The 52,354-nt window shown below is 40.0% G+C and overlaps 3 long non-coding RNA genes across 4 annotated transcripts; all 3 read left to right on the top strand.

Moving 5' to 3' along the window:
* Window positions 1–5,299: 5,299 nt before the first annotated feature.
* On the top strand, window positions 5,300–20,903 carry LOC138891209 (uncharacterized). 2 transcript variants are annotated; one of them, XR_011407549.1, is made up of 4 exons: window positions 5,300–5,505; window positions 10,415–10,481; window positions 19,819–20,562; window positions 20,712–20,903. It is a non-coding gene; the product is annotated as an uncharacterized lncRNA (long non-coding RNA). The 2 variants fall into 2 exon arrangements; XR_011407548.1 differs by having other exon boundaries at window positions 19,819–20,903.
* A 1,089-nt stretch (window positions 20,904–21,992) lies between these two features.
* Window positions 21,993–32,101, top strand: LOC138891211 (uncharacterized). Its single transcript, XR_011407551.1, has 3 exons — window positions 21,993–22,220; window positions 26,803–26,995; window positions 32,004–32,101. It is a non-coding gene; the product is annotated as an uncharacterized lncRNA (long non-coding RNA).
* Window positions 32,102–32,110: 9 nt separating this feature from the next.
* Window positions 32,111–36,690, top strand: LOC138891210 (uncharacterized). Its single transcript, XR_011407550.1, has 2 exons — window positions 32,111–33,230; window positions 34,793–36,690. It is a non-coding gene; the product is annotated as an uncharacterized lncRNA (long non-coding RNA).
* Window positions 36,691–52,354: the final 15,664 nt, after the last annotated feature.

Genomic DNA, 52,354 nt, shown 5'->3' with positions numbered 1-52,354 from the left:
GGGCGAGAAATGTGGATGGGTATAAGTTGTGGTACTCTGGAGTCCTGAGGGGTAAGAATGGAGTGGGTATCCTGGTAGATAGTCATCTTAGAGAGTCGGTGGTAGAGGTCAGGCGGGTGAATGATAGATTAATGACTATTAAACTGGTGGTGGGTGAGTGTACTTTAAATGTCGTTAGCGCGTACGCGCCGCAAGCAAGCTTGGATGAGAAGATTAAAAGGTGCTTTTGGGAGGGGTTGGATGACATCGTTCGTAATATTCCTCCTTCCGAGAGTTTATTCATAGGAGGAGATTTCAATGGTCATATTGGGTCGTCTACAGGTGGTTATACTAAGGTGCATGGCGGCTTTAGTTTTGGAGAGCGGAACGGAGGGGGCACTTCGCTGTTGGACTTTTCCAAGGCATTCGATCTAGTGATTGCGAACTCAAGTTTTCCGAAGTGGGAGGAGCATTTGGTTACTTACCACAGTTCGGTGGCGAAGACTCAGATTGACTATCTCCTCCTTAGGAGATGCGACAGAAGGTGGTGCGAGGATTGCAAGGTTATCCCAGGTGAACCCTTACAACGCAACATAGGCTTTTGGTGATGGACATTGGTAGTATGATAAAGAGGAAGAAGAGGTCAGTACGAGGCCACCCAAGGATTAGGTGGGGCGCCTTGACTAAGGATAAAGCTCATGAGTTGGAAGGAAGGCTATCGGCAATGGGAACTTGGAGAAGTAGTGGGGACGCAAACACTATATGGTCGACGACGGCAGACTGTATAAGGAAGGCGACGAGAGAGGTGTTAGGGATATCTTCGGGCCGCACCGGTGGCCATAAAGGAGACTAGTGATGGAATGCAGTTGTCCAAGGTAAAGTAGAAGCAAAGAAGACGGCTTACCTGCAGTTAGTAGGGAGCACTAGCGAGGAGGAGAAGAGAGCGAATAGTGAGAGGTATAATAGCTAGGAAGGAGGCGAAGATGGCAGTAACGGAGGCTAAGACGGCAGCTTTTGCTCGTTTGTATGAGGAACTAGGGAACAAAGGCAGGGAGAAGAAGTTATTCCGACTCGCTAAGGTGAGAGAGAGATGATGGCTCGGGATCTGGACCAAGTGAGGTGCATAAAAGATGATGACGACACAGTTTTGATGGGGGATGACCAGATTAAGAGGAGATGACAGACCTACTTTTATAAATTTCTAAATGAAGAAGGGGATCAGGATATTGTACTAGGTGAATTGAAGAATGCCGACAGTCCTCATGAATTAAGTTATTGTAGGGACACTGTGGTCGATGAGGTCATGGAGGCAATGCGTAAGATGAGAAAGGGCAGAGATACCAGGTCAGACGAAATTCCGGTTGAACTTTGGAGGTGTGTGGGTAGAGCAGGCTTGGAATGACTTACTGGGTTGTTTAATGTTATATTCAGGACTAATAGGATGCCTGAAGAGTAGAGGTGGAGTACAATGGTTCCATTGTATAAGAACAAAGGCGATATCCAGAGCTGTAACAACTATAGGGGTATCAAATTACTAAGTCATACCATGAAAGTCCGGAGAGAGTGGTAGAAATGAGAGTGCGAAGGACGGTGTCTATTTCAGACAACTAGTTCGGGTTCATGCTGGGACGATCTACCACAGAAGTTATCCACCTTATTAGGAGGATGGTGGAACAATACAGGGATAAGAAAAAGGATCTCCACATGGTGTTTATTGATCCAGAGAAAGCGTACGACAGGGTTCCTAGGGAGGTCTTATGGAGCCGCTTAGAGGTTAAAGGGGTCTCAGTTGCCTACATTAGGGTGATAAAAGACATGTATGATGGAGCTAAGACTCAGGTTAGGACAGTAGGAGGCGACTCCAAGCATTTTCCGGTTGTTACAGGGTTGCACCAAGGGTCTGCGTTCAGCCCTTTCCTATTTGCCCTGGTGATGGATGCACTAACTCATCATATTCAAGGGGAGGTGCCATGGTGCATGCTATTTGCTGATGATATAGTTCTAATTGACGAGACACGAGGCGGAGTCAATGAGAGGCTAGAGGTTTGGAGACATGCCCTTGAGTCTAAAGGTTTCAGTTTGAGTAGGACGAAGACGGAATACCTCGAGTGCAAATTTGGGGCCGAGCCGACGGAAGCGGGAGTGGGAGTGAGATTTGATTCTCATGTTATTTCTAAGAGGGGTAGTTTCAAGTACCTTGGGTCAGCTATTCAGGGGATCGGGAAGATGGACGAGGATGTCACACACCATATAGGGATGGGGGTGGATGAAGTGGAGGTTAGCGTTGGGAGTCCTGTGTGACAAGAAAGTGTCACCGTTACTAAAAGGAAAATTTTATAGAGCAGTGGTTAGGCCTGCCTGTTGTATGGGACCGAGTGCTAGCCGGTTAAGAACTTACACATCCAGAATATGAAAGTAGCTGAGATGGGGATGTTGAGGTGGATGTGCGGGTATACAATGATGGATAAGATTAGGAATGAAGATATTCGAGAGAAGGTGGGCGTCGCCCTCATGGAGGACAAGATGCGGGAAGCAAGACTCAGATGGTTCGGGCACATTCAGAGGAGGAGCACTGATGCACCGGTGAGGTGGTTTGAGCGACTGGATGTGGTGGGCACGATGAGAGGTAGAGGGAGACCTAAGAAGTATTGGGGAGAGGTGATCAGGCAGGACATGGCGCAACTTAGGATTACTGAGGACATGGCCCTTGACAGAGAATTGTGGAGGTCGAGCATTAAGGTTGTAGGTTAGGGGGAAGTTGTGAATATTTCTACAGCGCACTAGAGTGAGACTAGCCAGTTATGAGTTAGTCTTAGGATGCTACTAGTCAGCTAGTGATGCAGGGTTTTATCTGCTGGATATTATTATACCTTCCATCTTTTTCGTATTTCTTATATTTCTTATATTGCTGCTATTTTGTTATTTTATGTTATGTTATGTTATTTTATTATGAGTCTATTGATAGTACTAATATATCGTCTCTTGTTGCTTTCTTGAGTCGAGGGTCTCCTGGAAACAGCCTCTCTGCCCCTCGGGGTAGGGGTAAGGTCTGCGTACATATTACCCTCCCCAGACCCCACTTGTGGGATTATACTGGGTCCTTGTTGTTGTTGTTGTATAATATCCCTGCCATCCATCAAAGTTATATATTTGCCCCTATTTTAATGGCCAAGACACGTGGTGTCTTCTAAAAGACTAAGAGCCTGTTTGGCCAAGCTTCTGGGAGGCCAAAAGTATTTTTTTTCTTCAAAAAAGTACTTTATAAAATTTTTAAATTGTTTGGCCAAGATAAAAAAGTACTTTTGGCCAACAGCAGAAGCAGTTTTTCTACTTTTAGGAAGAAGCAGAAAATTCTAGATTCTTCCAAGAAGCAGAAGCAGAAAATTAATTTATTTTAAACAAAACTATCCTCACCTTAAAATTTATACTTTTCAAATTATCCCTTACTAATTTAAGTTTTTTTTTTCATATTTGTTTCTGATTTTTATCATTCTCTTAAATTTAAAGATATCATATACATGAATCATATTGAAACTTTCCAAATTATTTATTGACTTTTCTTGTTTTTTCTTTTTTCTTTTTTGGTGTAATGTCTTGTAACTTTTCAAATTATCTTCTTCTTTCTTCACACTTAAGCAAATTATCTACCTCCTTCTTTAGATTATTAATTCTCTTCCTACAAATAATTATTTATAATTTCTTATGTTATAGGCTATTATTTCTCGAATCTTTAAAACAGTTATCGAATCTAATTTGTGAAAATTACCTACAAATAGGTAATAAATTTACAATTTCATCGCATAATCTATTTATATATTATTAAAAGATGAAGAAAAAGCATACACATTAAGCCAAGTGGCAGTCTCACAATAGGCCGCCAGACAATTTACGACAAAGTTGGTTAGGTTAGGTAATAATTAGTTTCTAATTTAAATTTTAAAAAAAATTAAATTATACATTATGTGTTGCTAATAATTAGTTACTCTTTAAAATTATTTTTATTTTATGCTCAATGCCATATTTCAAGTTTGTCATTCAGAATCATCTAGTTATAACTACCATGACTATACATAATTCCATCAGACGATATTCTTCTACCGATAAGGAATTCAACTATGATGCTAATGAAGATATTACTGCAAAAATTGAGGAAGGAGGCGAGTCTTTTGATATTCCTTTAGAAATGCAAGGCAAGTCTACTGCTAATATAGAGGCATTGTGTGATAGAAGCAGAGATGAAATTGTTGGAAAATATTATCATGTGTGAGTGACTTTACTTATTATTTCATGGTAGATTATAAGTATATAGTAATTTGTGGAATAGACTTCTAATTCATGCGAAATGATGTATTTTGATTATTCAAATCATTGTGTAACAATAAGTAATTATACTAGATAATATTATATACTTTGGTATAACTATATATGTAAAAATGAGTTAAATCTTTATTATGTTTGTTTACTTTATATTTTATATTTTAATTAAATAAAATAAAAAATAATAAAAGTCTCTTACAATAAATATTTAAGTTTATTTTTCTCTTTAAAATAATTATAAGACCTTGGTACTATCCTTTTTGGTAATTTGACACTCAAAGCACGTTTTAGAAAGATTGGCCAAACACAATTTGTTTATCAAATATTGCAAAAAGTAATTCTTAAATGAATTGGCCGAACATAAACTGTTTTTTTTTCAAAAGTACTTCCGGAAAAAGTACTTCTGAAAAAAATACTTTTGAAAATAAGCAGATTTTGCTAGCTCGGCGAAACGGGTTCTAAACCAACCCAACATTAAAGAAACCCCTTTTTACTCTTTCTAAAAACAAAACCCCCGTAAAACTAAATAATCAAACGCACTCATCTTTAATATTCAGTAAGTGAAAAAAATTTCCAGCTAGGATTTTTTGGCGGTGATAAAATTATCGATTAAAGGCTTGCAGTTACAAAGGTGCTTTCTTTCTTCAAAAAATTATTGATCAAGTTTAGTCTAGTTGTATTTTATCGAATTTTGTTGGAGAATGTGCATATCTATTTCTTGATTCGAACTAGGATTCTGTGGCTCTTAGGGGTGGGCATAATATTCGAAAAAATAAATTTTAAATCAGACCAAACTAATTTGGTATTTTGGTATCGGTTTATTCGGTATTTCAATATTATTCGGTAAAGTTTTTTGGTATTTCAGTATTTTGGTACGGTACTTTGCATTGAGTTTACGATATTTTGATATATCGAAATATTTAAATGCTACACTAACCACTGTTGGCAGCCCACCTCTAATTCTATTTTCCAGCCCAACACTTACACCCCAACTGCCCAACTTCCTAAGCCCCAACCTAGTATCCGTTCCTTTTCCCTAATTTCCTTAGTCCTTTCCCTTATTTTTCTAACCTTAGGTTTCTCTCAAAAAGCAACAAACCAACATCGGCAAATCTACAATTCATGACTACAGACTACCGACTGTGCGAGTGCATGTGAACTTCGGGAGTGAGTGTTTTCTTTCTCCGATCTGCTCCCAGACGATTCCAGGTTAACAAACCATTTCAGATTTTCTCCAATGTACTTAGCTTTTCAGATTTTCTCCGATAAAGTTGTCTTTTTTATGTAGTACGTTAATTCATTATATAGTAATTCATCCTTAATTAAAACACAAAAATTAAGTTGTTAGAATCCGACGATTAGTTTTCATGCATATATATTTTTTTTTCATTTCCTTTTTTCTGCTATGTTTGGGCTTATCATCAACCAATGGTAGCTTAAGTTCTTCTTCATTGACTTCAATCTATATGATATTTTAGATGGTACAAAGTAATATTGTTAGTAAAAATATACCTTAGGATAAGATTACAGCTGTGTTTTTAATTAGATTTTTGATATTTTAACTGCACTTTTTTGTGAAAGAGAAGAATATGTGAACTGAAGTTCTCAAATGAGAGAACTATTCATAATTAAATGTTAAACAAAGTTATAGTCTTACTATTGATAAATTTCTTTGTTTCTCACCCACTCTTTCATAGTTCACCAGTACTTTACTTGTTAAACTAAAGTTGTGTTTAGTTTTGTTTTCTTGTTACAACTGCGTATAATTCTCTTGCTGACCTAACATACCGATTCATTAAGTTACCAAATGATGCAAGAAAAAAACCTATTAAATTATTATGCTAATATAATAATAATTACTTCAATTTGGAAATGTGTTGATGGTTTACAAAGTTTAAAGTAGTTTAAAAGTTTGTACTGGTATTAAACTGCTCAATTTGTGTTTGTATCTATTATAATTTTGTATAGATGGCGGATGAAAGTAGAGTAAGTGATGATGGTTCAACTGAAAGCTTACCTTTTTCTTAAGATAGAAATGCCAACACAAGTGATACTCAAGATTCTAAGAAAAGAAGAGCATAGAAACTAGATTCATTGTTTGGAATCATTTTGACAAATTTGAGGAAAATGCGATTAGTAAAACGAGGTGTAGATATTGCAAGTAATCTTATGCTGATAATTTATCTAGGAATGCAACAACAAGATTGAGAAAGTATTTGACTAGATGTAAAGAATACCGACCTAACATTGATAAAGATAATACTCATGTCACGACCCAAAACCAACCGTCGTGACGGCGCCTATCGTGGAACTAGGCAAGTCAACTACTTAACCATTTCAACATAACAAAAGCTTTGAAAAATACGGAAGCAGTTAATATTTATGGAAAACGTTATAAAAGCAGAATAAAACTCGCAACTCAATACAAAATCTCTCCCAAAATTGGGATGTCACCGAGTACATGAGCATCTATACAGGGATATAGTCTACTACATCATCTAAGGAATAAGAACTAAAATATAAGTAAAGATAATGAAGGAGAGTCAAGGTCTGCGAATGCCATGCAGCTACCTCGATAGTCTCCAAAGATCCTGACTCCACACTCACCAGCCGCCGTGACCGGAAGCACCTGGATCTGCATACGAGGTGTATGGTGTAGCGTGAGTACAACCAACTCAATAAGTAATAAATCCAACCTCTGGACTAAAAGTAGTGACGAACGCAACTGGTACAGTTCAATGTAGAAATAACATTGTAGGAACGTAGGCATGATTTCAAGTTCAACAGTTAAACTCAATATAGTTAGATAGATCAAATCTGAATAGATGAAGAATATAACTCCTCTACTTTAACATGCCGATGCACATGTTGTATGTGATGCACCATGCTGACAGCCTCATATGCTCACACTCTCAAATGTTCAATCACTCAGTACTGTATATGACCAATCTGGCCCAAGGAAGATCCATCCCGGAATATATACATCAACTGACCATCAGTCACTCAGTACTGAGTAGGGCCAATCCAACCCGTGGGGAACATCCATCCCTAGGTATATAAATCCTTCGGACAAGATCCATGTCCAAGGAAGATCCATCCCTCAATATAATCAAACGCTCTTAGTGGGGGGGGGGTGTGCAGACTCCGGAGGAGCTCCTTCAGCCCAAGCGTTATCATAAATCAGTAAAACCGTTGTAGCGTGTAGCGCGATCCCATAAATGTCACTCATAATCAGGCCCTCGGCCCCACTCAGTCATCAATCTCTCAAGTCTCTCTCACGAGCTCACAGTATCATGAAAACTAGCCGGAACATGATGATGTAATATATCAATAAATAACAACAGAGTTTGAGATATGATATGAAATGAATGAATATGACTGCGTACGAAATATCAATGAAATCTGTAAGTCAACAGCAAGAAATGACCACTATGGGTCCCAGCAGTACCAGCATATAGCCTAAACATGATCCCTAACATGATTGACAACTCAATTACTTTATCACATGATGAAAATACGGATATCAACAAGATAGAACCACTGCACAGTGCCATGGAATCGACCAGGTCACAATTCTCACAGTACACGCTCGCATGTCAGTCACTTGGCATGTGCATCACCTCAACACCAATCACATAACACATAATTCGGGGTTTCGAACCCTCAGAGCCAAGTTTAGAAGTATTACTTACCTCAATCCGAGAAAAACTCTACTCCAACACATATTTGCCTCCCAAATCGGCCTCCAAATGTCCTGAATCTAGCCACAAGTAGTACAATAAAATTAATACAGGCTAAAGGAATCAATTTTACAAGAAAATACGAAGCTATTAATCAAAAATCCGAAATTGACTCAAAGCCGGCCCCCGGGACCACGTCTCGAAATCTAACAAAAGTCACAAAACTAGAAAGCCCATTCAACCACGAGTCTAATCATACCAAATTTATCAAAATCCAACATCAAATCGCCACTCAAATCCTCAAATCAAACTCTCTGTCACGACCCCAAACTCAACCCGTCGTGATGGCGCCTAACATAGCACTAGGCCAGCCTCAAACCAACGCAATCCAATACCACAGTGTAAATATTAAAAATCATTTGCGGAAAACTTTCATCATTTTTAAAGCAAATCGTTTAAGACATAAAGGAAAGATTTATATTACGATACAATCGTCCCAAAACCACGGTGTCAATGAGATCATGAGCGTCTAAGGTAAATACATAATCTATCAAAGTGTCTAAGAACCAACAAAAAATACAACTGAAAATGAGAAGGAGAGCCAAGGTATGCGAACACCATGCAGATACCTCAACAACTCTACAACCTGCGACCTCGATCAACGGCTGCTACTGGGGCCATAGATACCTGGATATGCACACAGGGTACAGGGGGTAACGTGAGTACACCAACTCAGTAAGTAACAAGCCCAAACTATGGACTGAGAAGTAGTGACGAATTCAACCTCTTCATAAGATAAACATGAATATCGTATAGAAAAGTAGACATGCTTTTAGTTAATTAAACAGCTCATAGCAGTGAAATAAAACAAGTATGAACATGATAAAGGAGTATAACTCTGCTACATCTACATGCCAATGCACGTGTTGTATGAAATGCACTAGGCCAAGTACCTTATGTTCCCAATAACTCAATGCTCGTCCACTCAGTACTGTATATGGCTCATACGGCCCAGGGAAGATCCATCCCATATATATATACATCTTTGACAGCAGTCACTCAGTACTGAGGAAGGCCAATCCAGCCTACGGAGAAGATCCATCTCCTGGTAATAATAATGACAACCTCACAACCACTCGGTACCGTATATGTCTCACAAGGCCCAGTGAAGATCCATCTCAGAATATATATATACATCATAGAATATTAGTCTCCAACACCGAGGAACATGCCAATCCAGCCTCATGGAGAAGATCTATCTCCATACCAATACTTCGAACAAGATCCATGTCCAGGGAAGATCCATCCCTCAATATCTTCAACTGTGCTCATTGGGGGTGTAAAGACTCCGGAGGGGCTTCTCTGAGCCCAAGTGCTATATCAATGCTAGAGAAGGCATGATCAATATCTCTCTGCGGCGTGCAGCCCGATCCTATACTGTCAATCAATATCAGGCTCTCAGCCTCACTCAGTCAATACTTAGCATGATTTGATAAGTATAGGATAGCTATGGGATATGTTGGCATGTTTGGTTGGAGTCCTAAGGGCCTCGAGTGAGTTTCGGGTGGTTAAACGGATTAAATTTATGTTTGAAAAGTTGCAGATTTTCCTTCAGGTCTGTTATAGATATTTGTTCATTGCGATCGCGTAGAAGGGTCCGCAATCGCATAGGCTTTGTGGGGCAGAGATAGAATTTGTTCAGTGCGATCATGAGGGTCAGTATGCGATCGCATTTGGTTGAGAGATTGTTGTTCGCGAATGCGTGGTCAGTGTCGCGTTCGCGTAGAAGGACGGAGCTGGTAAGGAGTAGGCAGGTTGTTCTATGCGATCGTGTGGGAGAGGCCGCGATCGCGTAGGTTTGTGAAGCAGTGCTTCGCGTTCGCGTAAAGTTAATTCTGAGTCAGCAAAGTTTGTGCTTCGCGATCGCGATAGTGATCGCGATAGTCTTCCCGCGATCGCAATTAAGGAATTTAAATCGCTGGGTAGGATGTTTAAAAAACCATTTTCGCAATTTTTGGCCATAGTTCACCATTTTTGAGTCGGTTTTGGAGCTTCTTGGGGGAGATTGAAGGGGGAATTCAAGAGAACTTCTTTGAGGTAAGATTTTTGAACCTAAAACTCGATCCTATGTTGATTCTTACTTGTTTAAACATAAAATTAGTGAGTTTTGAAGCCTAAAATTAGAGAGTTAGGGCTTGAAATTGGAGACTTTGATTTGAGGATTTAAGGGGTCATTTGTGGTCGGATTTTGGTGTATTTGGTATGTATGAACTCGTGAGAGTGTGGGGATTCTAGTTTTGTAACTTTTATCGAAATCCGAGACGTGGGCTCAGGGGTCGGGTTTGACCAATTTCGGAATTTATGATGTAATTTGATTATTTTCGCGTGGGCTTTGCTCCCATAGCATATATTGATGTTATGGTTCTGATTTTTGTTAGATTCGGGGCATTTGGAGGCCGAATCAAGAGGAAAAGGCGTCGCGGGCTAGAGTTTGGCTTGACTTGGGTAAGTAACGCTTCCAAACTTAGTTTTGAGGGTTCGAAACCCCGAACTGTGTGTTCTATGATTACTATTAAGGTGACGCAATGCCAAATGATGGGCGTGTGGGCGTGCACCGTGAGAAATGCGGTCTGGATCATTCTATGGCACCGCTTAGTGACTCTTTTATGCTGATATCTGTGTTGTAATTATGTGATTAAGATAATGAACTGCAAATCATGCTAATTATCATATTAAGGCTTCACGCCAACACTGTTGAGACCCGAGAGGTCGTTTCTTGCTGTCATGTCATTAGCTTCAATTATAATCTATACTCATGTTTGGTTCATGCATATTATATCATGCCTCAGTCTCGATTATTGCTATTTGACATGTCATATCATTGTTCGGGCTTGTATCATGACATTTTTGGCCCCCGTGTGTGAGACTGGAGAGTATTGACTAAGTGAGGCCGAGAGCCTGGTATTGATTGACAGTATGGGATCAGGTTGCACGTCGCAACGAGATAATAATCATGCATTCTCTGGCATTGATATAGCGCTTGGGCTCAGAGAGCCCCTCCGGAGTCTTTACACCCCCAGTGAGTGCAGTTGATTATATTGAGGGATAGACTTCCCTGGACATGGATCTTGTCCGAAGTATTGGTATGGAGATGGATCTTTTCCATGAGGCTGGATTGGCATGTTCCTCGGTATTGGAGACTAATAGTCTGTGATGTATATATATATATATATATATATATATATATATATATTCCGGGATGGATCTTCCCTACGCCTTGTGATCCATATACAGTACCGAGTGGTTGTGAGGTTGTCATTATTATTACTAGGAGATGGATCTTCTCCGTAGGCTGGATTGGCCTTCCTCAGTACTGAGTGACTGCTGTCAGAGATGTATATATATACAGGATGGATCTTCCCTGGGCCGTACGAGCCGTATACAGTATTGAGTGGACGAGCATTGAGTTATTGGGCACATAAGGTACTTGGCCTAGTGCATTTCATATAGCACGTGCATTGGCATGTAGATGTAGCGGAGTTATAGTCCTTTATCATGTTCATACTTGCTCTATTTCCCTGCTATGAGTTGTTTAATTAACTGAAATCATGTCTACTTTTCTGTACGATATTCCTGCTTATCTTATGAAGAGGTTGAGTTCATCACTACTTCTCAGTCCATAGTTTGGGCTTGTTACTTACTGAGTTGGTGTACTCGCGTTACCCCATGCACCTTGTGTGTAGATCCAGGTATTTATGGTCCCAATAACAGCCGTTGATCGATGTCGCAGGCTATGGAGTTGCTGAGGTATCTGCATGGCGTTCGCATGCCTTGGTTCTCCTTCTCATTTTCAGTTGTATTTTTCGGTTGGTTCTTAGACACTTTGATAGATTATGTATTTACCTTAGACGTTCATGATCTCAGTGACACCGTAGTTTTAGGACGATCGTATCGTAATATAAATCTTTCCTTTATGTCTTAAACGATTTACTTTAAAAATGATGAAAGTTTTCCGCAAATGATTTTTAATATTTACACTGTGGTATTGGATTGCATTGGTTTGAGGCTGGCCTAGTTCCATGTTAGGCGCCATCACGACGGGTTGAGTTTGGGGTCGTGATAAGTTGGTATTAGAGCCTAGGTTACATAGGTCTCGCGAGTCATAAGCGAGTTTAGTAGAGTCTTGCGGATCGGTACGGAGACGTCTGTACTTATCTTCGAGAGGCTACAGAACCTTTAGGAAATAAACTTCACTTTCTTGAATTCCTATCATGCGTCATTGATTCAGCTTGAAGCTTAACTCCTTGAATTCCTTCCACGCATTCGTGTGCGTGCATGAGCTCTCGGTATCAGCTGTGCATCGACGACTTGTGATTCCCTGATCGAAGGGCGAGATGTGATTCCTGAATGCTGATGTTGGGCCAGTCTAGAGGACTTGAGGCCGAAATTTGTTTGTAGCTTGAGCACTGTGGTATTGGATTGCGCTGGTTTGAGGCTGGCCTAGTTCCATGTTAGGCGCCATCATGACGGGTTGAGTTTGGGGTCATGACACTCTCCAAATCACTAGCCTCAAATCCCGAAATTTTACCTCAAAACCACCAATCTAGGTAGGAAAATCAATGGGGAAACAAGATTATTGAATAAAAATAAGTACAAGGAACTTACCTCAAGAATCCCCTCGAAAATCCTCTATAAATCTTCAAAACCCGAGCACAAAATGTTAGAAATGGTGAAAATCTCGGAACCCTCATTTTTATAGGTTTTGCCTAGAAATCTCGCTTCTGCAGCCCACTTAGCCACTTCTGCGGTTTCAGAAGAGCGATCCAAAGCCCGCTTCTGCGGCTACCTCTGCACCTGCGGCCAAACTTTCGCTCCTGCAGATGCGCTTCTGCAGAGCCCAGCTCTACAGTCCAATTCTGGTTTTGCGGTCTTCCTGCCGCATTTGAGGTCACGCAAGTGCAAGAAAACCTTCACACTTGGTGGCACCTGCTCACCTCCCTTCAAACTCCGCATCTGTGGACCTCACCCCGCATCTGCAAGCTCGCACCTGCGGTGCCCACTCCGCAGGTGCGATTACACCAGCAGTCCTCAACTTCAGCAACTTCAGTAAGTTCAATTCCAAGTCCGTTAACCACTCGAAATCAACTCGAGGCCCCCGGGGCCTCAACCAAACATACCAGCAAGTCTTAAAATATCATACGAACTTAGTCGAGCCCTTAAATCACCTCGTACAACATCAAAAATACGAATATCACCGCAATTCAAGCCTAATAAACTTTGAAACTTCCAATTTTTACAATTGATGGCAAAACCTATTAAACCATGTCCGATTGACTCCAAATTTTGCAAACACGTCACAAATGACACCACGGGCCTACTCCAACTTCCAAAATACCAATTTGACCCCGATATCAAAAAGTCCACTCCCGGTCAAACTTCCCAAAAATTCAACTTTCGCCATTTCAAGCCTAATTCCACTACGAACCTCCAAATCACAATTCGGACACGCTCCTAAGTCCAAAATCACCTAACAAAACCATCAAAACTCAAATCCGGGATTGTTTACACATAAGTCAACATCTGCTCAACCTTTTCAGCTTAAGCTTCCAACTTTGAGACTAAGTGTTCCAATTCTTTTTGAAATCCTTCCGGACCCGAAACGACTAACCCGACATGTCATATACAACTATAAATCACAAAAGGAGCAGTAAATGGGGAAACGGGGCTACAACTCTCGAAACGACTGGTTGGGTGATTACAACTCAAATAAGGATAAACTTTCAATCTTGCCAAAAGGATCACTTTTGAAATTTGATCGAGAAGTGGTTAGAAGGGCTTTAATTGAGATAATAATTATTGATGAACTACCATTTAGCTTTGTAGAAAAAAAACTTTATGAAGTTTATGAGAATAACTCAAGCACTATTTTGTCTTCCTTCTCGTAAAACAATAACAAGCGATTGTTATAAAGTTTACGATGAACTAAAGCAAAATCTAAGAAGGTCTTTTAGAAAAGCACAACCAAAAATTTGCCTCACAAAAAACACATGGACTTTATTGCAAAGAATAAATTATATGTGTTTGACAGCTCACTTCATGGATAGGGATTGGAAGGTGAAGAAAAAAATACTAAATTTTTACCTTATCACTAGTCATAAGCGTGAATAGATAGCTAAAGTTATTTGTAATTGTTTGCTTGAATGGAAATTAGACGAGGTGTTCACTATTATCGTGGATAATACTTCTTCTAATGATGTCACAGTCAAAAAATTGTATAAAGAGTTAGATATATGAAAAACTAATATGATGAGTGGTAAGCATCTTCATGTGATATGCATGGCTCATAAACTTAATCAAATTGTGCAAGATGGTTTGAAAGAAATTGATGCTTCTGTCACACGTGTTAGAAATACTATAGGGTATGTGAGATCATCGTCTGCAAGGACCTTAAAGTTTAAATAGTGTTATACACGTGTAAAGGTAGAATGTACTAAAACATTGTGTTTGGATGTTCCTACTAGGTGAAATTCCACGTATTTGATGTTGGATACGGCGCAAAACTTTGAAAAGTTCTTTGACAAGTTTTATCTTTTTTATGATGGATTTTCTACTTATCTTTGTTCTCATCTTTGTGGCGGTAGTAGTGCAGGTCCTCTTGAATCTGATGATTGGGTGAATGCGAAGAATGTGATAAAGTTTCTTGCAAGAATTTACAAGCTCACCAAAAAAGTTTTAGATTCATGTTATGTCACTTGCAACGCTCATTTTGAGGATGTATCTATCACGACCAAAATATGGCTAGTCGTGATGGTACCTAACCCAACCCGTTAGGTAAGTTAATTAACAGACAAAACATCTCAAATAAGAAGCATAGGAGTCAATAAATAAAATAACTGAACTTTTATATAATATTTCAAGAATTGGTAATACAAATCATGAACATTTATGACTTGGAATTTACAAAGCTTCTACGAAATAAATACATCATTTGTTTGAAATATACATAAATAAATTTGCAATTATAAAGCTACCAAGGACAAGTGGCAGCTATAACCAGAACATAGTTACTTCTTCAATGCCAGCTCCCGTGATACACGACATCATTAGCTCCAAGATCTGCACGTAAGGTGCAGAAGTGTAGTATAAAATCGATCCATGTACTCAATAAGTAACAAACCTAAAATCGGGTTGAAAGCAACGACAAGCTCGTAAGATAGTTGGAGTCCAACATCAAAAACAAATAATAGTTCATAACAGTATAGATAAGGACAACAAAGGTATATAACTTAGGGGATGAGATATGAAAAGGTATACATGCTTTTTAAGTATAGCAGTCCCAGTCTAAATCTTACCGTTGAAATCAATTAAACATGAGTTTATCAAAAGAACCGTGTTTTCCTAATTTACAACATCAGATACAACTTTTCATTTACCAGTTAGCATGAGAAAAATGCATCTCTATGCCTACTTGTCAAATATACATGTCAAGTAATCAGATGGTACGTCATCGTCTAGCATGAGAAAGGTACATCTCTAAGCGCACATGTCAAGTAATCAAACGTCATGTCACGGTCTAGCATATGGAAGGTATATCTCTATGCCTACATGTCAAGTATACATGTCAACAATTCAGTTTTCACAGTGGAATCATTAAGTACTCACAATCTTAGCAAACTTCAGGTGTCTGGCTCAAATGCCCCAACATTAATATCACCATGGATCCATTACAATAATCACACTTAGCATTGTATGGGTGTCTGGCATAACTGCCCATCATCAAAGCACGTACATGAAATACTATGCCTGCGCCCACTACTGGTATGTCAGATTCCGGAGGGGCGGATCCTACCCAAGCACTAATCATAATCACTTATCCCAAATGGGGCGGCCTGGTGCCCGCTTAGCTTAATGTGGGGCTTGGCATATGCGTCACCTCAATATTAATATAATAATTGTGTCATGAAACCCGATCCAAATATCAATATAAATATGGCTCTATGGCCCACTTCAGTCATCAATCCACTCAAGTTTCAATATAAAAACTTCTCATAGAAATATAATATAATTATATAACACGGAATATCATGATGTCCCTCAAATACAGTCCAAACTTGTGTCACGTACAAGGATACCAATAACATGTGAGACAGCATATCAAAAGTGCTCAGAGACAGATATATAACATGCAAATGTGACTATCATGACTGTACAATATGATTACGACTGAGGCAAATAGCTCAATATGACGAAAATAGCCCTATCATGTCTCAAATAATTAAGCATGTGGCCTAAACATGATTTTAACATTAATAATATCTCACGAAGTCACATAAATAGAGAAGACATAAAATCAAGAAGCACGGTAGCAAAACAAGGTATATAATAGCCTACTAACTACCAGATCATGAATACCTCGGTGCACGCACCCGCACATGTCACACTAAATTTTTCCTACCCCCGGAAGGGGCATAAGGGAGTTTTTTTTAAATTTAAGTGACAATCGAAACGAGATTAATTTTTAGATTCAGAGTCGCCACTTGGGATAATTTATGGTGTCCCAAGTCACCGGTTTAAATCCCGAATCGAGGAAAGATTGACTCTTTTTTATAGTCTGCGAACACAGAAATCCGGGTAAGGAATTCTGTTAACCCGGGAGAAGGTGTTAGGCATTCCCGAGTTCTGTGGTTTTAGCACGGTCGCTCAACTATTATTATTGGCCTAACTATCTGATTTCAAAACACTTTTAAACCTATGTGCAATTTTTAACCTTTTAGCCGCTTTTAATATTTTTAGGAAAATTCAAAGTTATTTAAAACACATCGTAAGCCGCGCTATATGAAATGCACCCGACACGCTTTATTTAACCCTGTTGGAAATTGGAGTCAGGTCACATAAAATGTATACCCGGATTTGGAAGTGGTATCATGACTATGCTACGGGAACCGTACCCATAACCACGATGATCAATTAATTAAACGCGCCTAAAGCAATCTACGGGAGTTCAAGGAATTTTCTACACTAGTTAAGATACCGATGTGAGGGCCATAGACTAGGTGATTGGATGGTACACCTCAAATCTATTAAAGGAAAACGCATTCAACTAAATGAACTACGTATATTCATGTTTAAAACTAATTAGGTATCACAACTACGCCACGGGAACCGTACCCGTAATTGTGATGATTTAATTACGTGCTTGAAGCAAAGTACGAAGGCTCATGCTTACTTCTTAAATGAATTTGAGATTATTGAAGTTATTGATTATGAAAATAGAACTAGTGTGGCAGAAGTTGTGCATGCTTTAGGTGTTATACATAGTCAGGCATTCAATTATCAACCAACCAACCAAAACAAGATCATTTGACAAACACAAAATGAACAAACCATTCTCATAACACTATGGCGTCCAAACAATTACATTATCTGAAACTGAGGTCCATACCTCAATCAACGACACAACATTTTAGAAGAGCCAAATAAAGGCTGAAAAGATGAACGAAATTCAGCCGCACAGGTTCAACAGAGAAACATTTAAAGCTTGATGAAACAACAACAAACAACAAAATGAAGCTAAACCCAACATTCTGAATCCAGGCAAAAAGTGAAGCCAAATCGCAGATAAAGAAACTAACTGACAGAATTCACAACGTGTAACTCCAAATTCATGTCATCAAAACCATGTATATGAAATTAAAGGGAGATAGCAATTAACAATAGCAAGGACTTCATAAACAGAGCATCGTAAATAAACAGAAACAGAACATGTAAATGAAAGAATCGAAACTCAAACCTTAAACCAGAAATAGAGAATAACGATCTCAAATCGAACCTAGACGGAAGCCAATAAACGGCAACAATCTCGAACTCGCCGGAACTCAAGCTTGACCGGGACTATACTGATCCTGTTGCTCTTTGAAGCTAGGAGATGTTGCTATATTTTTTAGTTAAGAGAAAGAAGGTCAAAAAGGATCCTAAAGCTTCGATAGGAAGCCCTGGTTAACTCGAGATACCCTCACGCTTAGATCCGGGTATTGATGGAAGAGTCTGGGTCTCTCTCCGATTGAATGTGTGTAGATCGTGTGCGTGTTCCAGCGAGTTCGCCACTGGTGAGGAGAGGAGGAGTGAAGGGTCGTTTTGGGGTGGGGTTTTTGGTGTAACAACTAGCTGTCCTCTCTGTTGAAGAAGACAACGACAAGTAGGGGTTTATTTTGGTTTGTCCGCGAATTGTAGAAGAAGAACGACCAAGAGGTCCTTTGGGTGAGGGTTCAAATGGTAGAGGCTAAAGGGTTGTTATCGTTGGAAGTTCAGGGGTCGTCCTTTTTCTGAAGGAGATGAACTGGGGGGGGGGTTGTTGGAGAAGACGACGTAGTGGGAGGGGGGTCCTTTTGTTGAAAACGGCGGACAGCTCTTGTTAGACGCCTTTTTCTGTAGATATTTAGGTGTAGGTCTCTATTGTTTAGGCTCCTTTCATTTTTTGTAATTTTTTGGCTGATTTCCTTTAGGTGTAGGGGTTAGCTTCTTTTATAGGCTTAGGTTTCTAGAGTTATATTTAGGTTAAGGGGTATGAGCCTAGGAATTATGGGCTTGGGAATTATGGGTTAAGTCCAAAAATTAAGCTTAAACATGGGTTGTTTGAGCCCAAATTTTATTCTTTCTCCGCGAACGAGACTAAAATACAATCTCATTTATTAATTAATTCTACTTAAGCAAAATAACTATTAAAATAAGACTGACCGTTAAAACATAATTATTTTTGGTATTTTTCAAAATTAAAAATGACAAAACAATAATGAAACTAATTTTTGTAATTTTCAATTTCTTGTAATAAAATAAGTAAAAGAGTCAAAATTAGTTGAAATAACGATATTAGGCCTAAATTAAATATTTACATGCTAAAATATAAAAAATGTTGGGGAGGGTGAAAATCACCTGTCTACAGCTGCCCCTCTTTGACTGGAAATACGAAGTATCTTCAGACAAAGAACGACTAGACAAGTTTTTTTGACCCGACCTTTGTTTGGAGAGACTATAACTAAGAGAGAAAGGAGAATGTGACCGAGCCCTAGTATCTGAGCCGCCGACATATCCTTGGCTATAAAGGAATCAGGCCACGTGTAGTTCAGAAGTGAGTGAGATGATGGAGTATACCGAGGTGGAGAGGCGATCGAGGTGCCATTCCATCGAGGTTCCGATTCGCGGTCCTGTTATTACATCAAAATCAAAAAATGAAAAAGACTAACTAAGCCTGTCAACTATGAGTTACAAGATTCATATCTATAAGTCTTCAAAAGCTTGATCTTGAGTCTTGAATGGTTCTTCATGTAGACTTTAGATTTAAACATTGATGCTTGCTAGCTGCAGGTACTAGTTCATTCTTCTTCGGATCGAGACCGGACATGCAATGCTCGTGATTTCAACCATGTCTTGAACAGTTCACATCTTTCGTCAACTTCTGCATTTTGACTCACTTCTTGCCTTTCTCTTTTTTTTATTCTAGATTGTGACTAACTTCCGTTGATCATCTCGGACTATTGACTCGCATTCTTGCTGCGAGTTTCTTTTGTTGTTGACTTGAATTGCATTCTGAAGTGAATTCCCTTATTCTCCAGGTAGCGCCTGATTGCTAATATATAAACTGTATTCCCTTGTTCTCCAAGCGGGCACCTGATTACCAAAACTTGAATTGTCTTCCCTTTGTTACCTTAAACTGTTTTCCCTTAAAATTTGTGTTGTCTTCCTTTGAACATTGCTGCTTTCCCTTTAATCTCCAGGTGGGTGCCTGATTACCAACATTTGCACTATGTTTCCTTGAGACTTGAACTGCTTTCCCTTTGTTCTCCAGGTGGTCTCCTGATTTCCAACACTTGAACTGCTTTCCCTTTGTTCTCCAGGTGGGCTCCTGATTTCCAACACTTGAACTGCTTTCCCTTTGTTCTCCAGGTGGGCTCCTGATTACCAACACTTGAATTTCTTTCCCTTTGTTCTCCAGATGGGCTCCTGATTACCGACACTTGAATTGCTTTCCCTTTGTTCTCCAGGTGGGCTCCTGATTACCAACACTTGAGTTGTTTTTCCCTTTGTTCTCCAGGCGGGCTCCTGATTACCAACACTTGAACTGCTTTCCCTTGTTCTCCAGGCGGGCTCCTGATTACCAACACTTGAACTGCTTTCCCTTGTTCTCCAGGCGGGCTCCTGATTTCCAACACTTGAACTGCTTTCCCTTTGTTCTCTAGGCCACGTGTAGTTCAGAAGTGAGTGAGATGATGGAGTATACCGAGGTGGAGAGCCGATCGAGGTGTCATTCCATCGAGGTTCCGATTCGTGGTCCTGTTATTACATCAAAATCAAAAAATGAAAAAGACTAACTAAGCCTGTCAACTATGAGTTACAAGATTCATATCTATAAGTTTTCAAAAGCTTGATCTTGAGTCTTGAATGGTTCTTCATGTAGACTTTAGATTTAAACATTGATGCTTGCTAGCTGCAGATACTAGTTCATTCTTCTTCGGATCGAGACCGGACATGCAATGCTCGTGATTTCAACCATGTCTTGAACAGTTCACATCTTTCGTCAACTTCTGCATTTGTACTCACTTCTTGCCTTTCTCTTTTTTTTATTCTAGATTGTGACTAACTTCCGTTGATCATCTCGGACTATTGACTCGCATTCTTGCTGCGAGTTTCTTTTGTTGTTGACTTGAATTGCATTCTGAAGTGAATTCTCTTATTCTCCAGGTAGCGCCTGATTGCTAACATATAAACTGTATTCCCTTGTTATCCAAGCGGGCGCCTGATTACCAAAACTTGAATTGTCTTCCCTTTGTTACCTTAAACTGTTTTCCCTTAAAATTTGTGTTGTCTTCCTTTGAACATTACTGCTTTCCCTTTGTTCTCCAGGTGGGTGCCTGATTACCAACATTTGCACTATGTTTCCTTGAGACTTGAACTGTTTCCCTTTGTTCTCCAGGTGGGCTCCTGATTTCCAACACTTGAACTGTTTTTCCTTTGTTCTCTAGGTGGGCTCCTGATTTCCAACACTTGAACTGCTTTCCCTTTGTTCTCCAGGCGGGCTCCTGATTTCCAACACTTGAACTGCTTTCCCTTTGTTCTCCAGGTGGGCTCCTGATTACCAACACTTGAATTTCTTTCCCTTTGTTCTCCAGATGGGCTCCTGATTACCGACACTTGAATTGCTTTCCCTTTGTTCTCCAGGTGGGCTCCTGATTACCAACACTTGAGTTGTTTTTCCCTTTGTTCTCCAGGCGGTCTCCTGATTACAAATACTTGAACTGCTTTCCCTTGTTCTCTAGGCGGGCTCCTGATTTCCAACACTTGAACTACTTTCCCTTTGTTCTCTAGGTAGGCTCTTTATTTCCAACACTTGAACTGCTTTCCCTTTGTTCTCCAGGTGGACTTCTAATTTCCAACACTTGAACTGCTTTCCCTTTGTTTTTCAGGTGGGCTCCTGATTTCCAACACTTAAACTGCTTTTCCTTTATTCTCCAGGTGGGCTCCTGATTTCTAACACTTGAACTGCTTTCCCTTTGTTTTCCAGGTGGGCTCCTGATTTCCAACACTTGAATTGCTTTCCCTTTGTTCTCCAGGTGGGCTCCTGATTACCAACACTTGAACTGCTTTCCCTTTGTCTCTAGATGGGCTCCTGATTACCAACACTTGAATTGCTTTACCTGGAACTCCTGATTATTAACACTTGAATTGTTTTCCTTTTGTTCTCTAGGTGGGCTCCTGATTACCAACACTTGAATTGCTTTCCCTTTGTTTTCCAGGTGGGCTCCTGATTACCAACACTTGAGTTGCTTTTCCCTGGTTCTCCAGGCGGGCTCCTGATTACCAACACTTGAACTGCTTTCTCTTTGTTCTGCAGGCGGGCTCCTGATTTCCAACAGTTGATCTGCTTTCCCTTTGTTCTCCAGGCGGGCTCCTGATTTCCAACACTTGAACTGCTTTCCCTTTGTTCTCCAGGTGGGCTCCTGATTTCCAACACTTGAACTGCTTTCCCTTTGTTCTCCAGGTGGTCTCCTGATTTCCAACACTTGAACTGCTTTCCCTTTGTTCTCCAGGTGGGCTCCTGATTTCCAACACTTGAACTGCTTTCCCTTTGTTCTCCAGGTGGGCTCCTGATTACCAATACTTGAATGGCTTTTCCTTTGTTCTCCAGGTGGGTGCCTGATTTCCAACTCGAACTGACTCCTCTGAAACTGCTGCTTTCCCTTTATTCTCTAGGTGGGTGCCTGATCGCTGAACCTGAATTGTCCTCTTCTTGAAACTATTTTTCTTTTGAACTGCCCTCCCTTGTTTCTCCAGGTGGGCGACTAATTGTTTGAATATGAATTGCCTTCTATTATTGAAACTCGTGTTGTCTTCCCTGGTTTTTCAAGTAGGTACCTAATTTCAACAAAACAGACAAAACAAAAGAAATTTTTCTACCCCAGCTTGATATTGGGCACATCTGTGAGTGTTAATTGAATAATGTTATCAAAATAAATTCTAAATTAAATTCCTTTATCCGGAAAAATTTCTAACCAAGCCTCATTTCAAAAGTGAAAACTTAAATGCCAAATTATACTTCCCAAAAGTAGACCTCTCGTCAGACTTTGTCATTTGCGAGGGCCTCAAAACTTACTAAATCCCGTTATCCAGGAGAAACTTACCACCGAGCCTGTCTGGCACCTGCTTTCCTTACGGAGGGTTTCTTCGGAACAAACAAAATTTCCTGCCCCTGTTTCAATCAAAGAAAACTTGTGAGTTTAAACATAAAGGTTGGTTTGTGGCCTTGACTTTGAGGGCGATTGCTCCTTCACTTGCCATAATAACTTCGGTTTCAACTCGAAAGATCTTTCCTGTTTATTGACTGACCACTTTTCTGTCACCCTTATCATGGAAAATACCTCTGATCCGTTCAAACCCAATACCATTCATCTGTTGCATTGTGCTCATGCATTGACATATACCGAACCTTTGTGTTTTACATGACCCCCAAAACACGCCAATTGTCGCCCACTCAGTGCGCATGTTGTTCTTTCCTGACTTAAACCACTAGCATTGGCCTTGAGGTCTATTGCTCCTTCACTTGTCATGATAACTTGGATTTTCGCTTGGAAGACCTTGCTTGTCACTAGTTACTCACTTTCTCTATCAACCTTATCACAGAATATACCTTTGATCCGTTCACCCAATATCCTTTATCTGTTGTATTGTTCATGAATTGACATATACCAAAATTTTGTATTTCACATGAATCTCAAAGCACGATGATTGTTACCAACTCAGTGCGCACGTTGTTCTCTCCTGACTTATGCCATTCTAATGTGTTAGCCAGATCCCGTTTTGTTCAACTGAAAAGTTGGTGGCAAGTTTTGAAGTCATTTCTCACTTGTTCTGACCAAACAGATTCAGGAAGAGGAAGTAAACAAGACAAAAGGAACAGAGTAAAGAACAATAAAAAGAGATGATTCCTAACAAGAAAACTACAAAGTAGAGACTTATCAAATGTGAATACCAATTCTAATGACCATGACATGCATCTGTGGCCTAATATGTCAAGCAAGTCTGTTGTTCAACTCTTGTTATAACCCTAAATCGTGAAACTGGGCTTCAATGCTCCGATATCCAATCTGATTTACGATCCTTACTCAACTTGTAGTGCCCGAATTGTTTTCACCATCAAGCCTCTCTCATTTTGTTCTTTCTCTCAACTCACCATCATCTTATGGTGTCTATGAAGGTTTTCACCAATAATACTCTCTCATTTGTTCTTTTCTTCTTATTTCCTCTGATTCTGCAGATGACAAGGCCTTAACCATGGTGAAAACATCATATACTCTTGGCATGTCTAAACTCAACACTCTCAAAGATTATCTGGGAGGTCCTTTTTGGACTGTAATGTGGATTTTGGACAGGGGTAGAAAGAAAGAATATCAAAAAGGCTCAATGACACCGTAGGTCGCAGGCTATGGAGTTGCTGAGGTATCTGCATGACGTTCGCATGCCTTGGCTCTCCTTCTCATTTTCAGTTGTATTTTTCTGTTGGTTCTTAGACATTTTGATAGATTATGTATTTACCTTAGACGTTCATGATCTCAGTGACACCGTAGTTTTAGGAAGATCGTATCGTAATATAAATCTTTCCTTTATGTCTTAAATGATTTACTTTAAAAATGATGAAAGTTTTCCGCAAATGATTTTTAATATTTACAATGTGGTATTGGATTGCATTGGTTTGAGGCTGGCCTAGTTCCATGTTAGGCGCCATCACGACGGGTTGAGTTTGGGGTCGTGATAAGTTGGTATCAGAGCCTAGGTTACATAGGTCTCGTGAGTTATAAGCGGGTTTAGTAGAGTCTTGCGGATCGGTACGGAGACGTCTGTACTTATCTTCGAGAGGCTACAGAACCTTTAGGAAATAAACTTCACTTTCTTGAATTCCTATCATGCGTCATTAATTCAGCTTGAAGCTTAACTCCTTGAATTCCTTCCACGCATTCGTGTGCGTGCATGAGCGCTCGGTATCAGCTGTGCATCGAAGACTTGTGATTCCCTGATCGAAGGGCGAGATGTGATTCCTGTGTGCTGATGTTGGGCCAGTCTGGAGGACTTGAGGCCGAAATTTGTTTGTAGCTTGAGCACTGTGGTATTGGATTGCGCTGGTTTGAGACTGGACTAGTTCCATGTTAGGCGCCATCACGACGGGTTGAGTTTGGAGTCATGACACTCTCCAAATCGCTAGCCTCAAATCCCGAAATTTTACCTCAAAACCACCAATCTAGGTAGGAAAATCAATGGGGAAACAAGATTATTGAATAAAAATAAGTACAAGGAACTTACCTCAAGAATCCCCTCGAAAATACTCTATAAATCTTCAAAACCCGAGCACAAAATGTTAGAAATGGTGAAAATCTCGAAACCCTCATTTTTATAGGTTTTGCCTAGCAATCTCGCTTCTGCAGCCCACTTAGCCGCTTCTGCTGTTTCAGAAGAGCGACCCAAAGCCCGCTTCTGCGGCTACCTCTTCACCTGCGGCCAAACTTTCGCTCCTGCAGATGCGCTTTTGCAGAGCCCAGCTCTACAGTCCAATTCTGGTTTTGCGGTCTTCCTGCCGCATTTGAGGTCACGCAGGTGCAAGAAAACCTTCACACTTGGTGGCACCTGCTCACCTCCCTTCAAACTCCGCATCTGTGGACCTCACCCCGCATCTGCAAGCTCGCACCTGCGGTGCCCACTTCGCAGGTGCGATTACACCAGCAATCCTCAACTTCAGCAACTTCACTAAGTTCAATTCCAAGTCCGTTAACCACTCGAAATCAACCCGAGGCCCTCGGGGCCTCAACCAAATATACCAACAAGTCCTAAAACATCATACGAACTTAGTTGAGCCCTTAAATCACCTCGTACAACATCAAAAATACGAATAGCACTGCAATTCAAGCCTAATAAACTTTGAAACTTCCAATTTTTACAACTGATGCCAAAACCTATTAAACCATGTCCGATTGACTCCAAATTTTGCAAACACGTCACAAATGACACCACGGGCCTACTCCAACTTCCAAAATACCAATTCGATCCTGATATCAAAAAGTCCACTCCCGGTCAAACTTCCCAAAAATTCAACTTTCGCCATTTCAAGCCTAATTCCACTACGAACCTCCAAATCACAATTCGGACACGCACCTAAGTCCAAAATCACCCAACAAAACCGTCAAAACTCAAATCTGGGATTGTTTACACATAAGTCAACATCCGCTCAACCTTTTCAAGTTAAGCTTCCAACTTTGAGACTAAGTGTCCCAATTCCTTTAGAAATTCTTCCGGACCCGAACCGACTAACCCGACAAGTCATATACAACTATAAATCACAAAAGGAGCAGTAAATGGGGAAACAGGGCTACAACTCTCGAAACGACTGTTTGGGTAATTACAACTCAAATAAGGATAAACTTTAAATCTTGCCAAAAGGATGGAGGATCACTTTTGAAATTTGATCAAGAAGTGGTTAGGAGGGCTTTAATTGAGATAATAATTATTGATGAACTACTATTTAGCTTTGTAGAAAAAAAGGCTTTATGAAGTTTATGAGAATAAATCAACCACTATTTTGTCTTCCTTCTCGTAAAACAATAACAAGCGAATGTTATAAAGTTTACGGTGAACTAAAGCAAAATCTAAGAAGGTCTTTTAGAGAAGCACAACCAAAAATTTGCCACACAACAAACACATGGACTTTATTGCAAAGAATAAATTATATGTGTTTGACAGCTCACTTCATGGATAGGGATTGGAAGGTGCAGAAAAAAATACTAAATTTTTACCTTATCACTAGTCATAAGCGTGAAGAGATAGCTAAAGTTATTTGTAATTGTTTGCTTGAATGGAAATTAGACGAGGTGTTCACTATTATCGTGGATAATACTTCTTCTAATGATGTCACAGTCAAGAAATTGTCTAAAAAGTTAGATATATGAAAAACTAATATGATGAGTGGTAAGCATCTTCATGTGATATGCATGGCTCATAAACTTAATCTAATTGTGCAAGATGGTTTGAAAGAAATTGATGCTTCTGTCACACGTGTTAGAAATACTATAGGGTATGTGAGATCATCGTCTGCAAGGACCTTAAAGTTTAAATAGTGTTATACACTTGTAAAGGTAGAATGTACTAAAACATTGTGTTTGGATGTTCCTACTAGGTGAAATTCCATGTATTTGATGTTGGATACGGCGCAAAACTTTGAAAAGTTCTTTGACAAGTTTTATCTTTTTTATGATGGATTTTCTACTTATCTTTGTTCTCCTCTTTGTGGCAGTAGTAGTGCAGATCCTCTTGAATCTGATGATTGGGTGAATGTGAGGAATGTGATAAAGTTTCTTGCAAGAATTTACAAGCTCGCCAAAAAAGTTTCAGATTCACGTTATGTCACTTGCAACGCTCATTTTGAGGATGTATCTATCACGACCAAAATATGGCTAGTCGTGATGGTACCTAACCCAACCCGCTAGGTAAGTCAATTAACAGACAAAACATCTCAAATAAGAAGCATAGGGGTCAATAAATAAAATAACTGAACTTTTATATAAAATTTCAAGAATTGGTAATACAAATCATGAACATTTATGACTTGGAATTTACAAAGCTTCTACGAAATAAATACATCATTTGTTTGAAATATACATAAATATATTTGCAATTCTAAAGCTACCAAGGACAAGTGACAGCTATAACCAGAACGCAGTTACTTCTTCAATGCCAGCTCCCGTGATACACGACCTCATTAGCTCCAAGATCCGCACGTAAGGTGCACAAGTGTAGTATAAAACTGATCCATGTACTCAATAAGTAACAAACCTAAAATCGGGTTGAAAGCAACGACAAGCTCGTAAGATAGTTGGAGTCCAACATCAAAAACAAATAATAGTTCATAACAGTATAGAGAAGACAACAAAGGTATATAACTTAGGGGATGAGATATGAAAAGGTATACATGCCTTTTAAGTATAGCAGTCCCAGTCTAAATCTTACCGTTGAAATCAATTAAACATGAGTTTATCAAAAGAACCGTGTTTTTCCTAATTTACAACATCAGATATAACTTTTCATTTACCAGTTAGCATGAGAAAAATGCATCTCTATGCCTACTTGTCAAATATACATGTCAAGTAATCAGATGCTACATTATTGTCTAGCATGAGAAAGGTACATCTCTAAGCGCACATGTGAAGTAATCAAACGTCATGTCATGGTCTAGCATGTGGAAGGTATATGTCTATGCCTACATGTCAAGTATACATGTCAACAATTCAGTTTTCACAGTGGAATCATTAAGTACCCACAATCTTAGCAAACTTCAGGTGCCTGGCTCAAATGCCCCAACATTAATATCACCATGGATCCATTACAATAATCACACTTAGCATTGTATGGGTGCCTGGCATAACTGCCCATCATCAAAGCACGTACATGAAATACTATGCCTGTGCCCACTACTGGTATGTCAGATTCTGTAGGGGCGGATCCTACCCAAGCACTAATCATAATCACTTATCCCAAATGGGGCGGCCTGGTGCCCGCTTAGCCTAATGTGGGGCTTGGCATATGCGTCACCTCAATATTAATATAATCATTGTGGCATGAAACCCGATCCAAATATCAATATAAATATGGCTCTATGGCCCACTTCAATCATTAATCCACTCAAGTTTCAATATAAAAACTTCTCATAGAAATATAATATAATTATATAACACGGAATATCATGATGTCCCTCAAATACAGTCCAAACTTGTGTCACGTACAAGGATACCAATAACATGTGAGACAGCATATCAAAAGTGCTCAGAGACAGATATATAACATGCAAATGTGACTATCATGACTGTACAATATGATTACGGCTGAGGCAAATAGCTCAATATGACAAAAATAGCCCTATCATGTCTCAAATAATTAAGCATGTGGCCTAAACATGATTTTAACATTAATAATATCTCACGAAGTAACATAAATAGAGAAGACATAAAATCAAGAAGCACGGTAGCAAAACAAGGTATATAATAGCCTACTAACTACCAGATCATGAATACCTCGGTGCACGCACCCGCACATGTCACACCAAATTTTTCCTACCCCTGGAAGGGGCATAAGGAAGTTTTTTTCAATTTAAGTGACAATCGAAACGGGATTAATTTTTAGATTCAGAGTCGCCACTTGGGATAATTTATGGTGTCCCAAGTCACCGGTTTAAATACCGAATCGAGGAAAGATTGACTCTTTTTTATAGTCTGCGAACACAGAAATCCGGATAAGTAATTCTGTTAACCCGGGAGAAGGTGTTAGGCATTCCCGAGTTCTGTGGTTTTAGCGCGGTCGCTCAACTATTATTATTGGCCTAACTATCTGATTTCAAAACACTTTTAAACCTATGTGCAATTTTTAACCTTTTAGCCGCTTTTAATATTTTTAGGAAAATTCAAAGTTATTTAAAACACATCGTAAGCCGCGCTATATGAAATGCACCCGACACGCTTTATTTAAACCTGTTGGAAATTGGAGTCAGGTCACATAAAATGTATACCCGGATTTGGAAATTGGTATCATGACTATGCTACGGGAACCGTACCCATAACCACGATGATCAATTAATTAAACCCGCCTAAAGCAATCTACGGGAGTTCAAGGAATTTTCTATACTAGTTAAGATACCGATGTGAGGGCCATAGACTAGGTGATTGGATGGTACACCTCAAATCTATTAAAGGAAAACGCATTCAACTAAATGAACTACGTATATTCATGTTTAAAACTAATTAGGTATCACAACTACGCCACGGGAACCGTACCCGTAATTGTGATGATTTAATTACGTGCTTAAAGCAAAGTACGAAGGCTCATGCTTACTTCTTAAATGAATTTGAGATTATTGAAGTTATTGATTATGAAAATAGAACTAGTGTGGCAGAAGTTGTGCATGCTTTAGGTGTTATACATAGTCAGGCATTCAATTATCAACCAACCAAAATAAGATCATTTGACAAACACAAAATGAACAAACCATTCTCATAACACTATGGCGTCCAAACAATTACATTATCTGAAACTGAGGTCCATACCTCAATCAACGACACAACATTTTAGAAGAGCCAAATAAAGGCTGAAAAGATGATCGAAATTCAGCCGCACAGGTTCAACAGAGAAACATTTAAAGCTTGATGAAACAACAACAAACAACAAAATGAAGCTAAACCCAACATTCTGAATCCAGGCAAAAAGTGAAGCCAAATCGCAGATAAAGAAACTAACTGACAGAATTCACAACGTGTAACTCCAAATTCATGTCATCAAAACCATGTATATGAAATTAAAGGGAGATAGCAATTAACAATAGCAAGGACTTCATAAACAGAGCATCGTAAATAAACAGAAACAGAACATATAAATGAAAGAATCGAAACTCAAACCTTAAACCAGAAATAGAGAATAACGATCTCAAATCGAACCTAGACGGAAGCCAATAAACGGCAACAATCTCGAACTCGCCGGAACTCAAGCTTGACCGGGACTATACTGATCCTGTTGCTCTTTGAAGCTAGGAGATGTTGCTATATTTTTTAGTTAAGAGAAAGAAGGTCAAAAAGGATCCTAAAGCTTCGATAGGCAGCCCTGGTTAACTCGAGATACCCTCACGCTTAGATCCGGGTATTGATGGAAGAGTCTGGGTCTCTCTCCGATTGAATGTGTGTAGATCGTGTGCGTGTTCCAGCGAGTTCGCCACTGGTGAGGAGAGGAGGAGTGAAGGGTCGTTTTGGGGTGGGGTTTTTGGTGTAACAACTAGCTGTCCTCTCTGTTGAAGAAGACAACGACAAGTAGGGGTTTATTTTGGTTTGTCCGCGAATTGTAGAAGAAGAACGACCAAGAGGTCCTTTGGGTGAGGGTTCAAATGGTAGAGGCTAAAGGGTTGTTATCGTTGGAAGTTCAGGGGTCGTCCTTTTTCTGAAGGAGATGAACTGGGGGGGGGGTTGTTGGAGAAGACGACGTAGTGGGAGGGGGGTCCTTTTGTTGAAAACGGCGGACAGCTCTTGTTAGACGCCTTTTTCTGTAGATATTTAGGTGTAGGTCTCTATTGTTTAGGCTCCTTTCATTTTTTGTAATTTTTTGGCTGATTTCCTTTAGGTGTAGGGGTTAGCTTCTTTTATAGGCTTAGGTTTCTAGAGTTATATTTAGGTTAAGGGGTATGAGCCTAGGAATTATGGGCTTGGGAATTATGGGTTAAGTCCAAAAATTAAGCTTAAACATGGGTTGTTTGAGCCCAAATTTTATTCTTTCTCCGCGAACGAGACTAAAATACAATCTCATTTATTAATTAATTCTACTTAAGCAAAATAACTATTAAAATAAGACTGACCGTTAAAACATAATTATTTTTGGTATTTTTCAAAATTAAAAATGACAAAACAATAATGAAACTAATTTTTGTAATTTTCAATTTCTTGTAATAAAATAAGTAAAAGAGTCAAAATTAGTTGAAATAACGATATTAGGCCTAAATTAAATATTTACATGCTAAAATATAAAAAATGTTGGGGAGGGTGAAAATCACCTGTCTACAGCTGCCCCTCTTTGACTGGAAATACGAAGTATCTTCAGACAAAGAACGACTAGACAAGTTTTTTTGACCCGACCTTTGTTTGGAGAGACTATAACTAAGAGAGAAAGGAGAATGTGACCGAGCCCTAGTATCTGAGCCGCCGACATATCCTTGGCTATAAAGGAATCAGGCCACGTGTAGTTCAGAAGTGAGTGAGATGATGGAGTATACCGAGGTGGAGAGGCGATCGAGGTGCCATTCCATCGAGGTTCCGATTCGCGGTCCTGTTATTACATCAAAATCAAAAAATGAAAAAGACTAACTAAGCCTGTCAACTATGAGTTACAAGATTCATATCTATAAGTCTTCAAAAGCTTGATCTTGAGTCTTGAATGGTTCTTCATGTAGACTTTAGATTTAAACATTGATGCTTGCTAGCTGCAGGTACTAGTTCATTCTTCTTCGGATCGAGACCGGACATGCAATGCTCGTGATTTCAACCATGTCTTGAACAATTCACATCTTTCGTCAACTTCTGCATTTGGACTCACTTCTTGCCTTTCTTTTTTTTTTTATTCTAGATTGTGACTAACTTCCGTTGATCATCTCGGACTATTGACTCGCATTCTTGCTGCGAGTTTCTTTTGTTGTTGACTTGAATTGCATTCTGAAGTGAATTCCCTTATTCTCCAGGTAGCGCCTGATTGCTAATATATAAACTGTATTCCCTTGTTCTCCAAGCGGGCACCTGATTACCAAAACTTGAATTGTCTTCCCTTTGTTACCTTAAACTGTTTTCCCTTAAAATTTGTGTTGTCTTCCTTTGAACATTGCTGCTTTCCCTTTAATCTCCAGGTGGGTGCCTGATTACCAACATTTGCACTATGTTTCCTTGAGACTTGAACTGCTTTCCCTTTGTTCTCCAGGTGGTCTCCTGATTTCCAACACTTGAACTGCTTTCCCTTTGTTCTCCAGGTGGGCTCCTGATTTCCAACACTTGAACTGCTTTCCCTTTGTTCTCCAGGTGAGCTCCTGATTACCAACACTTGAATTTCTTTCCCTTTGTTCTCCAGATGGGCTCCTGATTACCGACACTTGAATTGCTTTCCCTTTGTTCTCCAGGTGGGCTCCTGATTACCAACACTTGAGTTGTTTTTCCCTTTGTTCTCCAGGCGGGCTCCTGATTACCAACACTTGAACTGCTTTCCCTTGTTCTCCAGGCGGGCTCCTGATTACCAACACTTGAACTGCTTTCCCTTGTTCTCCAGGCGGGCTCCTGATTTCCAACACTTGAACTGCTTTCCCTTTGTTCTCCAGGTGGCCTTCTGATTTCCAACACTTGAACTGCTTTCCCTTTGTTTTCCAGGTGGGCTCCTGATTTCCAACACTTAAACTGCTTTTCCTTTATTCTCCAGGTGGGCTCCTGATTTCTAACACTTGAACTACTTTCCCTCTGTTCTCCAGGTGGGCTCCTGATTTCCAACACTTGAACTGCTTTCCCTTTGTTCTCCAGGTGGGCTCCTGATTACCAACACTTGAACTGCTTTCCCTTTGTCTCCAGATGGGCTCCTGATTACCAACACTTGAATTGCTTTACCTGGAACTCCTGATTACTAACACTTGAATTGTTTTCCTTTTGTTCTCTAGGTGGGCTCCTGATTACCAACACTTCAATTGCTTTCCCTTTGTTTTCCAGGTGGGCTCCTGATTACCAACACTTGAGTTGCTTTTCCCTGATTCTCCAGGCGGGCTCCTGATTACCAACACTTGAACTGCTTTCTCTTTATTCTCCAGGCGGGCTCCTGATTTCCAACACTTGAACTGCTTTCCCTTTGTTCTCCAGGCGGGCTCCTGATTTCCAACACTTGAACTGCTTTCCCTTTGTTCTCCAAGTGGGCTCCTGATTTCCAACACTTGAACTGCTTTCCCTTTGTTCTCCAAGTGGTCTCCTGATTTCCAACACTTGAACTGCTTTCCCTTTGTTCTCCAGGTGGGCTCCTGATTTCCAACACTTGAACTGCTTTCCCTTTGTTCTCCAGGTGGGCTCCTGATTACCAATACTTGAATGGCTTTTCCTTTGTTCTCCAGGTGGGTGCCTGATTTCCAACTCGAACTGACTCCTCTGAAACTGCTGCTTTCCCTTTATTCTCTAGGTGGGTGCCTGATCGCTGAACCTGAATTGTCCTCTTCTTGAAACTGTTTTTCTTTTGAACTGCCCTCCCTTGTTTCTCCAGGTGGGCGCCTAATTGTTTGAACATGAATTGCCTTCTATTATTGAAACTCGTTTTGTCTTCCCTGGTTTTTCAAGTAGGTACCTAATTTCAACAAAACAGACAAAACAAAAGAAATTTTTCTACCCCAGTTTGATATTGGGCACATCTGTGAGTTTTAATTGAATAATGTTATCAAAATAAATTCTAAATTAAATTCCTTTATCCGGAAAAATTTCTAACCAAGCCTCATTTCAAAAGTGAAAACTTAAATGCCAAATTATACTTCCCAAAAGTAGACCTCTCGTTAGACTTTGTCATTTGCGAGGGCCTCAAAACTTACTAAATCCCGTTATCCAGGAGAAACTTACCACCGAGCCTGTCTGGCACCTGCTTTCCTTACGGAGGGTTTCTTCGGAACAAACAAAATTTCCTGCCCCTGTTTCAATCAAAGAAAACTTGTGAGTTTAAACATAAAGGTTGGTTTGTGGCCTTGACTTTGAGGGCGATTGCTTCTTCACTTGCCATAATAACTTCGGTTTCAACTCGAAAGATCTTTCCTGTTTATTGACTGACCACTTTTCTGTCACCCTTATCATGGAAAATACCTCTGATCCGTTCAAACCCAATACCATTCATCTGTTGCATTGTGCTCATGCATTGACATATACCGAACCTTTGTGTTTTACATGACCCCCAAAACACGCCAATTGTCGCCCACTCAGTGCGCATGTTGTTCTTTCCTGACTTAAACCACTAGCATTGGCCTTGAGGTCTATTGCTCCTTCACTTGTCATGATAACTTTGATTTTCGCTTGGAAGACCTTACTTGTCACTAGTTAACCACTTTCTCTATCAACCTTATCACAGAATATACCTTTGATCCGTTCACCCAATATCCTTTATCTGTTGTATTGTTCATGAATTGACATATACCAAAATTTTGTATTTCACATGAATCTCAAAGCACGATGATTGTTACCAACTCAGTGTGCACGTTGTTCTCTCCTGACTTATGCCATTCTAATGTGTTAGCCAGATCCCGTTTTGTTCAACTGAAAAGTTGGTGGCAAGTTTTGAAGTCATTTCTCACTTGTTCTGACCAAACAGATTCAGGAAGAGGAAGTAAACAAGACAAAAGGAACAGAGTAAAGAACAATAAAAAGAGATGATTCCTAACAAGAAAACTACAAAGTAGAGACTTATCAAATGTGGATACCAATTCTAATGACCATGACATGCATCTGTGGCCTAATATGTCAAGCAAGTCTGTTGTTCAACTCTTGTTATACCCCTAAATCATGAAACTGGGCTTCAATGCTCCGATTATCCAATCTGATTTACGATCCTTACTCAAATTGTAGTGCCCGAATTGTTTTCACCATCAAGCCTCTCTCATTTTGTTCTTTCTCTCAACTCACCATCATCTTATGGTGCCTATGAAGGTTTTCACCAATAATACTCTCTCATTTGTTCTTTTCTTCTTATTTCCTCTGATTCTGCAGATGACAAGGCCTTAACCATGGTGAAAACATCATATACTCTTGGCATGTCTAAACTCAACACTCTCAAAGATTATCTGGGAAGTCCTTTTTGGACTGTAATGTGGTTTTTGGACAGGGGTAGAAAGAAAGAATATCATAAAGGCTCAATGACACCGTAGGTCGCAGGCTATGGAGTTGCTGAGGTATCTGCATGACGTTCGCATGCCTTGGCTCTCCTTCTCATTTTCAGTTGTATTTTTCTGTTGGTTCTTAGACATTTTGATAGATTATGTATTTACCTTAGACGTTCATGATCTCAATGACACCGTAGTTTTAGGAAGATCGTATCGTAATATAAATCTTTCCTTTATGTCTTAAACGATTTACTTTAAAAATGATGAAAGTTTTCCGCAAATGATTTTTAATATTTACACTGTGGTATTGGATTGCATTGGTTTGAGGCTGGCCTAGTTCCATGTTAGGCGCCATCACGACGGGTTGAGTTTGGGGTCGTGATAAGTTGGTATGAGAGCCTAGGTTACATAGGTCTCGCGAGTCATAAGCGGGTTTAGTAGAGTCTTGCGGATCGGTACGGAGACGTCTGTACTTATCTTCGAGAGGCTACAGAACCTTTAGGAAATAAACTTCACTTTCTTGAATTCCTATCATGCGTCATTAATTCAGCTTGAAGCTTAACTCCTTGAATTCCTTCCACGCATTCGTGTGCATGCATGAGCGCTCGGTATCAGCTGTGCATCGACGACTTGTGATTCCCTGATCGAAGGGCGAGATGTGATTCCTGTGTGCTGATGTTGGGCCAGTCTGGAGGACTTGAGGCCGAAATTTGTTTGTAGCTTGAGCACTGTGGTATTGGATTGCGCTGGTTTGAGACTGGCCTAGTTCCATGTTAGGCGCCATCACGACGTGTTGAGTTTGGAGTCATGACACTCTCTAAATCGCTAGCCTCAAATCCCAAAATTTTACCTCAAAACCACCAATCTAGGTAGGAAAATCAATATGGAAACAAGATTATTGAATAAAAATAAGTACAAGGAACTTACCTCAAGAATCCCCTCGAAAATCCTCTATAAATCTTCAAAACCCGAGCACAAAATGTTAGAAATGGTGAAAATCTCGAAACCCTCATTTTTATAGGTTTTGCCTAGCAATCTCGCTTCTGCAGCCCACTTAGCCGCTTCTGCTGTTTCAGAAGAGCGACCCAAAGCCCGCTTCTGCGGCTACCTCTTCACCTGCGGCCAAACTTTTGCTCCTGCAGACGCGCTTCTGCAGAGCCCAGCTCTACAGTCCAATTCTGGTTTTGCGGTCTTCCTTCCGCATTTGAGGTCACGCAGGTGCAGGAAAACCTTCACACTTGGTGGCACCTGCTCACCTCCCTTCAAACTCCGCATCTGTGGACCTCACCCCGCATCTGCAAGCTCGCACCTGCGGTGCCCACTTCGCAGGTGCGATTACACCAGCAATCCTCAACTTCAGCAACTTCACTAAGTTCAATTCCAAGTCCGTTAACCACTCGAAATCAACCCGAGGCCCCCGGGGCCTCAACCAAACATACCAACAAGTCCTAAAACATCATACGAACTTAGTCGAGCCCTTAAATCACCTCGTACAACATCAAAAATACGAATAGCACCGCAATTCAAGCCTAATAAACTTTGAAACTTCCAATTTTTACAACTGATGCCAAAACCTATTAAACCATGTCCGATTGACTCCAAATTTTGCAAACACGTCACAAATGACACCACGGGCCTACTCCAACTTCCAAAATACCAATTCGACCCTAATATCAAAAAGTCCACTCCCAGTCAAACTTCCCAAAAATTCAACTTTCGTCATTTCAAGCCTAATTCCACTACGAACCTCCAAATCACAATTCGGACACGCTCCTAAGTCCAAAATCACCCAACAAAACCGTCAAAACTCAAATCCGGGATTGTTTACACATAAGTCAACATCCGCTCAACCTTTTCAACTTAAGCTTCCAACTTTGAGACTAAGTGTCCCAATTCTTTTTGAAATTCTTCCGGACCCGAACCGACTAACCCGACAAGTCATATACAACTATAAATCACAAAAGGAGCAGTAAATGGGGAAACAGGGCTACAACTCTCGAAACGACTGGTTGGGTAATTACAACTCAAATAAGGATAAACTTTCAATCTTGCCAAAAGGATGGAGGATCACTTTTGAAATTTGATCAAGAAGTGGTTAGGAGGGCTTTAATTGAGATAATAATTATTGATGAACTACTATTTAGCTTTGTAGAAAAAAAGGCTTTATGAAGTTTATGAGAATAACTCAACCACTATTTTGTCTCCTTCTCGTAAAACAATAACAAGCGATTGTTATAAAGTTTACAGTGAACTAAAGCAAAATCTAAGAAGGTCTTTTAGAGAAGCACAACCAAAAATTTGCCACACAACAAACACATGGACTTTATTGCAAAGAATAAATTATATGTGTTTGACAGCTCACTTCATGGATAGGGATTGGAAGGTGCAGAAAAAAATACTAAATTTTTACCTTATCACTAGTCATAAGCGTGAAGAGATAGCTAAAGTTATTTGTAATTGTTTGCTTGAATGGAAATTAGACGAGGTGTTCACTATTATCGTGGATAATACTTCTTCTAATGATGTCATAGTCAAAAAATTGTCTAAAAAGTTAGATATATGAAAAACTAATATGATGAGTGGTAAGCATTTTCATGTGATATGCATAGCTCATAAACTTAATCTAATTGTGCAAGATGGTTTGAAAGAAATTGATGCTTTTGTCACACGTGTTAGAAATACTATAGGGTATGTGAGATCATCGTCTGCAAGGACCTTAAAGTTTAAATAGTGTTATACACTTGTAAAGGTAGAATGTACTAAAACATTGTGTTTGGATGTTCCTACTAGGTGAAATTCCATGTATTTGATGTTGGATACGGCGCAAAACTTTGAAAAGTTCTTTGACAAGTTTTATCTTTTTTATGATGGATTTTCTACTTATCTTTGTTCTCCTCTTTGTGGCAGTAGTAGTGCAGATTCTCTTGAATCTGATGATTGGGTGAATGTGAGGAATGTGATAAAGTTTCTTGCAAGAATTTACAAGCTCGCCAAAAATGTTTCAGATTCACGTTATGTCACTTGCAACGCTCATTTTGAGGATGTATCTATCACGACCAAAATATGGCTAGTCGTGATGGTACCTAACCCAACCCGCTAGGTAAGTCAATTAACAAACAAAACATCTCAAAGAAGCATAGGGGTCAATAAATAAAATAACTGAACTTTTATATAAAATTTCAAGAATTGGTAATACAAATCATGAACATTTATGACTTGGAATTTACAAAGCTTCTACGAAATAAATACATCATTTGTTAAATATATTTGCAATTCTAAAGCTACCAAGGACAAGTGACAGCTATAACCAGAACGCAGTTACTTCTTCAATGCCAGCTCCCGTGATACACGACCTCATTAGCTCCAAGATCTGCACGTAAGGTGCAGAAGTGTAGTGTAAAACCGATCCATATACTCAATAAGTAACAAACCTAAAATCGGGTTGAAAGCAACGACAAGCTCGTAAGATAGTTTGAGTCCAACATCAAAAACAAATAATAGTTCATAACAGTATAGAGAAGACAACAAAGGTATATAACTTAGGGGATGAGATATGAAAAGGTATACATGCCTTTTAAGTATAGCAGTCCCAGTTTAAATCTTACCGTTGAAATCAATTAAACATGAGTTTATCAAAAGAACCGTGTTTTTCCTAATTTACAACATCAGATACAACTTTTCATTTACCAGTTAGCATGAGAAAAATGCATCTCTATGCCTACTTGTCAAATATACATGTCAAGTAATCAGATGCTACGCTATTGTCTAGCATGAGAAAGGTACATCTCTAAGCGCACATGTGAAGTAATCAAACGTCATGTCATGGTCTAGCATGTGGAAGGTATATCTCTATGCCTACATGTCAAGTATACTTGTCAACAATTCAGTTTTCACAGTGGAATCATTAAGTACCCACAATCTTAGCAAACTTCAGGTGCCTGGCTCAAATGCCCCAACATTAATATCACCATGGATCCATTACAATAATCACACTTAGCATTGTATGGGTGCCTGTCATAACTGCCCATCATCAAAGCACGTACATGAAATACTATGCTTGCGCCCACTACTGGTATGTCAGATTCCGTATGATTACGGCTGAGGCAAATAGCTCAATATGACGAAAATAGCCCTATCATGTCTCAAATAATTAAGCATGTGGCCTAAACATGATTTTAACATTAATAATATCTCACGAAGTCACATAAATAGAGAAGACATAAAATCAAGAAGCACGGTAGCAAAACAAGGTATATAATAGCCTACTAACTACCAGATCATGAATACCTCGGTGCACGCACCCGCACATGTCACACCAAATTTTTCCTACCCCCGGAAGGGGCATAAGGGAGTTTTTTTAAATTTAAGTGACAATCGAAACGAGATTAATGTTTAGATTCAGAGTCGCCACTTGGGATAATTTATGGTGTCCCAAGTCACCGGTTTAAATCCCGAATCGAGGAAAGATTGACTCTTTTTTATAGTCTGCGAACACAGAAATTCGGGTAAGGAATTCTGTTAACCCGGGAGAAGGTGTTAGGCATTCCCGAGTTCTGTGGTTTTAGCGCGGTCGCTCAACTATTATTATTGGCCTAACTATCTGATTTCAAAACACTTTTAAACCTATGTGCAAATTTTAACCTTTTAGCCGCTTTTAATATTTTTAGGAAAATTCAAAGTTATTTAAAACACATCGTAAGACGCGCTAAATGAAATGCACCCGCGGTTCACGACACGCTTTATTTAACCCTGTTGGAAATTGGAGTCAGGTCACATAAAATGTATACCCGGATTTGGAAATTGGTATCATGACTATGCTACGGGAACCGTACCCATAACCACGATGATCAATTAATTAAACGCGCCTAAAGCAATCTACGAGAGTTCAAGGAATTTTCTACACTAGTTAAGATACCGATGTGAGGGCCATAGACTAGGTGATTGGATGGTACACCTCAAATCTATTAAAGGAAAACGCATTCAACTAAATGAACTACGTATATTAATGTTTAAAACTAATTAGGTATCACAACTACGCCACGGGAACCGTACCCGTAATTGTGATGATTTAATTACGTGCTTAAAGCAAAGTACGAAGGCTCATGCTTACTTCTTAAATGAATTTGAGATTATTGAAGTTATTGATTATGAAAAAAGAACTAGTGTGGCAGAAGTTGTGCATGCTTTAGGTGTTATACATAGTCAAGCATTCAATTATCAACCAACCAAAACAAGATCATTTGACAAACACAAAATGAACAAACCATTCTCATAACACTATGGCGTCCAAACAATTACATTATCTGAAACTGAGGTCCATACCTCAATCAACGACACAACATTTTAGAAGAGCCAAATAAAGGCTGAAAAGATGATCGAAATTCCGCCGCACAGGTTCAACAGAGAAACATTTAAAGCTTGATGAAACAACAACAAACAACAAAATGAAGGTAAACCCAACATTCTGAATCCAGGCAAAAAGTGAAGCCAAATCGCAGATAAAGAAACTAACTGACAGAATTCACAACGTGTAACTCCAAATTCATGTCATCAAAACCATGTATATGAAATTAAAGGGAGATAGCAATTAACAATAGCAAGGACTTCATAAACAGAGCATCGTAAATAAACAGAAACAGAACATGTAAATGAAAGAATCGAAACTCAGACCTTAAACCAGAAACAGTGAATAACGATCTCAAATCGAACCTCGACGGAAGCCAATAAACGGCAACAATCTCGAACTCGCCGAAACTCAAGCTGGACCGGGACTATACTGATCCTGTTGCTCTTTGAAGCTAGGAGATGTTGCTATATTTTTTAGTTAAGAGAAAGAAGGTCAAAAAGGATCCTAAAGCTTCGATAGGCAGCCCTGGTTAACTCGAGATACCCTCACGCTTAGATCCGGGTATTGATGGAAGAGTCTGGGTCTCTCTCCGATTGAATGTGTGTAGATCGTGTGCGTGTTCCGGCGAGTTCGCCGCTGGTGAGGAGAGGAGGAGTGAAGGGTCGTTTTGGGGTAGGGTTTTTGATCTTGAGTCTTGAATGGTTCTTCATGTAGACTTTAGATTTAAACATTGATGCTTGCTAGCTGCAGGTACTAGTTCATTCTTCTTCGGATCGAGACCGGACATGCAATGCTCGTGATTTCAACCATGTCTTGAACAGTTCACATCTTTCGTCAACTTCTGCATTTGGACTCACTTCTTGCCTTTCTCTTTTTTTTATTCTAGATTGTGACTAACTTCCGTTGATCATCTCGGACTATTGACTCGCATTCTTGCTGCGAGTTTATTTTGTTGTTGACTTGAATTGCATTCTGAAGTGAATTCCCTTATTCTCCAGGTAGCGGCTGATTGCTAATATATAAACTGTATTCCCTTGTTCTCCAAGCGGGCGCCTGATTACCAAAACTTGAATTGTCTTCCCTTTGTTACCTTAAACTGTTTTCCCTTAAAATTTGTGTTGTCTTCCTTTAAACATTGCTGCTTTCCATTTGTTCTCCAGGTGGGTGCCTGATTACCAACATTTGCACTGTGTTTCCTTGAGACTTGAACTGTTTCCCTTTGTTCTCCAGGTGGGCTCCTAATTTCCAACACTTGAACTGTTTTCCCTTTGTTCTCCAGGTGGGCTCCTGATTTCCAACACTTGAACTGCTTTCCCTTTGTTCTCCAGGCGGGCTCCGGATTTCCAACACTTGAACTGCTTTCCCTTTGTTCTCCAAGTGGGCTCCTGATTACCAACACTTGAGTTGTTTTCCCCTTGTTCTCCAGGCGGGCTCCTGATTACCAACACTTGAACTGCTTTCCCTTGTTCTCCAGGCGGGCTCCTGATTTCCAACACTTAAACTACTTTCCCTTTGTTCTCTAGGCAGGCTCTTGATTTCCAACACTTAAACTGCTTTTCCTTTGTTCTCCAGGTGGGCTCCTGATTTCTAACATTTGAACTGCTTTCCCTTTGTTCTCTAGGTGGGCTCCTGATTTCCAACACTTGAACTGCTTTCCTTTTATTCTCCAGGTGGGCTCCTGATTACCAACACTTGAACTGCTTTCCCTTTGTCCTCTAGGTGGGCTCCTGATTTCCAACACTTGAACTGCTTTCCTTTTATTCTCCAGGTGGGCTCCCGATTACCAACACTTGAACTGCTTTCCCTTTGTCTCCAGATGGGCTCATGATTACCAACACTTGAATTGCTTTACCTGGAACTCCTGATTACTAACACTTGAATTGTTTTCCTTTTGTTCTCTAGGTGGGCTCCTGATTACCAACACTTGAATTGCTTTCCCTTTGTTTTCCAGGTGGGCTCCTGATTACCAACACTTGAGTTGCTTTTCCCTTTGTTCTCCAGGCGGGCTCCTGATTACCAACACTTGAACTGCTTTCTCTTTGTTCTCCAGGCGGGCTCCTGATTTCCAACACTTGAACTGCTTTCCCTTTGTTCTCCAGGCGGGCTCCTGATTTCCATCAGTTGAATTGCTTTCCCTTTGTTCTACAGGTGGGCTCCTGATTTCCAACACTTGAACTGCTTTCCCTTTGTTCTCTAGGTGGGCTCCTGATTTCTAACACTTGAACTGCTTTCCCTTTGTTCTCCAGGCGGGCTCCTGATTTCCAACACTTGAACTGCTTTCCCTTTGTTCTCCAGGTGGGCTCCTGATTATCAATACTTGAATGGTTTTTCCTTTGTTCTCCAGGTGGGTGCCTGATTTCCAACTCGAACTGACTCCTCTGAAACTGCTGCTTTCCCTTTATTCTCTAGGTGGGTGCCTGATCGCTGAACCTGAATTGTCCTCTTCTTGAAACTGTTTTTCTTTTGAACTGCCCTCCCTTGTTTCTCCAGGTGGGCGCCTAATTGTTTGAACATGAATTGCCTTCTATTCTTGAAACTCGTGTTGTCTTCCCTGGTTTTTCAAGTATGTACCTAATCTCAACCTGAATTTTTTTTTTCGTATGACTCTAACTTGATTCCAAAAGAGGGGAGGTCAAAGGAATTAGTACAGGATCAAAAGGGGATCAAAGGGTATAAGTGTTTGGGTAGCTGAAAGAGGGCCTCCCAATCCTTGAAAATGCCAAGTACAACACGTTCAACTTGAGAATGAAAAAGAAGATCATGCACAACATTTCTTTTACCGCTTCGGCATTGATATCATTGGTATGCCTTCCACTTTTCTTTAGCACCTTGTCAAGGACAGAACCCTCGTTGGGTGATTCCCTCTTCACAATGGATATCCTCCGTTAGTTCGGAGAAAACTCTCTTGACTTTATCTGGTAACTTGAGATGCACTTGAACTCAAAGTTGCTTGCTTCAAATTGTCCGGGACACACTCTCTTGCAGCAAATTCTTGACATCTTATTAACTTCCCAAATTTTCTGCCCCAGTTTCACATGGTTCAGGCTTCAAATGGTCTCAAAATGTCCAAATCTGTACTTATTTCCCTCAAGTGTCCCTATCATCTTCAAAATTGTTTCATTGCTTCTTGATTAGGCTAACTTTTAAGACTAGGTCTAGAATTATGCGTGCATGTCATGTCCCTAGAGTCAGCAGGAAAAGAACTATAAAAGGAAAAGAGAACTAAACAAACACTGACTAGGAATAACAGAAAATAGAAAATTGCATTAGACAGATGTTGAAAGGGTTTGGACAACAAAACAAGTAAAATAAGCTGGGATTCCAACCCTGGAACAAAACTAGACAACACTAAACGAGCTACTACGACTAAACAAATTAATCAAAATAAAAGGATAGAAAAGTTTGAGTCACAAGACAATATCCAGATTACAACCCTGAAAATAAACCGGACAACAGAAATGACAACAAAATAAACCACCAAGACTCCTCCCGGCTAGCCAAGAGATGGAGCGTCTTTCCAATTACCAAGCACGACATCTTAGCCACTGAGTTCCGCATCAACATTACTAGGACCTTCACAAGCCTCCATCATATTGACTTTAGCAAATTGTGTTTGGGTCCCTTTTGCTGGCTCGTTCTTAAGATCAACCTCTGATAGCGTTGAAAGCTTTGCAGCACGTGGACCTCCGAGGATCTTAGAAGAATTCTCACATTCCTTTTCAAAACAAATTGTACCCACCATATGCGTCTCATTATGAACAGGCGATGGACTTTGGCTAGTGTCTACTGCATCTGGATTTTGCACGACAATGTCACCTGCATCAATAAGCCTCTGAATTGCTTTTTTCAGATGCCAACACTTTTTTGTGCTGTGACCCGGGGCATCAGAGCAATGTGCGCACCTTTGAGAATAATCAAAATTCTTTGGCGGAGGGTTCAACATTTTTATCTGAATCAGCTTCAACATGTCCAATTGCCTCAACCTTTGGAACAAACTGGCATATGATTCTTCAATGAGAGTGAAAGTCTTTTCCTTTTGCTTTTGCCTTTTTATCTATCTTGTACTCTGGCCTCGGTTGGAACCTTTTGCGGGTAGGTGGTTGATATGTTTGAGGAGGCGGGTAAGACATTTGTAGAAGTGGTGCAGGCCGTCGCGGGTCTCGTGGGTGTGGAGCATATGGTGGTGCATTGTGGACGGAGTACTGGGAAGGTGCTGTACGACTTTAGGGGTTTTGTGGAGAGAAGTAGCGTTAGGGAGGATTATGTGGAGCATGGGGATATCCAAAGGGTTGATATCGAGGCTGAAAGCGTTGAGCAGGAATGCCCACTAGATCCTGTCGTTGGCACGTCTCAACAACATCTTTTCTATTTCTCTTTCTTCTATCCAAACTTATTGAGATGTTTTGAATGTCTTTGGTAGTGTCTTTCAATGCAGAATAACTCATGATTTTGCCTGACTTGATTCCCTCTTCTACTATCTCTCCCATTTTTACCACATCATTGAAAGGTTTGCCCAAGGCAGGATCAAATGACTGAAGTAGGTGGGCCCCTGGGCTTGTAGGAAAAGCTCAACCATTTCTTCTTCACCAATCGGGGGACTGACCCGAGCAGCTTGTTCCCTCCATCTGGGCCCAAACTCCCTAAAGCTTTCGTTCGGTTTCTTTTCCATCTTAGATAGAGAGGAGCGGTCTGGTGTAATGTCTATATTGTATTGAAAGTGTCGAACAAAATTCTGAGTCATGTCAACCCATGCATGCCACTTATTGACATCTTGACGAGTATACCATTGAAAGACTGCCCCAGTCAAGCTCTCACTGAAATACGCCATCAACAAATTACCTTTCCCGCCAACACTTCTCATTTCGCTGCAGTAACCTCTCAGATGTGCTGCTGGATCTCCACGTCCATCATATAAATTAAGCTTTGGCATTTTAGACCCTTTCAGCTTTCTAGATAGCTCATCTCGCCCTTCTTTTCCTATGAACTTTTCATTTTCAACATGAGGCTCATTCCAAGTCTCTGATTGTATAAGTCAGGAACCTTGTGGGCAACCTCTGAGGGGTAATATTGGGCATCATGAGATTTGAGTGGGTGTTCATTGTTGGGGATAGTGGATATGACAAGAGGACAATTTTGGGGAAAGATAATGTCACGACCCAATTCCCGAACCTGGTCGTGATGGCGCCTCTCATGAAGACAAGGCCAACCAATCAACCCAATTCATCCTTTTAAGACAATTAATTAGCACAATTATAGTATAAACATGGTTTAATAATATCCAATAGCGGAAAATATAGATAAAATACGGAAATTCAACCCAACTCAGCCCTAACCAGGGTGTCACAAGTCATGAGCTACTACAGAGTTTACTAAAATTCTACAAAGTATGGAATTAGGAACAAAGTCTGAAGATATCATAAATAACAAAATATAAGGGAGAGAACGGGTCTGCGAACGCCATGCAGCTACCTCGATAACTCCGATGAAAACTGAACAGCAGAAAACTCGCTCTATGCCTCAGGAATACCTGTACCTGCACACATGGTGCAGGGAGTAATGTGAGTACTCCGACCCAGTGAGTAATAAATATAAATAATGACTGAAGGTAAGAAAACACGTTAAGGCACACAACATTCTATACAGAAGCAGTGAAATCATTTAAAATAACAATTCAGTGAAACATCATGTGAAATTTCTTTTAAACCAGTAAAACAGGTAATTTGGCAGTAAAATGACGAGTAGAAATCTGCCCCTCGGGCTCAATATCAAAACAACAAGTAGAAATCTGCCCCTCGGGCTCAGTATCAAAATAATAACTAGAAATCTGCCCCTCGAGCTCAGTATCAAAATAATAAATAGAAATCTGCCCCTCGGGCTCAGTATCAAAATAATAATTAGAAATCTGCCCCTCGGGCTCAGTATCAAAATAATAAGTAGAAATCTGCCTCTCGGGCTCAGTATCTCAAAACAGTATTAGCCCCTTAGGCTCAGAACAGTATAAAACAACCAGTCAATGAAATAAGAGCACAAAATTATTATGGCAGATAATGCAGATAAAGAATAAATGCATGAGTGCAATGCAATGCATATGACGGTACCCTCTGGTACCCACTGCGGCGTGCAGCCCGAGCCATCCATATTTATTTATCGTCGACGGCGCTCACTGGGGCTGTGTACAGACTCCGAAGGGGCTCCTACAGCCCAAGCGCAATATCAAGCCATCCCGTGGCATCAAATCTAGGCCCTCGGCCTCATATCAATCTCAGTATAATCACCCAGGCTCTCAGCCTCAATATCAATGTAATCAACCAGGCTCTCGGCCTCAATATCAATGTAATCAACCAGGCTCTCGGCCTCAATATCAATATAACACTGCTGCGGCGCGCAGCCCGATCCATGCTCAGTCCAGAAATCATCATAAGCCCCTTGGGCATTTGTAAAACAGTAGTTCTCAGCCCGAAATATCATTTAGAAATATCATTTAAGTTTTCAAATCTTAGAAAGATGGCTGAGTTTGCAAAACAGTATTTAAAACCTTGGACTGAGGTCAAATGATATGCAAAATATGCGAAAGCAGTGATATCAATCCCTGAAGGATTCAAATAATTGGCAAGAAGCCTACAATTGGAAACATGACTGAGGATATAAATTCTTTAACAAAATAAGTGAGGAAAACCAGTCAAAAATCCCCTAAGGGTTCTACAGGTCGGCACAAGGCCCCAAGCATGGCAACAAGCCCAATTCACAATAATAAAGTATACGTCTCAACCAAAAATGTAGTAAAATATCTCTCGGGACGGACCAAGTCACAATCCCCAATGGTGCTCTACCCACGCCCGTTATCCGGCGTGCAAGTCACCTCAATATAGCGTTACGATGTGAATTTTCGGGGTTTCAAACCCTCAGGACATCATTTACATCTATTACTCACCTCTAGCCGGCCAAATACTACTCCGCGATGCCCTTTCCTTTCGTATCGACCTCCTCGCGCGTCGAATCTGGCCAAAACCACAACGAATACATCACAATAGGCTAAGGGAATATAACCCAATCGAAAAGACTCGAAAAATATCAAAAATCACGAAATTTGCAAAACCCGAGCCCCGGGCTCACGTCTTGAAATCCAGAAATTTTTACATCAAAATGTTCCTTATATCGCCACGAGTCTATACATACCAAATTCACAAGAATCGGAGTCCATTTGGCCCCTCAAATCCCAAATTTAGAATTTCAATCTCAAGCCCTAATTTCTTATAATTTGGCTATGTTTTCATGGATTTCTAGGATGATTCTTCAATAAAATCATGTATTTAACTCATAAAACTTACCTCCAATCGATCTTAGTTGAAACTCCCTTCAATCCCCGTCCCAAAGCTCTCAAAATCACTAAAAATGGTGGAGAAATGGGGTATTTTTCGCGAATGAAATGTAAACATTCTTCCCAGAATTTTTCGGAATTACTGTTCACCAGTGTGTACTGTTCAACTGTGTTACTGTTCATGGGGGTACTATTCACGGATACTGTTACGGACTATTCACGGATACTGTTACGGGGTACTGTTCACGGCACTATTCACTGATACTGTTACGGGGACTGTTCACGGCACTATTCACGAATACTGTTACAGGACACTTTTCATAACTACTGTTCATAGTGCTGTAAAAAAAAATGCAACAGCTTTATTTTTTTCGTGCCTAAATCGATCCGTTAACCTTCTGAAATACACCCGAGGCTCCCGAGACCTCAACTAAAAGCACCAACATGTTTTAAAACATTATCCAAACTTGCTCCAATCGTCAAAACATCTCAACTAACGCCAAAATCATCAAATTATATCGAATTCAAGCCTAAGTTCTTTTAAAACTTCTAAAACACACATTCGATAAAAAACCCGACCAAACGATGTTCGAATGACCTGAAATTTTGCACACATATCCCAAATGACACAATGAAGCTACAACAACTCTCGGAATTTCATTCCGACACCCGGATCAAAATCTCATTATCAACCGAAATTTGCCAAAATACTAACTTCGCCAATTCAAGCCTAATTCAACACCGGACCTCCAAAATTACTTCCGGTACTGCTCCTAAGTCACAAATCACCTCCCGGAACTAACCGAATCGTCAAAATTCACATCCGAGCCCTCTAACTCATAAGTCAATGTCCGGTTGACTTTTCCAACTTAAACCTTCTTAAAAGAGACTAAATGTCTCATTTCTTATCAAAATCGCTCCAAATAAATTCTAATGCACCCAATACCGATAATGAAACATGAGGAAGCAGAAAATGGGATGAACGAGACAGTAACTCATGAGACAACGGGTTGGGTCGTCATATTCTCCCCAACTTAAACAAACGCTCGTCCTCGAGCGTACCCAGAGTTGTCCTAGAAGCCAACCAAAATCTAAATGACCTTATCAAGCATAAACCCGGGGATGATCCCACGTCACCCTATCTCACATGGGTCCGATAACGTGTTGTAACTAAGATCACACAATCTAGTCTAGCCCATAAATCATAGAGCCACATTTTACCTTTTCGGAATCATACACAAGATCAGAACCTCACACCTACATTCAGAATAAGTTTGAACCAGTTGTAATAGACCATGCCTGCAATATTAGGTGCAATTGTATGATATACCAATAACTCAAACAAATGCAGCAATAACTGCCATTCACAGCAGCTTCCCACAACAACCAAATACCGATAGAAATCTCTTATTAGCCAATGTGTCATTCCAACACTCTCATATATTGCCAATGATAATTGAAACACACAATAAATCATAACCATTGCTCAGATCAATCATTCATGAGGCCATTTCTCCTCTAGCAATTATAGTAACAATTTTTTTATTTTTTTTTTAAATCGAACCTCGATATTTACCCATCAAACATGCTGAAATCAAATACGTTCGTATTCATCAATGACCCCAATGATCACCTCGAATCCAACACACCACTCTGGTGATATGACACCTCAATACAGGTCTAAGCCACAACTTTCATAATACGCGCACCAATAAGAAACGGCCTGAACATACTCAAGTCATGAAAATGACTCAAACGAAAGAGCCGTACCTTAAGCTCATCAGTACCATCAGCGGACCCAACAAGAACATGCCGCAATACTACCGAAATATCATTAGTTTAATAACAATACCTTTTTATGAGACATACTCACGTCAAGTCACTTTCAATTAGCAATACTATTTCCCTAATCATCCGAAGATCATTCGCCCTAATCATCTGAAGCTTTTTTCTCTAATCACCTAGAAGAAAATCGCTACACATCTCATGTTCTGCATGATGTACATAGGTATTGTTCTAACTCTTACAATATTGACATGAAGAATGAGGTATGCATAAATTCATGACCACTGTCGAGACAACGATTCGTTGGTTCTTTACTCCTGGCAAGAACTATCACCTCATTTTGAGCAAAATCATGGTCTTAGCTCCTTAATTTACTTCATATACTCAGATTGCACTAATCTCAAATTCAATGATCTCGCCTCACCCAGTACGAACTGCTCAGGCAATAAGCCACCCCAGACATAATCAAAAACCGCATATGATGCCTCAATATGCCAATAAGCTACCAATTCGAACGCGGTACAAAAGGAAAACAAACTCTGGAAGGAATTACCAATCTCACACACTAATACAGACTTTCCTTAGAAAACAGGAAGCAAGGCATACAAAATAGCATATAGAAAACTATGCTCAACATCACACTGTTGCGGCGTGCAACCCGATCCAGATAACATACCCATGGCGGCGTGCCACCCTATCCACACATAGATCTCACATAAGGAGATGCACATCGAGCCAAATTTGCTCATTACAACAAAATACCGAGTATCGGTCGTAAGCATGCTAAGTGCATAATAATATCTCTGAGGGACATATAGCGTTATAAGCTACAAAACTCAAGCACAACTGAGGTGCGATGTACAATCTGAATTTCAAGAGCCAAGATGCTCATATAACGTCATTCCTACACAGATTCTCAACACATAGCAATTTCTCAAGTCGTCTCACAACTCACACAGCGCAATGTATCACTACGCGAAATATCTGACAATGAAAGATCAACCTAACTACTCCTCCATGAGGACTGTGTTACTAAAATGCACACATCTGGCCTGATATAGAGCCATTATTCACATTAAATTTATCAATCGACTTCAAGCCGATTCTGATCACACTGAACTAGTCTGATAACCTTTCAAAGGTCCATAATAACTCCCATTTTTCTCATAACACACAAGAACAACCATCACAATCGGGGTAATCTTCCCCAGTTCATAACCCAATATGCCAAGTGCCCTCCAGGCATGAATCTTTAATTTAATGACACCATCACAAACTTCTTACTTGGTTTACATCTTTAATCAATCAAGTGATTACATGCCACACTTATATAATCTTCCCATGGGACACACTCCCACAACCTACCACAACAATATCTGGAGCGTACCTCCAAACCATTGATCGCACTAACGCTGAAGAGCGATCAAGAGTCATTTACCGGGACGCAAAACCTTTTTTACAAAACACCGATCTTAGGTGACGCTGAAGACAATTCCAACTTACCGTAAACATCGAAACTTATCTCCTGCTCATCCGAGCTCATGACATCTTGTCAAAAAATTTCCTTCACTCGTGCCATTCTCGGCCTAATTTCCACAACCAGAACTGATTCACCAGCATGCATCAAATCGGAACTAACATAGTACATAACCGTACAATCCGCTAACCAATAGCAAGCTCCCCAACTTGGATCGAAGCCATAGATCACAACACATATACTCTATTGCCGTCGTAATACCATGGTGAGATTAAACTCACTCCTTCATAAGCTTGTGGAAACACGAATCATCGGAAATTTTAACTCTTCTGCAATTTTTGCATTCACTCACATAATAGTTAAGCCCACTCTTTAGGCGACAATTTTTTTTACTAAGTCCCAAATTTTTCAAAAATTTCGGCAGAGTTTCCTTTGTAATTGGGCCTATCCACCTGCCAGAGAATCACCAAAACCATCCTAACAACACGTCCACAACTTGACAAAGCATCACAATGTATATCAACAACATTAATCTCAATATTACATGTATTATATTATCAAAATTGATACATGGACATGCGTTGCACCTATTTGAATCATAACACATAGAAAATACCTTTCAATCCTCCATTATTGGGCTATTCAACCGAGTAAGAACATATTCTTTCTTTAATGTTTTCGACCCTCAAGGTGGTCTCCTTGACTCAACGATTTCGTCATAATACATTTACAGAAGCGATCTCAGCTCCCAGACTTATCTAACTAGTATGACAAATAGATTCCCCTCATAAGCCAATTACCCACTAGCTTTACCTTTAGTTAATATTTTTTGTATACCTTCCACTGCCATACACATTACACAATCACTTAATCTTCCTGAGTCTAAACTCATACTGTAACATGAAATTTACTTCACTCCAAATAGGAGACATAAAAAGATTCTTCACGCACCCATAACTTGGGACTACACATCCTATCACAATGGAAATCATACACTCAATAGTTCATCTATCATCCAGTAGACCTTCCTCGTCACTTCCAAGTCATATAGATACATCTCGCAGTACTATCATACTCCTCACGTAGCTATCCAGCCATGATTCCCACTAATAGGGACAATACCGAACATAAAGGTTCAAAACACTTGCTCGCACAATCAGCACCTCAGTGCTCAAGCCATAGGCAAGATCCGGCCTCAAGTCCTCCAGACTGGCCTAACATCAAACTCACCGAGATCACGTCTCGCCCTTCTATCGGGGAATTACAAGCCATCAAGGTAAATCGAATACTGAGTGCTCGTTCGCGCATACGAACATGTGGAAGGAATCGTAAGAGTTACTTTTCAAGCTGAATCAAGGACGCACGATAAGAATTTCAAAAATATGAAGTTTTTCTTAAAGGTTCTGCAGCCTCTCGAGGATAAATACAGACGTCTCCGTACCGATCCGCGAGACTCTACTAAACCGGCTCATGACTCGCGAGACCAATTAACCTAGGCTCTGATACCAACTTGTCACGACCC

The sequence above is a fragment of the Nicotiana sylvestris genome, chromosome 5 (genome assembly GCF_000393655.2).
Source record: "Nicotiana sylvestris chromosome 5, ASM39365v2, whole genome shotgun sequence".
NCBI lineage: Eukaryota > Viridiplantae > Streptophyta > Magnoliopsida > Solanales > Solanaceae > Nicotiana > Nicotiana sylvestris.
Note: the sequence above shows the minus strand (reverse complement) of the source record. Positions and strands in the feature narration are given on the sequence as shown.